The 71,607-nt window shown below is 44.2% G+C and overlaps 3 long non-coding RNA genes across 5 annotated transcripts in view; all 3 read left to right on the forward strand.

Annotated features, from left to right (window-relative positions):
* The first annotated feature begins 7,501 nt into the window (after positions 1-7,501).
* Positions 7,502-51,365, forward strand: LOC311437903. The gene is made up of 4 exons (XR_014693798.1): positions 7,502-7,539; positions 15,159-15,237; positions 51,010-51,139; positions 51,334-51,365. It is a non-coding gene; the product is annotated as an uncharacterized lncRNA (long non-coding RNA).
* Positions 51,366-55,171: 3,806 nt separating this feature from the next.
* On the forward strand, positions 55,172-59,201 carry LOC311437902. 2 transcript variants are annotated; one of them, XR_014693796.1, is made up of 5 exons: positions 55,172-55,371; positions 55,802-55,947; positions 57,017-57,414; positions 58,205-58,303; positions 58,702-59,201. It is a non-coding gene; the product is annotated as an uncharacterized lncRNA (long non-coding RNA). The 2 variants fall into 2 exon arrangements; XR_014693797.1 differs by having other exon boundaries at positions 58,727-59,201.
* Positions 59,202-62,689: 3,488 nt separating this feature from the next.
* Positions 62,690-71,607, forward strand: part of LOC311437901 — a 14,423-nt gene continuing 5,505 nt past the window's right edge. Inside the window, exons 1-10 of one of the 2 annotated variants that reach the window (XR_014693795.1) lie at positions 63,608-64,274; positions 64,362-64,402; positions 64,673-64,726; positions 66,596-66,708; positions 66,830-66,879; positions 67,265-67,358; positions 67,468-67,603; positions 68,317-68,446; positions 68,641-68,723; positions 69,353-69,498. This is a non-coding gene — a long non-coding RNA (uncharacterized lncRNA). Of the gene's footprint in view, positions 62,751-63,607; positions 64,275-64,361; positions 64,403-64,672; positions 64,727-66,595; positions 66,709-66,829; positions 66,880-67,264; positions 67,359-67,467; positions 67,604-68,316; positions 68,447-68,640; positions 68,724-69,352; positions 69,499-71,607 lie in introns of those variants that run through there. The other variant, XR_014693794.1, reaches the window with a different exon arrangement.

Below are 71,607 nucleotides of genomic sequence, written 5' to 3' on the forward strand. Positions count from 1 at the left end.
CCTCTATTTAGCACTAATGGGGATTGCTTTAAACAGCCAGCTGGATAGTGTTGGCTACCAGGTGTGAGCACAGACAAGGTTACTATGTACAGGAGAGGAAGGGGCTCTGTGGGTGGCAGTGGCATGGACAGCCTTCCCCCCAGTGGGCTGGCCCAGCTCCACCAGCATGGCAGATAAGCAAGGGCTGTGCATGCACAGCTTCTCTGGACAGGATGGAGGGGATGCACACAGCACAGGCGTGCCCAGCCACAGGGCTCCCACAGAGAGACTTTGCAACAAAAAGCTCCTTAGGCATAGGTGTCTTACTGACTGAAGTATCTCTGAAGTATATGTTAGAAAATTATGTAATGAACATCACACATATTGTGCTCTCCAATTTTCAAATACTATATTTGTTTAACATGAAAATAATCATTTTAGATACATCTGATAGCAGAACTACAAAAGCCTCTGTCTTCATAGAATCACAGAATCATAGAATGGTTTGGGTTGGAAGGGAACTTTAAAAGTCATCTAGTCCAGCCCCCCTGCCATGGACAGGAACACCTCCCACTAGATCAGGTTGCCTAAAGCCCCATCCAAACTGTCCTTGAACACTTCCAACGATAGGGGATCCACAACTTCTCTGTGCAACCTGTTCCAGTGACTTACCATCCTCATCATGAAGAATTTCTTCCTTATATCTAATCTAAATCTACCCAGCTCTATGCTGGTCGTTTTTGTTCAGAAGGATACTATGGAAATCGGCATCAAAAACTTTGATGAAATCCAGGAATATTACACCAACTGGTCAACTGGTTACCCTTGGTCAACTAGCTGGGCAATCTTGTCACAAAAGGAAATTTAGTTCGTAACAGGACTTTCCCTTCATGAACCTGTGTCAACTGTGACTAATGACTGTGTTGTCTTTCATGTGTTTTTCAACAACTCCAAGAACAAACTACTCCATAATTTTACCAGGCTCTGAAGCGAGACCAACAGGCCTGTAATTAAAAGGGTCTTTTTTCTTACTCTTCTTGAAAATTGGGACATTTGCCAGCTTCCAGACAGCTCCAGATTCTCAAGACCACTGAAAAATAATTGAGAGATCTCACAATGACATCAGCCAGCTCTTTCAGTACCTGTTTTAAAATACTTGTAGAATTATTTGTGCCTCCAACATTAAAAGGAATCCCATAATTGTACACTAACCCAGCATAATTAGCATGCAATTGCCATGATAAAACAGCATAACTATGTTTGTCAGGAGAAAAGGGACTGCCACAGTATGACTGAGAGGCCTCACAGCAGCAGAGGTGGGAACCAGCACGGTTCCTGCTTGAGCTGCCCAATATCATATCTGCAGAAGTGTACTTTTCAGTGACTCCAGAGTTTACAAGTATGAAGTCTTTGGGGCAAAATGCCACAGCATTAGGCATCCTAGATGTGATTCAGTGAGCTGGCACAGACCAGTCAGCCTCCCCGTAGTTGTGTTCTGGGGCTGTCAGCAACACTGTTGTTCCTTCCCTAGGGGCTTAGGTGCCAAGGAATGTCCTTGGCTGATCTTTGCTGAAGGAAGCTATGTTTAAGTCCCACTTCAGACATCTCTGTCACCTTTCTGCATCAAATCCTTAGCCCTTGCTGTGCTGAGCAGGGCTACAGCAAGAGCCTCTTCAATACATCCTGAAGCACAGCTCTGGAGTGGCTACCACTCCTCATAGCTGAGACACCCACTGGATCTGCTGGCATGGGACACTATTGGCCAAGAGCCATATGATATGTAAGACATGATGGAACTTCTTGATGCTCAGAACATCAGGAGCAGAAGATGAAAGTGTATCTGGTGCTGGCTCCTGTTACAAGGAGCAGAGCAAGTCCCAAATCAAATAGGAAGAAGCACACTCTCTGCACCAATGGCTTTCAAATACTTCCATACAGTTGTGCCTTCTCCCATTGAGTTTCACAGTGGAAGGAGAGCTGTACATCTGCTGTCTCTGGTACTCTCATGGGATAGATAGACAGAGCCTGATCCAGCTGGCTGTTACCAAAGGAAAAGCATGCCTGTCTGCTGATTACTTCAGCTGGAAGAGTTCTGCTTATAAATGAGATTTAGGAGCAAAAGCAAAATGAAAAGTTGCAGAAATAAATGAATAAGCAAACAAGCAAACAACAACCCACAAAGTAGCAATGAATATTTGTAAAGCTAGGTAGCTCTGTTCATGATATGCAGTCCATTCTTCTGCTGGTGACAATTAAATAATACTGGCATATCAAAGGTGCTTAAGAAATACTCTATGTAAAGGGCATTACTACCAAAAAGAAAAAAAAAAAAGGAAACTGCAAACTCAATTAACTCCTATTACAAAAAATCTTGTAATAGAGGAATATATTTTTTTCCATGCCACTTTTGGTTGGAACATAACATTGCATAATTAAAGAATCCACACGTGACAGTAATTCAATGAGAAACAATTGGACAATATGGATGGTCACTGATAAATTATTACAGACCTTTTAATTTCTGTCATGTCAGTCAAAGAATCCATGTGCAACTACTCAACAGTAATAATTATTTTGTAATTATTGAAATTATTTGTAATTATTTTGTCCTTATTTACAAAAAATGAGAAGATAAGTATCACTGAATTTAGTGGAGACTGGAACAAGGACATCCACATTCAAAATATTTTCATCGGTACTCTCTTTAGCTATCACAGAGCTTCAGAGAAGCATTCTTTCCAGGCACTCATTCCTTCCTCACTTGCACTCACACTTGTTTCTTCCCCAATGGCTGGGGAATGCCTTTACATTTTGTCTAGTTACATTTTGGCATACCAAGTTTCTTTACACAGTATTCACTATTTTAGCCTATATCAAATGATAAATTTCCCAGCTTCAATAAGCTGCCTTTGGTTTGAGAATCCTGTTTCATTTGTTTAGATGCATTTATTTGGTGCTGCTATGAATTTCTATTCCCCAAAGTTACTGGATATTAAAATAAAAAAGTAGGTTTGTTCAGTGAAAGGAGATTGTATAGAGAAATATGGAAAGGCATTGAATCCAAATGACCTGGCCTATTTTTTTTTTTTTTTCTAAAATCTTTTTTGTAAAATATATGAATTTGATGAATTCACACATTCTCTTTTTCAATGAAAACCTGAGGTTTCACTGAACAATACAATTATTTCTGCAAACAATGGAAACCCTGAAGTCTTATAACCAAAACCACCAAAGCAATTATACAGCACATTTACTCTGGAGTAACAGCTCTCTGCTTGGCTGGTGCCTCCTGTAGCCAGGTGATGAGGACCTCTGGCAGGAAGGAAGTTATTCTGGGGGATATCTGTACTGGATGGGTGTCCCATAGCTGGGTGTCAGACACTTCATGCTCCTAGGGGCAACCACGGAGCAACAAATTCTGTTCCGCCTTCCCGTTCAGCCTGGCAAGTCAGGCTGCATAATCCAAGCACTGCCACCTGCTTTGAGACACAGAACAAGACAAACATTAAAAACAGAATCAAAACACAGAGAATGGCTGTAGATAGTTTAGACTGAACGTTTTGGGGTGTACCTTAAGTGTACACACTGTGTTTCATGCCCACTGCAAGTTCCAGCTTTGTACTCCAATAAATAGCTTCTTTATGCGGTTTGAGAGTTGAATTGCAAACTTTCTGGCACTTTAGTCAAGAGCATCAAGGTGAGAATGAACTCTTCTATAATCGACACTTAGTTTATTTACCTGTGTCTCCTATTTTTCCAAAAACTTATTTCACCAAGCTCTTAAGAGACTAACTAGAGTGTACTTGCACACAAACATCAGAGCTGTAGAGATTTTTCAGCCAGACAATTGTTTAAGGCTGTAACTTTATAAACTGTTCTTGGTAAAATAACTTGTTACTTAGATTCCTAAGATCTACCTCCAAGTAACTAAGTGTTCACTACAATGGCATTGTGTACACCCTGAAGGAACAGAAAAAAAGAATAAGGAACCCATAATGCTTGAATATATTCCTTTTGACTTACACCTAGTTTCATTGTCCTGTTTACGCTGTAAGAAGAAAATACGCAATACTTTCATCATAGATTACAATTTTCCTACTTAATAGAAGCAAAGAGCTGTTTTTAACAGACTTTCTCCTCTTATTTAACTCAAAAGATCATTTTAACTTATTCAAAAGTGAAAGTTTAAAATGTATAATGAGGCAGAAAACCAGTCTCAGTCAGGTATTGTTTGGAAATTTAGCAAGTACTGCTTTCCATATTTTTTTCTATATATTAAGGGCCAAAGAGAATAAAGTTAATTTGTTTGAGTAATTAGTCACTTGAGAAGCCATACTGATTCAGGATAATTTTCTTAGCTGACCTCACTGGGACTATTTGTCTGAACTGAGTCATAGGAGCTTCTTTTTATTCTGATGCTTACACTTTCATCTTTCTGATATTATTATTACTAATGCTATCATGGAATACTTTTTTTTTTTTTAATTATTTTTATTATTTGTAATATGGCCATGAATCAGAACTCTAAAGATCCACAGCTTAGATGTAAGGAAGGTTATATATAATGCTAGCTGAGAGATAGTATTTCTAAAATAGAGGATGAGATTGTGTTCTACCAACATCCTTCAAAGAATAATGTAATAGTACAGTCTTTGTTAAAGGTATCAGAGGACTGTGCCTTTAGAAGACTCAATGCCAGATTTTTGCTACTACTCACCAGCAATAGCTATGTAAACAGAGATAAGATGCTTCCTTATCAGACTGCCATTCTTGTGAGAATGAAAGATGATTTATTCAGTAGAGGACCTCTGGTTCAGTAAGACAAAAGTCACCTTTCTCTGGAACAAAGTGGAAGACTATGACATGCTGAAGTCTGACTGCATTCATAATTTTCCAGCCACTTGATAGTTTTTCAAAATAAATTCAGAATGATTCTTTTTATTAGGGGTAAAGTGTATTTGACGTCATTCTTCTTTCAACTCTCAAAAGAACAAATCACTGGGACAGAAAACAGATGAAGTTTCAGTAAGAACTGAAGTTTAGACCAGAACTGAAAATGCTTGTTCTCATTCATTAAGAACACCCCTGGTGTATTTGCTGAAGTAAAAGAATTCTTCAGGATGAAGCTTATGCAACAGACAGGATTCAAGTCATATCACAGAAACAGAGTATCATAGCATCATAGAACAGTTTGGCTTGGAAAGGAGCTTAAGGATCATCTAATTTCAACACACACACACACACCCTGCCATAGGTAGTAACACCTCCCACTAGACCACGTTGCCCAAAGCCCCATCCAACTTGGCCTTGAACACTTTCAGGGCTGGGGTAGCCACAATTTCTCCAGGCAACCTGTGCTAGTGTCTCACCACCCTCAGAGTGAAGCATTTCTTCTTTGTATCTAATTTAAATCTACCCTAACTCAGTTTAAAACCATTACCCCTTGTCCTGTCACTGCAATCCCTGAATGAGTCCCTCCGCATCTGTCCTGTAGGTCCCCTTTAAGTACTGGAAGTTCACTATAAGGTCTCCCGAGAGTCTTCTCTTCTCTAGGCTAAGCAACTCAAATTTTCTCAACCTTTCTTCATAGGAGAAGTGCTCCAGCCCTTTGATCATCTTTGTGGCCCTACTCTGAACGCACTCTAACTGGTGCCTTTCTTATGCTGCATTCCCCAAAGCTGAACACAAGGCTCCCGGCAGGGTCTCACAAGAGTAGAGAGGAGGGGGACAATCACCTCCCTCAGCATGCTGTCCACACTGAGCTTTTCATGCACCCGTACCCCCAAGTCCTTCCCTGCGGAGCTGCTCTCTATTCACTTATTGTCCAGCCTCTATTCATGTTTGGGATTGCCCTGACCCAGAAGCAGGACCTTATACTTGGCCTTGTTGAACTGTGTTGTTCACGCAGGCCCATCTCTCAAACCTGTCAAGGTGCCTCTGGATGCCATCCCTTTCCATCAGCCTGTCAACTGTGCCACTCAGCTTGGCCTCATCTGCAAACTCGCTGAGCATGCACTCAATCCCACTGTCTATGTCACTGACAAAGATGTTAAATAGTACTGGTCCCACTACCGACCCCTGAGGGACACTATCATTGATTTGCACTTGGACATCAAGACATTGACTGCAACTCTTTGACCACAACCATCCAGCCAATTCCTTATCCACTGAGTTGTCCATCTATCAAACCTAAGACGTTCCAGTTTGGAGACCAGGATGTTATGTGGGACAGGGTCAAACGTTTTGCACAATTCCAGACAGATGACATTAGTTGCTTTTCCCTTATCCATGAATGCTGTAACCTCCTTGTAGAAGGCCAACAAATTTTTCAAGCACATTTGTCCTTAGTGAAGCCATGTTGGTTGGTTGTCACCAGTCACCTCTCTGTTCTCTGTGTATCTTAGCATAGCCATGATCCAGAATATATTCAACATAAACTCTGTTTTGTGTTTTCTTTTTATTTTTTTGCCTGTTTGTTTCCTTTTGAAAATTGTTTTAGTGTTATTGTTAGGAAATCCTTATCCCCTTTCAAATTCTGAGTCTTTCCAGTTTCCTCTGCGTTAAATTTGCCAGAGAGGTTGTGGATGCCCCATCCCTGGAGGTGTTCAGGAACAGGTTAGATGAGGCCCTGGGCAAGCTGATCTAGTGGGTGGCATCCCTGTCTATGCAGCGGAGATGGAAACTAGGTATCTTTAGGGTCCCTTCCAATCCAAGCCATTCTATGATTCTGTTAAATTTGCTAGAGTGGAACTGCAGACTCCCCTAAACTCAAGCGTGCTCAAGAAATTGGTTCATTTTATGTCTCTCACTAGAAGGAGTCCTTTAATTCAGCACTTGGTTGCTGCTGTTTCTGGTCTATTAAATTTCCTGCCACTAAACTTTCTGAATTTTCATTGTGTCTGCAGGCACTGCAGGATTTAGCAGAGCTTTTGTATGTGGCACTCAGGAAGGCTTTTGCCATTTAGGCGGCCCTATGTCTTGCACTTGGGTTTTGCCCATGAGCAGCAGTAGTATCGGTCCATTGAGCCGGTGTATTTGTAGAACTATAAATCTGTCACTGCTCTGTTTTCAAGTCTTGTTTAAGGCTACACTTTATTTCCACGCAAAAAGCCAGCAGTTACGGTAACAGTGTACGCAATAAATAAACACACAATCTAGAAATCTGATTGTGACACAAGCACAGATAAAAAGCTGCAAGCATCCCTTTATCTGAGAGCCTGAAACATCGTGCTACAGAAATATGCAGACAAGCAACAGGATTCTGAAGTTCCAAGTGAGCTCCACGGGACGTGAGCAGCTACATTTTCTTTTCCCAGCATGGACCGCAGAAAAAGCGTGTCTCCAAGAGAGCCGGCCGCCGCACGCCCGTCTGTCGGGCACAGGGCGGGGGCAGCTGCCCACCCAGCGGCGGGCGCCCGCGAGGGGCGCGGCCCGAGCCCCGCCGCCGAGCAGCATGGGGCTGCGAGCTCCGCGCCGCGGCGCCCCCCGAGCCGCCGTGCCCGCTGGCCGGCCTGGCGCTGCCGCGGGGCGCGAGCAGCACGCTGCGGAGGCGGAAGTGAGGTAAGTGCGGCCACGAGCCGTGCGTGCGCAGTGGCCAGAGTGCAGGAATTAGCAGGCGCGGGTGGTTCCTCGCGTGGCGGAGGGACTGGTTTAGGGGCTCTGAACTTAAAGCCTAAGCTGTGGCAGCTTATCGCCTTGAACTAGGGCAGGATGTGTATTTATGGTCTGAGATATTGCATAAAAAAGCAACATGCTTAACGAGTACCTTCTGTAAGTGGTTTTCTATCAGACGCAGGCGTAGTGCAGCAAATGCAGTTACTGACTGTGCCCTGTCACACAAGCATAGGTCAGATTTTTCATCCTTGCTAAGCAAGTTCTCTTGGTTTGTTTCTTTGTTGAGCTAGGGAGAAAAACCTAAGCTTTCTATGGGCTATTCTTTAATTGTTTATTATCTAAATTAGATAATATTTTTTATTATTTTTTATCACAAATTAGGGACTGACTGAATCCCTAATTCCCCAGTTCCAGTGTGCCACTTGGGGGGAGGAGGTGAAAGAGCATGGATGGAGGGTGGAGAGGTTTTTAGTTTGCTTTTAGTTCTCACTGCTCTAATCTGTTAGTAATAGGCAATAAATTACATTAATCTCCCTTATGCTGGGTCTGTTATGCCCATGACAGTAACTGGTGAGAGTTTTGCACTTATCTCAACCCATGAGCCCTCAACCCATGAGCTTTGTTTCATCATTTTTTCCCCCTGTCCTTAGGAGGAGGACAAAAGAGTGCCCTTGTGGAGCTTAGCTGCCCATGGGTGTTAAGCCACAACAAAATATAATAAAGGAGATGGACAGATATCCCTGAATGCTTGGCCAAATTCTAGGGAGTGAGATGATTAACTGATTTCAGAATCCAAGCTGTGGTCTGAGCATATAAGACAAATCTTGATCATTTCTTCTCTGGTGAGAACTACTGTGACTTCATCATTAGTGTGACCTCTGCAATGGAGACTATGATCCAAGAGGGAACAAAGAGGTACCAGAGGCAAAAAAAACACACTATAAAATAAGGGCTGCTGTGCTGGTGCTGTGGCCAATGACAACAAACAGACCTACATAGAACTGAAGACAGGCAAAGAGATGGCTTTAGAGAATTTAGCAGGTTTTGTCAGGAAATTTTCCCTTTTTTGTTTTGGCTTTTTTTTTTTTTGGGGGAGGGAGAGGGGGTGTGGAAGGGGGATCATCCTGTTTCGCTGTCTCATTCATTGCTTCAAAGTTATTTTTTTCTCCTAAAATCTCTGACCTTCTGAAATACATTTTTTAATGCAGTTTCAGTTTCTGTGTAGACTGTAGTTAAATTAGTTAAATAGAACCATCAGTTTTTATACAGTACAAATAAAATTCCAAGTGAGGCTAGTAAGGCTAGACCTTCGGGGGAAAATATTTGTCCAGTCACTGATTTTTTGTGGTCCAATTTAAACACATAAACAAGATAACAGTTTATTACCTAGCACTTAATGTGCCATGGAGGGACTTCATTGTGAACAGAATTAAAAAATACCTAATCTGACACCCTCCAAAATATAGTTTGTTCATTCAAGTTCATTCAAGATTGCTTCAGATGTCAAGGCCTTGTGGCAGACATTTGCAAGGCTCTGCACAGCAGCAGTGTGAGGAGCAGTGAAGGGTAGAGTATGGAGTAAGGAAATTGCTTTCAGCAGTGCTGGTGACTGTGAATCTATATTCCTTGCAATGATTTGGAGCCTGCAAGATGTATTTACTACCGAAATGTAGGCAGGGCAGCAGTATTTGTTTGGAGCTGCGCTGAAATGGCATGTGGCATCCTGGATATGGACTTTGTCACATACCTCTTGCTTTGAGCCGCCATGGGCTATCAGAGGATGTGCCTGCAACTGCCAAGCTGTGCCTGCAGCACAGCGCTGCATATATACACTGGGACAGTGCATACAATGTATGCTCATTGTATGACTGCTAAAGCAAGGGTCAAAACTGGAAGGCAACATCAGCAATTCATTCTTCAGCCCTGCTGTGCAATTATCCAGGGGATAGTGGAGGCACCTGCAGACTTAACTTGGGCTGCCAAGCCAGCCCAGAGCACTTTGCTGGGTTTCCCCGTGGGCACAGAGCATCCCATCAGTTGGCCCCAAGAGCTGCCATGCTTCCAGGATAGCAGGTGGCTGCCTTTGCTCTTCTTTCTCAGACAGCCACAGGCAGAGCAAGGCTCCTGCAGGCTTTTGCTCTCAGGCATGGAACTTACTCTGCACTTGGGCATCCCCCTCTGAAGAAACTGTCCTTCAGAATATAAAGCTGACATGGGCCTGTCCCACAGCACAACTTTACATCTCAGCCCCTCAAGCTTCATTTAGTTCTGTACACATTCACTAGCTGAGGGTAAATACCATCACAGAGACAGAGCAAATTTGGTGTCTTTTTTTCCAAGCACAACAATACAGATTTTGTGTAAGGTATTTCTAAGTATAGTAATATTACATCTGAGTAAAGACGGGCATCTGTGAGCACTTCCCCACAAAATGCACATGCAAAAATCTTACTTGTTTTAAAATATTGCTTCAGTACAGTTATGGCACACAATGGGGATATAAAAAAGAGATAAAAAAGACTGTCTGGAAAATGTGGAGGAACGTTGTAAGTGTTTCTCCTAAAACACAATACTGATTATCATGATCTTCCACCTGGCAATAAAAGATGTGCAAGTAAATAAAAGGCAGCAAAAGTCTTCTCTTGCATAAAACAGTCATTTGCCTTTATAGAGAGATTTTTGTTGTTGTTGTTAAGATTTTTAATCACTGTTTGCAAATGTTGAACCATTCAAGTAACATCAGGTCAGAATCTATCTTGTATATTATTACTCATCTCAGGAGCTGCAGTTTCTTGTGCCTTGCAGTGCCCTGCCACTTGTGTTTGCCTTTACACTGCTGAGCACATTACATTACAGATAGGTGGCAAATGTTCCGAGTTCCTCCCAGGTCCATCTTAGCTGAACATTTCTCACCCTTTCTACTTTAGGTAGTACCTTTAAGGATATTAAAAAAGTATTCAAATATTCAAGGCTCTGTATATTGTGTTATCCTGTGTACATAGCTTAGTGACTATTCATTGCAGGCTTCATGTTACACAGTTGGGCTGTCACTTGAGAAGTGCGTTCATCCCTTAATGAGGTTCAGACTCAATTATCTGATGAAAATATAAAGGAGCAGAAACAGCAAGGGCATTTTCATTCACTTAACGATGATAGTGCTAATGAAGCTTTAAAATCAATGACAAGATTAATTCCCTAAACTTTTTAAGTCAGCACAGAGGAAAATGCAGTAGTCAGAAAACAGAGAGAAAGTATTTTTTCCAGGAAAATAAATAAATAAATAAATAAATGAACAGCAACAACAACAAAACCAGGAAAAGTGCCTTTCTCCCCCTGAATACAGCAATACTGTCAAAACTGTATGTCAGAATGTGTCCCATTTCAAATTCTAAGCAAAGTTCATGAGGGAACTTCATGAGGGCTTTAAAATGCTTTTAATTGTCCTCTCCTGTTACTGCTATGATGGAATTATTCTATGGGACTCCAGTCATTTTTTTCCCTCCTTTCAAAACAAGAAGACATCTTCATGATAATCCACAAAAATCTTCTTCTTGGGGCAGTGTTTCCATATTTAATGTTTCAGAACACATTTAAACTCTGATACCTTAATATATATATATATATATAAATGAAGGATCACAGAAAAATGAAGTAAAAATACATGATATACAAACAGCAAAGTGTTGTGTATTTCAGATCCTGTGATCCTGCTGTTCTCTCAGGTTCTTTTACATAGCTCAGAAATAACTGGTACTGGAAATAACTGGTACTGGAGATCACTCTGAAGAATTGTCTATCAGATATTTTGTCACTGTAAATAGGCTGTGATGTGCTTGACCCACCAAACAGAATCACAGAATCATCTAGGTTGGAAGAGACCTCCAAGATCATCTAGTCCAACCTCTGACCTAACACTAACAAGTCCTGCACTAAACCGTATCACTAAGCTCTACATCTAAATGTCTTTTAAAGACCTCCAGGGATGGTGACTGCCCAGCCACTTCCCTGGGCAGCCTATTCCAATGCCTAACAATGCTTTCAGTAAAGAAGTTCTGCTTGGGGTTGTTGCACCCCAGGTGTAGGACCCGGCACTTGGCCTTGTGGAACCTCATACAGTTGGCCTCAGTCCATCGGTCTGGCCTATCCAGATCCTCCTGCAGAGCCTTCCTACCCTCGAGCAGATGGACACATGCACATAACTTGGTGTCGTCTGCAAATATACTGAGGGTGCACTCGATCCCCTCATCCAGATCATCGATAAAGATATTAAAGAGAACTGGCCCCAGTACCAAGCCCTGGGGGACGCCACTAGTGTCCGGCCTCCAGCTGGATTTGACTCCATTCACCACAACTCTTTGGGCCCGGCTACCCAGCCAGTTTCTAACCCAATGAAGTGTACACCAGTTCAAGCCAAGAGCAGACAGTTTCTTGAGGAGAATGGTGTGGGAAACAGTGTCAAAAGCCTTCCTGAAGTCAAGGTAGACCGCATCCACAGCCTTTCCCTTGTCCACCAAGCATGTTGCTTTGTCATAGAAGGAGATCAGGTTCATCAAGCAGGACCTGCCTTTCATAAACCCATGCTGACTGGGCCTGATCGCCTGGTTGCCATGTAAGTGCCATGTGATGACACTCAAGATAATCTGCTCCATGAGCTTCTCTGGCACTGAGGTCAAACTAACAGGCCTATAGTTTCCCAGGTCGACCTTCTGGCCCTTCTTGTAGATGGGCATCACATTTACTAGCTGACAATCTACTGGGACCTCCCCTGATAGCCAGGACTGCTGATAAATGATGGAAAGCCAGTTCTTCTGCCAGTTCTCTCAGCACCTTTGGGTGGATCCCATCCGGCCCCATCAACTTGCGTACATCTAAGTGCTGTAGCAGGTTGCCAGCCATTTCCTCATGGATTGTGAGGGCCACATCCTGCTCCCCATCCCCTTCCACCAGCTCAGGGTACTGGCTATCTAGAGAGCAACTGCTTTTGCCACTAAAGACTGAGGCAAAGAAGGCATTAAGCACCTCAGCCTTTTCCTCATCTCTCGTTACTAAGTTTCCCCCCACATCCAGTAAAGGGTGGAGATTCTCCTTAGTTCTCCTTTTAGTGTTAATGTATTTATAAAAACATTTTCTGTTGTCTTTAACAGCAGTAGCCAAATTGAGCTCCAGTTGAACTTTGGCCTTTCTAATTTTGTCACTATACATCCTTACAACATCCTTATAATCCTTCTGAGTGGCCTGCCCTCTTTTCCAAAGATCATAAACCCTCTTTTTTTTTCCTAAGCTCTAGCCACAACTCTCTGTTCAGCCAGGTTGGTCTTCTTCCATGCCGGCTCATCTTTGGGCACGTGGGGACAGACCACTCCAGAGCCATTAAGATTTCCTTCTTGAGGAGTGCCTAGGCTTCCTGGACTCCTCTGCCCTTCAGAACTGCCTCCCAAGGGACTCTGCCACCTAATGCCCTGAGCAGCTCAAAGTCTGCCCTCCAGAAGTCAAAGACAGCAGTTTTACTGGTCCCTCTCCTGACTTCACCAAGAATAGAGAACTCTACCATTTCGTGGTCACTTCTGTCCAAGACAGCTCTCGACCACTACGTCTCCCACCAGTCCTTCTCTGTTTGTGAACAGAAGGTCCAGTGGGGCACCTCCCCTGGAAGGCTCACTAACCAGCTGCATTAGGAAACTATCTTTCACATTCTCCAGAAACCTCCTAGACTGCTTCCTCTGAGCTGTATTGCATTTCCAGGATATGTCTGGGAAGTCCCCCACAAGGACAAGAGCTGACGATTTTGCAACTTTTGCCAACTGCCTGTAGAGCTCCTCATCTGTCTCCTCATCCTGATTCGGCAGTCTGTAACAGACCCCCACCATGATGCTTGCCTTGTTGGCCTTCCCACCAATCCTAACCCATAGGGACTCAACCTTATCATTCCATCAGTACAGGCTGGGGGATGACCTGCTGGACAAGAGCCCTGAGGAGAAGGACCTGGGGGTCCTGGTGGGTAACAGGTTGATCATGAGCCAGCAGTGTGCCCTCGTGGCCAAGAGGGCCAATGGGATCCTGGCGTGCATGAAAAGGAGTGTGGCCAGCAGGTCAAGGGAGGTGATCCTCCCCTTCTACTCTGCCCTGGTCAGGCCTCACCTGGAGTACTGTGTCCAGTTCTGGGCTCCCAGAAGCATTCAGATGCTCCTTCCCACAGAGTAATTTCAGCATCTCCTTTCTCAGAAAGAATTGTACATTGCAAAACATCCTTTCCTCTTTTTTTTTTTTTTTCAATAGTTCACATTAAATGTTACAAAGCGTATGAATTATATAATAGTTCTGATGCTGCAGATACAGGTTTGCCCAGAGAAGCTCTGGATGCCCCATCCCTGGAAGTGTTCAAGGCCAGGCTGGATGGGGCTTTGAGCAACCTGGTCTAGTGAGAGGTGTCCCTACTAATGGCAGGGGGGTTAGGACTAGATAGTCTAAGGTTCCTTCCAACCCAAGCTATATGATGATTATATCATGGCAAGACAGGCATTTTTCATCTATCAGAATTCCAGTGGAAAGTGCCCATTTTGTCAAAACAAAGTGTTTTTTTTGTTGTTGTTGGTTTTTCCCCATTAAAAAAAAAAAAAGTAGTTTTATTTAAAATAGCTCTTTTTGCTTTTATCCTCTAAAAACATGAAGGTCACAAAGACTGCACCAATATGTATCAATATCCAGGCTTCATCTCCTGGTGGATTTTGGTGACATTACAGATAAACAGCATTTCTGTGAGGACTGAAATGCTGGAAAAGGTATCCCACAAAATTAATAAATAAATAAACTCACATCATTGTGAGTTCATCAGTCAGGGTCATAGTTTATATTAAGTGCTCATATCTCAGTTTTGTTGGCTATGGATCACTATGCAGCCCTGCAACTGCTTACTGCCCGTATCACAAAAACGAGCTCCTTTCAGCAGGAGAAACATTCTTCTACTTGCATAGAAGCCATTTTTATACTTGTGTATTTTTTCTACTGAGGATTTAACTGCATACGGTGTCCACCTTCCCTCCTCACAGCAGTTCATTACAACATGTTTGCAATTAAGAAAAACAGAGAGCTAGCTCATCCACTGGGTTTGACAGAGTGCATTTGTGCAGCACTGTCTTGCCATGATCTATCTCACTTTACTAACCTAGTCTGTTCCTCCAAGGTATATTTCTGGCTCATCAAAGCTCATCCTGAAAATTTCAGCTCACTAGTTAAATGTAAACACATGGCAAAATAACAGCACTGGTCAAAGGCATTTTAATATACTAGAAAATTTCAAAGATAATTTATGTGTAATTTAAAATAAAATAAAATAAAATAAAATAAAATAAAATAAAATAAAATAAAATAAATAAAAAGGAGCCTTAATATAATGCTAATTGAACTTTAAACTCCAGATATAGGTTACATATATATTTATATTCATCTGCAGATTATGGCTTATATGAGGCAATGTACAAATTTATAGAAAGTATAAAGAATCTAGAAATGGTGAGTATGATGGGTATGAATTACAAGGTTTGAGAATTAAACTGTTCCTTCCACAGAGTCTTCACCTGTCCATCTGTTGTTCTAAAGTTCCCCGGCATTTTGTGCAACTTGCAACACAGAGAAGAAGCTCAGAAGGTAAGTCCACTGACTGAGAACTGCAGCATTTAAGACCATAACCTGACTGTTACCTGCCCTTGTCCACAGTTGTCCCCCACCTCTTGTACCTGTGTTTGCCCTCTACAGTGCTATACTGACCCTTCAAATTTGGCAAAGTTCACATATAAAAAAAAGTTAACTATTGAAATGCCATTTGCTATTGCTCCCATCTCCTGTAGAGTTCATTCAATTACTGATTGCCTTAGGCTGTTCTAATGGATTTTCTGTCTGTTAGAAATACATATATATCCCTGAGAAATGCAGTAACATTTTTCATGTTTTATAACTTCCCAAATTCCTAACAGATTGTTTAAATTTTATTTTGAATGTGGTAATATGTAAGTCAATGTAGTCTCTGTTAATTCTTCTTTGGAAATTAATACTTTTGTCAGTGCAGTAGTTTTGTTACAGTATATACCTGTGCATCAGCATTTAGCTGCTCAAAGTTTAGTTTGTTTAGATTATTTTACCCTAAGGAGGCCGAGAGAGTTTGGGGTTTATTTAGCATTTCACTAAATCTCTGATACCTGGAGAGTATGGAGTTACTTTCAGAAAGTTAATTCAAATGCAGGTGGATTAACTTTGTAAGGGTACGCTACTGGGAATTCAATATTTTTTAAGATACAATTTTCAATCAAAGATTGTTCTACAAGGAAGAGCTTAATTGCTTATATTAATTAAGAAAATAATTATTATTTGCCTTTACTTAGAGTCAAAACTTAGGTTCTCTTTGCAATTATGCTAGCAATAGGTCTGCTGCTGACAGTACTGCTCTGTCTCATTAATACTATCTAGTTTAGTTTATTACACATTTTTTCAGTGTTTACTTTGCTACAACAACAATGCAATTGACCACTATTTCAGTCCTAACAAAAATGTGTACTTTTCTTTGTTCATTTTTTTTTCCCCAAGCTATTCATAAATGTCACCTTCCAAGGAGAAACCTCTTAATTTCTTGGTCTTTGCTATGCTAGTGTAAAGAAAAAATATCACTACAGCTAGTAGCTATGGAACAGTACAAGATGACAAGTTTACTATTTGATGGATTTTTGTCTTCCCAAAATTACCTGTGGTCTTTAAATATTTTGAAGAATCATGGGTCATCCATTCTTCAGTGTAAAATCATAGAATCATAGAATCATAGAATATCCTGAGTTGGAAGGGACCCCTAAGGATCATCAAGTCCAACTCTTGACACCGCACAGGTCTACCCAAAAGTTCAGACCATGTGACTAAGTGCACAGTCCAATCTCTTCTTAAATTCAGACAGGCTCGGTGCAGTGACCACTTCCCTGGGGAGCCTGTTCCAGTGTGCAACCACCCTCTCTGTGAAGAACCCCCTCCTGTTGTCAAGCCTAAATTTCCCCTGCCTCAGCTTAACCCCGTTCCCGCGGGTCCTGTCACTGGTGTTAATGGAGAAAAGGTCTCCTGCCTCTCGACTCCCCCTTACGAGGAAGTTGTAGACTGTGATGAGGTCTCCCCTCAGCCTCCTCTTCTCCAGGCTGAACAGGCCCAGTGACCTCAGCCGTTCTTCGTACGTCTTCCCCTCCAGGCCTTTCACCATCTTCGTAGCCCTCCTCTGGACACTTTCCAACAGTTTCATGTCCTTTTTATACTGTGGTGCCCAGAACTGCACACAGTACTCGAGGTGAGGCCGCACCAGCGCAGAGTAGAGCGGGACAATCACCTCCCTTGACCTACTAGCGATGCCGTGCTTGATGAATAAAAACATAGATAAAAATAATGCGCATTCAACTATACCTCTATGACACTTGTTCAAAAAGAACTTCCAGTTTTGCTTTTGCCTTTGTGTAGGTCAACCCTTCAGCAGTTATCTTACAGTTGCTCCAAAATTGGTTTTCTGCAATGCTTACAGAGAACAAGACAAAGTTTGTTCAACTGTTCTGCTGAAACAGCTGTCTATCCTGCCAGTTGGTTGCCTTGCTGGTTCCTTGTTCTCTTCTACTGATTTCTGTGTTTCTATCACTTGTTTTATACCAGAGAATGTACCCCACAAACCTAAAAATGCCTTATGTTGTTTTATTTTAGTTCATTTAGTTTTACTTTTGTCAAAGAAAATATAAAAATGAGTTAATTGTGCCTTTGTTGTTGTTGTTGTTTTAGCATGCATTTTCTCTATATTTTTAAAGTAAGTTTTTCCTGGAATTTAGTAGATACTTTAGGATCTGAGGCTAGAGACAAGAAAGGTATCTGCTCCATGTGTTTTCAAAGTTTGGTTACAACAACCTGGTTTCTACAGCATGCCCAGAAATGTATTGCAGAATGAGCCACTCTTGGAGAATATTCAGGAAAAGAATCTGGACTTTGCAATGAGTGGCTGTAGGGGAACAGGTTTCTTCCTTGTGCTTGTATTAATTATTAATAACTGCTGACAAATGCAAAACCAAGAAAGACAATACATATATATATATATATATATATTTTCTTCCAAAGGCACAAAAACATTTTAAGCATTTTCTAAAATAAACAAACAAATCAGTCTTCTCAGATGCAGCATCTGAAAGGAGCTCTCTGCCCACACATAATTTTAGACATCCTTCAGATAACTTGTAGGTCTAAATGTAAGATTCAATACCTAGGGACACAATAATACTTGTGATGCCCTGAGGGATTCTGCTCATGTACTGATACAAGCTGCAAGGAAAACAAATGCTTTTAAAAACAGCTTCAGTAAGCACAAAGTTATTCCTATTGCAGTAAACACATATTCTTGTTTAAAGTATATGTTAAAAGGTTGTCTTACCATTAAGTAGCAATATATTGTTTTTGAAAGTTGCTTCCTAAGCTAGAGGCAACACCAATGGGACAACTAACTTTTTGGAATGGAAATTCCCAGGGTGGTGTTTTCCAGAGTCAATGAAATCTGCTCTTGGAAGAAAAAACATTTTACAGTGGAAAAAAAAAAGCTATAGAGCAGTTCTTGAATTTCCTGTGGTCGAATGGCTTTTCACTGTATTAGGTACTGTCCAAAAAGGATAAGGCATTTTTAGGTTTGTGGGGTACATTCCCTGGTATAAAACAAGTGATAGAAACACAGAAATCAGTAGAAGAGAACAAGGAACCAGCAAGGCAACCAACTGGCAGGATAGACAGCTGTTTCAGCAGAACAGTTGAACAAACTTTGTCTTGTTCTCTGCTCAAAGCCCTGGTCTAACCCAACTTTGAACACTTCCAGTGATCAGGCATCCACAACTTACCTGGGCAACAAGTTCTAATGTCACACCACCCTCATGAAAAATCATCACAGAATCACACAGAATCACAGAATTGTAGGGGTTGGAAGGGACCTCAAGAGATCATTGGGTCCAACCCCCCTGCCAAAGCAGGTTCCCTAGAGCATCTTGCCCAGGTAGGTGTCCAGGCAGGCCTTGAATATCTCCAGAGAAGGAAACTCCACAACCTCCCTGGGCAGCCTGTCCCAGTGCTCCGTCACCCTCACCATGAAGAAGTTCTTTCGCATGTTGGTGTGGAACTTCCTGTGCTCCATTTTTTGGCCATTGCCCCTTGTCCTGTCCCCACAAATCACTGCAAAGAGGTATTTGTAAACATTGATAAGATTCCCTCTCAGTCTCCTTTTATGAAGGCTGAACAGACCCAGGTCTCTCAGTCTTTCTTCATAGGGAAGGTGCTCCAGGTCCCGTATCATCTTTGTGGTCCTCCGTAGGACTCTTTCCAGGAGATCCCTGTCTGTTTTGTACTGGGAAATAACAAGTTTGTAAAATTTATAACATATATTTATACAATATAAAACAACACTTCAGAAATAAATTGCAATACACCTTATTTTTGATATTTTCTATATTTTTGATATAACTGTGATAATGAGAAGGTTCTCATAATGTTCTACTTTTGGTGGCTAGGATGCAGAGGTGCTTCAGAAGAAGTTAAATTTTCAGTCCCATTTTTCTAAAGCCGATAGTGTTAGACCTTGCATCTCACTAGTGGCGATCCCCAGGGCTCAGTGCTGGGGCCGGTCCTCTTTAATATCTTCATCGATGATCTGGACGAGAGCATTGAGTGCACCCTCAGTAAGTTTGCAGATGACACCAAGCTATGCGCATGTGTCGATCTGCTTGAGGGTAGGAAGGCTCTGCAGGAGGATCTGGATAGGCTGCACTGATGGGCTGAGGTCAACTGCATGAAGTTCAACAAGGCCAAGTGCCGGGTCCTGCACCTGGGGTGCAATAACCCCAAGCAGAGCTACAGGATGGGAGATGAGTGGTTGGAGAGCTGCCAGGCAGAGAAGGAACTAGGAGTGATGGTTGATAGTCGGCTGAATATGAGCCAGCAGTGTGCTCAGGTGGCCAAGAAGGCCAACAGCATCCTGGCTTGCATAAGAAACAGTGTGGCCAGCAGGGCTAGGGAGGTGATCGTCCCCCTGTACTCGGCTCTGGTGAGGCCGCACCTCGAGTACTGTGTTCAGTTTTGGGCCCCTTGCTACAAGAAGGACATCAAGGTGCTTGAGCGGGTCCAGAGAAGGGGGACGAAGCTGGTGAGGGGCCTGGAGAACAAGTCCTACGAGGAGCAGCTGAGGGAGCTGGGCTTGTTCAGCCTGGAGAAAAGGAGGCTCAGGGGCAACCTTATCACTCTCTACAGATACCTTAAAGGAGGCTGTAGTGAGGTGGGGGTTGGTCTGTTCTCCCATGTGCCTGGTGACAGGATGAGGGGGAATGGGCTTAAGTTGCGCCAGGGGAGTTTTAGGTTGGATCTTAGGAAGAACTTCTTTACCGAAAGGGTTGTTAAGACATTGGAACAGGCTGCCCAGGGAAGTGGTGGAGTCACCATCCCCCGAAGTCTTTAAAAGACGTTTAGACGTAGAGCTTAGGGATATGGTTTAGTGGGGACTGTTAGTGTTAGGTCAGAGGTTGGACTCGATGATCTTGAGGTCTCTTCCAACCTAGAAATTCTGATTCTGATTCTGATTCTGATTAATTTCTTGGTTAGCATGTCAGATGTGTCCAAAAACATCTCATAGGTTGATCCCTTTGAGAAAAGAAAACAATGTCTCATTAAAGCACCAAGGTGTTTTTCAATCTTGCTCATTGCATCTTAATCTCCAAAACGAGAATGTGATTCCTTAATAGTGTACATAGGTGCCCTAAGGATGCAGAAAGCTTGTGGTCAGCTGTAACTGACACATATGTCGTGGTTCCGCTCGAGTGGGCAGCCGAGCTCCACCACAGCCGCTCTCTCACTCCCCCTCCTCAAAGAGGAATGGGGAGAAAATATGTGAAAAGGGCTCAAGGGTTGAGATAAGGACAAGAAAATCACGCAATAATTATTGTAACGGGCAAAACAGACTCAGCATAAGAAGATAGTAAGATTTATTGCTCATTACTAACAAGCTAGAGAAGTGAGAAACAAAGGAAAGAAACCAAAAGCACCTTCCCCCCCATCCACCCTCTTCCACCTCCTCCCCCCGAGCGGCGCAGGGGAACGGGGGAATTGGGGTTATGGTCAGCCTACAGCGCTTCTTCTCTGCCGCTCCTTCTCGGTCACTCTCGTCCCCTGTGCTGTGGGGTCCCACCCACGGGATGCAGTCCTTGATGAACTGATCCGGCGTGGGTTTCCCACAGGCAGCAGCTCTTCCAGAACTGCTCCAGATATGGGTCCATACCACGGGGTCCATCCCTCAGGAGAAAACTGCTCCAACCTGGCTCCCCTACGGGCAGCAGCTCCTGCCGGGTCACCTGCTCCTGCGTGGGCTCCTCTCCACAGGCTACAGGTCCGGCCCGGAATCTGCTCCAGCAGGGGTCTTCCACAGGCGGCAGCCTCCGTCGGTGCAGGGCCACCTGCTCCACCGTGGTCTCCTCCACGGGCTGCAGCGTGGAACCCTGCTCCACCGTGGTACTCCATGGGCTGCAGGGGGACAGCCTGCTTCACCATGGGCCTCACCACAGGCCGCAGGGGACTTCTGCTCCGGCGCCTGGAGCACCTCTCCCCCTCCTTCTTCACTGACCTTGGCACCTGCAAGGCCGTTCCTCACTGCTCTCACTCTCCCAGCTGCTGTGTGGCGCAGTGTTTTTTTCCCAGTCTTAAATATGCTCTCACAGAGGCGCAAAACAACATCGCTTATTGGCTTGGCTCAGGTCAGCAGTGGGGCCCTTCCCAAACATGGGGCAGCTTCTAGATCCTTCTCACAGAAACCACCCCCATGGCCCCCTGCTACCAAAACCTTGCCACGTTAACCCACTACAACATAGCAAATAATTTAACTAGTAACCAGATTAAGTCTCTCTTTCTAGGAAAAGATATAGGCTCTGTAAATAAGCCTAAACATTTTTTAAATATATATTTTTTAATTGTTAAATACGTTTTTATGGTAGGAACTGTAGGTAGGCATATCTCATTCTTCTGCCACACTTAGTTTCCAGGTTTGTGTTGTCCTTGACAAGGAAGTATTATATTATCCTGAATTATCTTTAAAGCTGTTTTGTTAATTCCTACCAATTGTAAAGTCCTGTTTGCAGTACATTTTAAGTACAGTTGCTTGCTAGTTTTCTCTTGTTTCTCCAATTAGCAGACTATGGAAATGAGAGCTTCCAGATGTTATTAAAAGCTTTCATTTCAGGTACAGTCGAGAAGTTTACTGTGAACAGCTCATCATTCTTACTGTGGCTACAAGAATTTAGACAGAGACAACCCATTTGCTACCTTGTGCAGTTCCTTTTGTCTCATTCAACAGCAGAGTTTTTTTAAATCATGTAACTTGTTTTCCTTATAGGCCAGCCTTTCTACGGTTTCTCTGGAGAACTGAGTGCAACCTCTCTCCTACACTATAGAAAGGAGTCATGGTATTTATGTAATATTTCAATTCAAAAGGTTCATAAGAAATTTCTGCCTAATATAGGGCTTGTAAAATCATTAGTAAAAATATTTTCTTTTTAAACACAAAATCAATGCAATTTTGACATTTACACCGGGCCTGAACTTGATTCTCAAAGTTTACAAAACATTACAACATATAACCCTAAAATGTTTTCACTTGTAAAAATCCCCATTTGTTAGTAATCTTGAAAATTCTTGAAAATAATATTGAAAATCTGTGGTATTTTGAAATAAATTCATCTCAGAATTAAATCAGCTCTGAATAATTTAAACACATTTTGGCCAATGAAATCTATTGGCAGAATAGAGCAGGAGCCCAGGTCCATTACATGGGAAAACCTAATCTAGATTCTATTTAACCAATTAGAAAAGGTATATTTACCATACGCAGTATATTAGTATTACCATCTTAGTTGTAGCTTTTGGTGTTTAGTGCATATAGATTTGACATGTGTCAATGCACATAATATACAGTCTGAAACTCCCATTAACTTGCCAGTAGTGTTTTGTTAGAATTGTCGTGGTTTAACCCGGCTGGCAGCTAAATACCACGCAGCCGTTCGCTCACCCTCCCCCCTCCCTCTCTGGGACGGGGGAGAGAAATGGAAAGTGAAGCCCGTGAGTTGAGATAAAGACAGTTTAATAAGACAGGAAAATAATAATAACAATAATAACAATAATGTTACAATGGTGATAATAGGAAAGTAATAATAATATGTACAAACAAGTGATGCACAATGCAATTGCTCACCACCCGCTGACCGATGCCCAGCCTAACCCCGAGCAGTCCAGCCCCCTCCCCCGGCTAGCCACCCCTATATATTGTTTAGCATGACGTCAGATGGGATGGAATACCCCTTTGGCTAGTTTGGGTCACCTGTCCTGGGTCTGTCCCCTCCCAGCTCTTACTGCACCCCCAGCCTGCCTGTTGGCAGGACAGAGCAAAAGGCTGAGATGTCCTTGGCTTGGTATAAGCACTGCTCTGCAACAATTAAAGCATCGGGGTGTTATCAGCACTCTTCTCATCCTAAGCCAAAACACAGCATTCCACCAGCTACTAGGAAGAAAATTAATTCTGTTCTAACTGAAACCAGGACAGAATGATTGTTGTGGAAATATGAAATACCTTCCTGAGGTCATCTTTGTTTTGAATTACTTAATTTTACACACATCAAGCATTTCTGCTCTCAATTCTGTTTAAAGATCTGATTAGTGTCTTCTGTTTCATATGTTTTGCCTTAAGAGAATCAAAATAAAAGTCTCAAAGATGATTTTTAATGAAGTGACATGAATTGACACAAAATTAAAGGTTAGTCAGAAGAACCTTTTTATTTTTAGGATCACCACAATTCTTACTAGACAGTTGCCCTAGAAAATATTCCCAGATATTTTCCCTTCCCATCCAGCAGGGAATGTTTGTAAGACTCATACTCTTGTACAGGGAGGAGAACAATTCTTGTTGTCGTATAGTATCAGGAGTTTATTAACTGAAAGGATTGTAAAAGAAAAAGAAGAAAAAAAATTTCTGGATGAGAGATGATGTTATGAAAGACTGTGATGACCTCCACTCAAAAGTTCTAATTGTTACCTTTCATAAAAATCAATTCTCTGCATATGTTACCAATCATCAAACTTACAGAATGTGCCAGTGAGCAGTTTACAAGTTATTTGGAGACTTCTTGACTTTCCTTTAGTGAAGATAAGAGACGACAAAGAATCATACAACACAAATAACTCTTGTTCTCTATCTTGAGAACTCTAGTACATGACTCCCATTTCCAAGGCAGTTTCCAGGCCCTATACTAAAACATAAACAGTATGACTAAGTCATCCACTCTGAATTTTGGGTTTCGGTATCTTTAATAAAGTGCCTAAAAAGTATACTCCTGCAAATAACTTTTCTTAATGATCTGCCTTTGCAGCAAAAATCTCTTGATCTTAGCCATATACTTGACACCACACCTGCATTAAACTCATTCCCTTTAATTGGGCAGTTTTGTCAGGTAGCATATCATTGATGTATTGCAGGACAAAGTATAACCCATGCTGGAATCTCAGATTTACTTATAAATGGAATCCAATGTTATTAACTCCAGTTTCTTTGTATTCACCACAAGCTCCTCTAGAGAATACAAAGTGTTTGCTAACTGTCCACTGGGTGTGTACATATTTGAAGCATATGGCAATTGTGATTGCACTTTTGGCATGTGCATCTTTTTAGAGTGACTGCCTGCTAAACCACCTTTTGTGTGTGACATATCTATGTGAAAGCACACCTTAGGTTAAGGGAGTTAAAGGCCACCTTCTGTTTGCTTGTCAACCTCAGTAGTACCTCATACTCTCAGTATTGCTTATCCCAACTGGTTGTCATGGGGAGAGGGGGAGGCAATTTCCTTGCTACTGGTCATGCACAGCTTTTTGTGGAATTTCAGGCCTACATTCCTAGGATTCCGTTTATATGTGTTGATATCTATGTATGTTGTGAATGCCCTTCAGATTCAGACAAGGCATAAAAACAACTGCATATTCCTGACAGCACTGCTCTAACAGCATAAATTCTGAAGTTTGAGTACCTCCAATAAGTTGTTCACAAGGAAGCAAAAGTACTGAAGATACACAGAAATAACAAAGAATTATTATACTGGCTAAGTTTACATTGCCTGACAACAGTTTCATCATAAGAAAAAGAATGAAAAATCTATGGTGAATAAATGATTAATTAGAGCACTATAGAGTATCATGCAAACTCCTTTTTTTTTTTTTTCTTTACATTCCCACAGGCCATAAATGAAGGACTATCCTTGAGACTAGAGTGTAACTAATCAGTAAAATCCTTTGTTAAATATTCATATTCAAAGTGTAGAAATCAAAATCTCTCACTATGAGCTATTAACACATTTACACGTGGCTGACATGGAAATCTACACTTGTTACTGTCATAGTCCAAACTCTGTAAGTATAGCCTAGCACAAAATCACATTTATCTGAGGAAGTTTATCCACTTTCCTGCTTTTTCAGGCTAGCAGAATAGTCAACAAACACATTTTAAATTGTAATTGTATTTTTTCGCAAGTGTTGTTTTGGAAACATTTTGCATTGCCTAGAGTTAGCATGTGCCAGCTCATGAAATATTAAGATCATGTTTGATGGTTCTTTCTGAGACTTGGAATAAGATACTGGTGAGAAAAAGGGTCATATTTTTTTCTTTAATTAATCTGAAGGAAAGAAAATAACACATCCCTTCATTTTATTATATCATATTCTAACAGTATGCATGTATATTTGACAGTATCTGGAGTCAGGGCCCAAGCTATTTCATGGCTGCCTATTCTGTAGTACCTATATGTCAGAGAAAGACACAGAATCACAGAATGTCTGAGGTTGGAAGGGACCTCTGAAGATCACCTAGTACAAACCCCCTGCTGGGAATATCCCTTTGCCCAGTTTGTGTCACCTGTCCTGGCTGTGTCCCCTCCTGGCTTCTGGTGCATCCCCAGTCTCCTTGCTGGCAGGGCAGCATGAGAAGCTGAAAAGTCCTTGGCTTTGTGTGAGCACTGCTCTGCAGCAAATAAAAACATCAGTGTGTTATCACCACTATTTTCATCAAAAGTCCAAAACACAGCACTGTATGAACCTCTACAAAGAAAATTAGCTCTACTCCTGCCAAAACCATGACAGGTGAATATGAGAATTTGACAAATGGAATGTACAGAAAGATAGCAGAAAACAAGGAAACAGTGAGGCAAGGAAAGGGGAAGTTTACTTTTTATCTATATTGTGCTGACAGGCATCTGGATCATACAATCTTAATGGCCCTTGCAAGTATCTGAGGGCAACTATTAGGTTACCTAATAATATTCTCATCACCAAACTAGTCAAGCCCAGCTCCCTCTGCCTCTCTTACATCATATGCTCAAGCCCCTACCACCTTACAGCTCCTTTATTACACTCTTCCCAGTTTCTTAAAAGCTTTCTTATACTGTGGGCAACAGAACTGGAAACAACACACTAGATGTGTGCAGTACTGAGTAGAAAGGAGCAGTTACTGCCCTAGACCTGCTGTTTCTACTCTTGCTAAAGCAGTCCAGGAAGTGTTTGCTTTTCAACTTTCTGTACGCGAAGAGTCACAGATCTATGTAAAAATGTGGTGCCACATAAAGACTAAAAGCAGACCATAAACAGCCATCTCATCAATGCAGACATCACTGTCCCAGCTCCAAAAGGCCAGAGGCTGCTGCAGGCAGGTGCAGGCAGCACTGGTGTGATGAGCCACAGTGTGGGGGGCCTGGTGAGCTCAGCACAGGGCCCGTGGAGTGTGAGCAGCAGTGGCAGTGCTGCACAGTGACAGTGTGATAAGGAGACTGGTGTTGCAAAGGTGCCTTTTGTCCTTCCCATCTATCTCCACCATTCTCAGTCCAGTCCCTCTCCCCCACGGGGTATTTTTGAGGAGAATTTGATGGGAAAATATTTTGGCAAATATTATGGAGGGAAAGTTCTATCTATTTTTTGTAAAATTGATTTTTTTTTCTTTTTTTTTTTTTTCTTTTTTACTCTTTACTGCGTAGACCAAAGCGAAAGTGTGAGTGTAATACCCACAGGCAAAGCTTTTAGTCAGCAAGGGCTGAAATGTGACCTAGGCCACTGCAGCAGAGAATACTTCATGATCTACTCAACACACCTTTGAAACAAATGACCCTGCAGCATAGTAAATCTGTGCATTTGTTTTACAAAACTAAATAGAAGCTATGAATCTCCTTCTCTGGAGCATGTTTTAACGAATCCATAAAATTCTGGGACACAGTCTGCTTCACAGCAATATTAAGGTAAAAGCCAAGTATCCCCTGTACGATGAAGCCAGAGTTTTGAACACGACTCTGACAGGCAGTCACAGTGCAGGACTGCCATCTGCAGGGCAGCCTGGACCAGGTTCCCCTGGAGGCTGGCAGGCCCCAGGCCCCATGTATAAACTATGTTTGAGAATGACTACGCCGTCATTGCCAGGAGAGAGAGATGTTCTGAAAAATGCATGCATCCTAACTGCACCTGCAGTGTACAATGGCATGTAGCTCTACGTACTCACAGAACTTGCAGCCAGCTTGACATAGGAATTACTATTACCCATTTCCTAAATACAGTTCTTCCCCCTTCGGTACCTTGCACAGTTTATGCACGTTTCTGGACACACAGAAGGGAGATGAATCAGCCCTGGACATTATCAGCAGGACAGTTAAGCTCTCCTTTTAGTTTTAGGGTTAAACTCCCTCCCTCCCCCCCCCTCCCCACCCCCTCCCTCCTTGACAAGTTCTATGCTGAAGTCACTTCAGTAGTAGAAAGCACACAGTTCTTTTCTTTGCAGATAGGCCAAGTGGGGATATACCTGTGCATCAAACCATGCACTGGTAACAAATGTCTGCTGTAGTCCAGGCACAAAACAGTTAGAGATGGTCTGGTCTCTGGGCACTGGGCAGGGTTTCATCAGTCTTTTTCTGTCCCCTCCACAGTCCCAGTTTTACTTTGTGCAAGTAGCATTCCGTTCTCCATCTGCAACACCAGAACAACTGTCCTATTTCACCTTTGCTCTTGCCATGTGTGGGCATTTAGATACCTAAGTATTCCCAGTCTGTACAGTCATCTATACAGTCCCTGCATCTGTACAGTCCATGCTGAAATGCTTGCGGTGTCCAGCTGCTCTGGAGCTGAAGAGGAATATAGCAGTGGTATTTGTGGCTAAGTAGCTGTTATAAGTTGCCCCCTTAATTAATTTTCAGAGAGCATTGCATTAATAATAGAAAGGAATTTATTGAGTAAGCAACAGCAAGCAAAACAGCGCTGGGCGGCCGGGGAGTCTCGGCTCCACCAACGGCGCGCACCTCACCCCCGCCAGGGTCCCTTTTTATATCTTGGTAATTCTGGGATTACGCAGCACATCCTGGTATATTCTGCGACTGCGCGCACTGTTGCTAGGGGGTCGTCTCTGTCCCTCTGGTGGTCGTGAAGATGAAGGCCGTAGTCTTCCTCCGCGTTGTGGTTCAACTTCTTTTTTTTATTTGGTCATGTTGGCCCAGCGTGAGACAGGAATGCAGGATGTTGATACACTAGTTTAGCAACTTATCAGGAGATGGTTACATGAACTTTGCAGCAGTGTCTTTGAACAAAAGAGGCAACTGAGATGCAGAAGGAGAGAAGGGGAGGGGGTTCTCTTTTTTGTTACATTAAGCAAAAGAATTTTCATAGTGTCTAGCAAAGCATTATACAGCTCCTTACTTCAGCAGGGAGTTTTCACAACTCCCGTTCCTCAAACAGAACTCCTTGTTTTTATAATACAAAAGACAATGAACAAACATTTATTGTGTATTACAGTAGCTATGAGAAATATGTCCTGACTAATACGTTGAGATGAGAAGTGTATAACCTTTTTCACAACTTTGCCCTGGTTACATAGGCAGTATGTTCCGGAGTGCTTTTCGGTTAATATTACATAAACTAAGGAGTGTCTGATCATTTATACAGGGTCAGGATAGTGACACATGGCTGTTACACATGAAAGCAACTTCCCATTACCTTCAAGTAGGAAGCAAGTTGGGAGAGAGCCACAGCAGACTGCACAGAGCAGGAGGAGAGTGAAGCTGAGGTGTTTTTCTGTCTCCCCAGTGCACAGGACACAAGCTCTGAGTGGTCTGGGGTCTCCATGTGGTGCTGATCTTGTCACATGTTCTGGTGGTCAGCACAAATGACAGAGATGAAGCAGTGTTTCATAGAATCATTCAGGTTGGAAAAGACCTATAAGATTATCTAGTCCAACCTTCAACCTAGTACTAAGAAGTCCACCACTAAACCATGCAACTAAGTTCTACATCTTAGAAGATTCTTGAAGACCTCCAGGGATGGTAACTCAAGCACTTCTCTGGGCAGCCTATTCCAATGCCACACAACCCTTTCAGTAAATAAATTTCTCCTAATATCCAACCAAAACCTCCCCTGGTGCAAGTCAAGGCTATTTCCCCTTGTCTTATCACTTGGTGCTTGGGAGAAGAGCCTGATCCCCACCTCGCTAAAATCCTCCTTTAGGTAATTGTACAGTAAGGTCTGCCCTAAGCCTTCTTTCCTCCAAGCTACACAGTCCCACCTCCCTCACCTGCTCCTCATAAGATTTGTTTTCTAGACCCTTCAGCAGCTTTGTTGCTCTTCTTTGGACACACTCCAGCACCTCGATGTCCTTCTTGTAGTGAGGGGTCAAAACTGAACACAGGATTTGAGGTGTGGCCTCACCAGAGCCAAGTACAGAGGGATGAGCACTTCCCTTGCGCTCTGGCCACACTATTTCTGATACAAGACGGGATGCTGTTGGCCTTCTTGGCCACCTGAGCACACTGCTGCCTCATATTCAGCTGGCTGTTGATCCATACCCCCAGGTCCCTTTCCAATGGGTAGCTTTCCAGCCACTCTGCTCCCATCCTGTAGTATAGCATGGGGTTGTTGTGCCCCAAGTGCAGGACCCAGCCTTGCTGAACATCATACAGTTGGCCTTGGCCCATCAGTCCAGCCTATCCAGATCCCTCTGCAGAGCCTTCCTACCCTCAGGCAGATCAACACTCACATCTAACTTGTTGTCATCTTCAAATTTACTGAGGGTGCACTCAATCCCCTTGTCCAGTTCATTGATAAAGATATTGAAGAGAACTGGCCCCAGTACTGAACCCTGGGGAACACCACTAGGTCTCCTGCAAGTCAGGAGTAGCATTTCATAACAGCTTTGCTAGCTGGCCCTTGGCTGCCTAGTGGAAGATTGATGTTTTGTGTCTGGCTCAAATCATAGGTCACTCTGTGCTCCAGAGCTGGGTGGGCTGCCTATTGCCAACCACAGCCCTTCCCAAAGTAATACCAGTCTTCATGGCTGCTTTGGGACACCAATGCAATACTGCAATAAACACAAGGTCCCTGGTTTGGGATGCTCACTGACACACCACACTGCATTGGGGTGTTGCCTACCAACGCTCACCCACAAAACCTGGGGTCTCATCTAGCATTGAAGATTTAGCCTTCAAACCACCATGCTAAAAAATAATTTAAATACTGTTTTTTACATATGTTTACATATCATAGCTATTTTCCATTCTGTTAACTGTTTGACTAATTTTGCATTTCATTGTGGAAATTTAATGTGTTATTTTCACCAAAATGCATGAAATGGATTTGGTGCAGTGCTCCTTCCCCTAATGTTTCTATAAAATGATCATCCTTGTTTACTTAAATGACTAGTTCCACCTCGTTACGTGGCCCTAACCTTACAAACACAAATATTTCAATATCCAGCCAAGACCAACCTCAAATAACTTAATTGGAAAAGAGAACATATCATAAATTATTTATTATTATTGTTGTTGTGAAGGAAAATCCCCTTAAGTTTACCATCAGAATAACCCCAGTTGAGCTCAGTGACTGTACAATGGCTGAAGAGTTAATGCCTCACTACCCCGTGATAAGAAGATTACAGCCTTTTGCTGCTCTCAATCTACACAGCACTTTCTCACTGATATTTGCAATAACACGATGTGAAATAATCTCAGCTATCCTGAAGCTGTCAGTACATAAGAACTGTTATAGAAATGGTCAAGACCACTTGCAAACTCCTATGTGTGAAATGATACATAGTGCTGAGAAGCACATTATCACAAAATTCTTCTTCATCTAGTAGCATTGCACTTGTACCACACTGTAATGAAACATGACACACACCACCACTCCTTGCGTCACCAGAAGTGAACAAAGCCTTTTCCTCACAGTCTGCTCTTCACAGTGGGAAATGAACTATATACAGGAAGGTTGTTCAAGTGAGAGTTTGGCATCACATTAGCTATACTTGAGCTGTAATTCTGGCCCTTGATTTCCTAGAATTTTGGATCCTGAAGGTCTTCCTACATTTCTATAGTTCAGCTGCCAGTAAAGGGAGGAGCTATGTAGTTCTGTGTATTTTGCCATGAAACTTGCTATTAATACAGCATTGGCATGTCTTTGGTTGGGATGGAGTGTTTTTTGCTTTTTTTTTTTTTTGTCTTGTTTTGTTTCATAGATGTTCATACAGCGCTGTATTTTGGACTTTTGATGAAAATAGTAGTGATAGCACACTGATGTTTTTATTTGCTGCAGAGCAGTGCTCACACAAAGCCAAGGACTTTTCAGCTTCTCATGCTGCCCTGCCAGCAAGGAGACTAGGGATGCACCAGAAGCCAGGAGGGGACACAGCCAGGACAGGTGACACAAACTGGGCAAAGGGATATTCCATATATTTGATGTTCACAATCAGCAATAAAAGCTGAGGTAAAGAAGGAGGAAATGGGGCACATTCAGAGTGATGGCATTGGTCTTCCCAAGAAAATATTGCATGTGATGAGCTCTGCTTTCCTGGAAGTGGCTGACACCTGCCTGCTGATGGGAAGCATCATTCCTTGAATTCCAATGCATTCCTTGTTTTTCTTGGCTTGCATGCACAGCTTCTGCCGTACCTAGTAAACTGCCTTAATCTCGACCAATGAGTTCTCACACTTTAGCATTTCCATTTCCCTCCCCCATCCCACCTGGAGAGAACAAGCGAGTGTCTGCGTGGTACTAAGCTACCTGCCAGAGTTAAGCCACAACACCCTTAAAGTCAGTATATCCACACCACTATTGACAGCAGCATTTTCCTGCACAAAGTATTTCAAGGGTCATTTTATACTTCCAGGACTATCCGTCATAGTCAGCAGATAGGAGCTCTTAAAGGTAAAGAATCAGGTACAGCACAGCATGACATTGTATGCCTGTGCAGTACAGATTTGTACATGTTACAGGATTGTGTACAACACACAAGTATCCATAGTCAGCAACACCTACTGATCATTTGTGGGACTACTCAGGTACATTTTGGGCCATGTGTAGAAGCAGCCACAGAGCATGTAGCCTTAGATATACATGACATTATTAGCATTTCTAGCGCTTAAAATGGGATTTTAATTTTTAAGGCTTCCGTTACTATTACTTGAGTGCACAGACTTGTTTCAGCTGGAAATGCATCTAAACATGCAAAAAAAAAAAAAAAAAAAGCCCAGGAATGGATTATAAAATGTATTAGGATGCAGATAATGTAGATAAATCCCTAAAATCATAATTACCTGGGTTTTTCATTGTTGAAGATTGAAATAACCAGGAAGCAGCTTCAAAACATGCGAACAGATGCATATTTTCACAAAGATATTATTAAAATGTGAATTATGTTTCCAGAGGTGAGATAGAAGCCAGAAGTTAACATTTATTTAATATGAGTTAATATGAGATAGACACATAGAGAATAAGCCCCCAGGACTGTAAGTAGTGTTCCAGACATAATTTCTGGGAAAAAAAAAAAAAAAAAAGCTGTGAAATTTGTGAGACTGGGATTGCAGGCAGCAGAAAAATCTGTACGTCACTTTTATTTCTTGCCTCTGCATTCATCAGTGCCTGTTATTTATTCTTGGCTTGTGTAGTCCTGAACTTTTAGTGAGCAAAAGCCTTCTCCAGCCCAAGAGGGTAATTAAGGAGAAAAACACAGAGCCACAGAGCTGCAAATATGAAGTGATGAAGGGGACCATAGGTTTAAAAATAACTTCTATGGGTGAACAGCTAACACAGCACCAAGTAGCACATTTTTGCTGGAGGCTACTGGGAAATTGCTGCTTGCTTTCCAGAGGAGCTCTAGTCAGAGAGGACACAGAGTGGGAGACCACAAAGGTACCTTGTTATCTGTTTTTTCCGGGTGTTGAAAAAGGCCAACCTTGCTGGTGCATAGGGGAGGTAAGGGAAACCATGCTAGAACACAGATGGAGACCAGTGTTAAGTGGTGTCCCTCAGGGGTCAGTATTGGGACCAGTACCATTTAACATCTTTGTCAGCAACACAAACAATGGGATTGAGTACACCTTCAGCAAGTTTGCAGATGACACCTTAACAGGCTTGAGAGGTGGGCCCATGCAAACAAACTGTGGTTCAACAAGATCAAGTGCAAGGTGCACATGTGTTGGGGCAATCCCAAACATGAATATAGACTGGGCAATGAGTAGATAGAGAGCAACGCTACGGAGAAGGACTTGGGGTACAGGCAGATGAAAAGCTCGACATGAGCTGGCAATGTGTGCTTGCAGCCCAGAAAGCCAACCATATCCTGGGCTGCAGCAAAAGAAGTGCAGCTAGCAGGTCAAGGGAGCTGGGCTGCAGCAAGGAACAGGGACAACAGCATTAGTAGGAAGAATAGGAAAGCTTACCAATCTCACAGCAGCTTTGTTCTGTTCCTTATGTATCTTCCATGTGAAACTACAGTCTCTAGGTTATTCTCAGATGGAGGTTTTAGTGCCCAACAAGCAACAGGGATCATGATGTAAAAAAAGATCTGTCAAGCCACTTCAAAACAATGTGTCCAACTGCATAGTGTACCGGAAGACGTAAAGAAGATTATAGACAAAAGACGTATGTAAAACTCTTCCCTAGACACTGAAAGGCCTTTGCAGTGGAAGAAAGTGTGACATGCTGATAACTGCTTGAAAGACAAACAAAAAAATGTCAGTGACCCTACTTCATCAGAGAAGCTTTGTATTTTCCACACAGTCAAGTTCTGAGGGACAGTGACTGTTTCTAGTTTTTGTCTTATCCTGAATGCTTTGCATTTGTCCACTGGGCTTTAATGGTTGACACATCAAAGACTGAAGATGAATATTAGGGAAAATGTCTTTTCCCTCCTTAGAATTGAAAAGCTCTTTCATGAAACATAATTATAGTGGAAAAGAGGATGAGAAGGATGTTCAGTAAAGTTCTGAGAAATACATAAAATTCTAGATAATGTGATAGCTGAAGTCTTGTACCCTATCCCAATTAATCACTGATATTTGTACCAAAACAAAAAGATCCAAGAATCTTTGTTAAAATTTTCAAAAATCCAATCTAAAAAACACTGCAATAACAGTTTCACAGTGGCCAGAAAAAATCTTTGCTTGGCATTTTTGTTCAAGATCATAGTTTTTACTGGTGAAGAAAGTGAATGTCATTCAATAGTTGTTTGAGTTTACAAAAAACTAAGCAGCTTGCTCAGAAAATTGTAATGCAATTTCCAGAATCATATTTAGCAGGTATTGTGTAGTCTTTTCTTCTTTGCTATGACAGTTGGACTTAATGAGTGACGTTTCACAGAATCACAGAATCACAGAATTGTAAAGGTGGGAAGGAACCTCAAGAGATCATCAGGTCCAACCCCCCTGCCAAAGCAGGTTCCCTAGAGCATCTTGCCCAGGTAGGTGTCCAGACAGGCCTTGATTATCTCCAGAGGAGACTCCACAACCTCTATGGGCAGCCTGTCCCAGTGCTCCGTCACCCTCACCATGAAGAAATTCTTTCACATGTTGGTGTGGAACTTCTTATGGTCCACTTTTTTGGCCATTGCCCATTGTCCTATCCCCACAAACCACTGAAAAGAGGTTGGCCAAATCCCTCTGTCTCCCACAATTAAGATATTTGTAAACATTGATAAGATCCCCTCTCGGTCTTCTCTTCTCCAGGCTGAACAGAACCAGGTCTCTCAGTCTTTCCTCATAGGGAAGGTGCTCCAGGCCCTGTACCATCTTTGTTGCCCTCCACTGGACTCTTTTTGATGGGCTCGTTTTGATGCCTTGATGCTGTTGAGAAGCATTTTACTCCATGCTCACCTAGGGAAGATGCCATCTGTAGTGCATGATTGTCAGAGCTTACTCTTGCATGCTTCCCTTCATCCCAGTGCTCTGGGAGGAATAACCTTCACCCAACAGTTCATTAGAAATCTGGGCAAGGTTATTGGGAGCCCTGCCTTTGGTCCCTGACACAGCCTAAGCAGTTTTAAACTAGTTCAGCAGAGTGTTTACAAAGAGACCTGGATCTGTCCAGCCTGGAGAAGACTGAGACCTGATCTGATCAACATTTATAAATATGTAAAGTGTGTGAGGCAAATCAACAGGGCCAGGCTGTTTTCAGTGGTGTGCAGCAATAGGACGAAGGACAATGACTAAAAACTGGAACACAGGAAGTTCCACACAAACACATGTAAGAACTTTACAGTGAGGTTCACAGAGCACTGGAACAGGCTGCCCAGGGAGGTTGTGGAGTCTCCTTCTCTGGAGATATTAAAGGCCCACCTGGAAACTTTCCTGCTCAACCTTTCAAGTGAGGAAACTGCTTGTAGCAGGGGGGTTGGACTCGATCTCCAGAGATCCCTAACAACCTTTACAATTCTGTGAGTCTGTGATTCTGTGAAATAAGGCATTTTCAGCTTGGAAGTCCCATGTGAATTACCCTTTGATGCTATGATCTTTCCCAGTAGTGTAAGCACAGTGTTGGTGCATCTCCATCAGTGCAGGTCTCCTCAAAAACTCTTCCTCAACCAAAACAATTTCTTTCAAACTATGTGTGAACAGCCAGTATTCCACTTGCAGAGATTATGTCTGCTATTCCCAAGGTGCAAATATATGTTTGGGCTTTATACACTGAATATTGCCAAGAGACCAGCATGCTTCTTGGTATGCTGGAGGACAGTGTCTCCAGTAAGGCTGAGCTCCCAATGGGTGCCGCAGCCTCCCTCTCCGAATGAAGGTTTGCAGTGGAAGAGACATAAGCACCTTGCTGTCTGGCACTTTGCCCTCCTTGCACGATGCTGCTAGAGGAAGTCTGAGTAGCCTAACCTCAGCAATTCAGTGATTCTGTGATTTTTACTACTTGGGCCTTTTCATTAAAGGCACTTGCATTAGTAAGCACAACATCACAGGCCCACACTGGTGAGAAACTTGTTGCTAGGCAACACAAACCTTCACAGTGAAGTTCCAATTCCTCTCTAACTAAAATGGCAAGATAATGAATGTTACATCATTGGGTTTCTAAGTTTCTCTAATATTTTCTTTTAATCTGCAATGCGAAAAGATATGAGAGAAATGGGAACAGGAGGAATTTTGGAATGATGCAAAGAGAAGATGGAAGGTGGAAAACATTCCATGAAGAAATAAAGAGAAGAGTAAGAAGTGCTGGAATGAAGGACACGAATGAAACTATTTTGTTCCAAAAGTTGCACTATAGTCGTGACAGAAAATGAACACAGATATAGTGTGCTGTCTTTATACAGAAATTAGCATTCCACAAAAAGAAAAGTCAAACCAACACAAAAAATACAAACACAGAAATAACTATACTAAATTCAAGAACATATTACTTAGAGAAAACACAACCATTAAAAACTTGGAGGAACAAGGACTAGTAGTGATTTTACTTTGCACTGACCAGCACATGTATTTCTGTTTCAGTTACGTGAACATCCCCATTTTATTCTGGATTTGCTAATACTAAGGTGCTAGACATATGACTGATCTATACTGCTCATTAGTCAGTTACATGTAGAAAGCTCAGCTTTATACAGTACTATGATCAGAAGACACAATAGCTGTCCAGCATCCTGCCCATATCAGCCAGGGTGCTATTTTTTCCCATGATGGTGAAATCAGCACTCCCTCTACCTCCCACAGGGCCCCTACTTTCTTACTTCAGCCTCATCACTTTTTCACCACCTTTGTCTCCACATTTTTTCCATGTTAGATAGCCTTCTGTGAGCAGTCCATGTGGTGGAACCCTGCGTGAATACATGGACAGAGCTGGCAGGCTCAAGTCTGAAGATCTTGTGGAGCATAACAGTCAGGAACTGCCCACTGCTAGTGTGGGTGAGCAGCAGCCATTTGTCATGCTATTCATCTGCTGAATATCTAGGGAATCCCACAAAACAGGAGACATTCTTCAAAAGAGGCAACTGAAGTAGGCTAAGATACAAGACAGCTCAGCACAGTTCTTCAAGACAGTTATTAATCACTCCAAAGATAAAGCAAGTTGGACAGGCAGAGCGCCATAAACAGGAAAGCCCAAAGCAGTGTACTACAGTGAGGTGCCAGACCCATTCATTTTTTGTCAGATCATGTCAGAGCAAAGGCAAACTGCCCCAGACAGCTATGAAAATGTATTACTTGTTTGCCTGTGTTTTCTTTTTTTCTTTTTTTTTTTTTTTTTCCCACCTCTATTTTTTTGAAAGATCTGAGCATGAAATCTGTGCAGCCTAAGCCTGTTTAGCCTTGCAGCACACAGGCACAGCATCAGAGTGAGTTTGTGGCCAAACCTTGTTCAGACAACTTGCAAAGCACCTTTCTCATTTATGTGCTCAGTGCACACAAGCTCTTCATCAGAGCTCTCTTTACTAGTACAAAGGAAATTACTGCAATCTTTCAAAGAAAAGCAAAACAAAGCAAAACAAAACAAAACAAAACAAAACAAAACAAAACAAAAAAAAAAAAAGCGTCAAAGCATCAGCCTCAAATGCCTGGATTTTTCTTTGGCTGATCTCCCAAGCAATCCCATCTTTCGTAGTTAGCAGGCATTTACCCTTTCATGTTTATTTCCATATCATGGCTTCTTTTCACTTGGGTCCTTAAAATACTCTGCTAGGACCTCTGCTCCTCCTTCAGGTATAATAGCCCCTTCCATGAGCTCAAAGACAACAGAAGGAGCTTCTGAGCTCCAAAATTAGTGCTGCTTATAGCATGAGTTCTTTGCAAAGCAAACGCTTTAGCCAAAGGATAGAGTATAATTCTTGCAGTTCAATGCTTAGAGACTTCAGGATAACTCCTTAGTAAAGGACACCTTTTCCTGATGAAAAATGAAGAGTTTCCTGAGGGGTCCTGACAACACCTTCCTCCCAATTCCCTTTCAAACATTTTACTTTGATAAGCAGGAAAGACTGGTGTAAGCTCAGCCCTATCCGTAACAGATACAACCCAGCCAGGCCACTAGGAATGTTAAAGGGCTGGAGAACTTCTCTTGTAAAGACAGGGTGAGGGAGTTGGGGTTATTTATCCTGGAGAAGAGAAGGCTTTGAAGCCTTCCAGTGTTTAAAACGGATCTAGTGGAAAGAGGGGAGGGTGGGGAAGTGGGATTCTTTATTAGAGAATGTAGTGGTAGGACAAGGGGTAATGATTTTAAGCCAAAAGAAGATAGGTTTAGATTAGATATTAGGAAGAAGACTGACTGCCTGTGTAGTCACTGCCAACCTGCATATGAAAACTTCTGTGGAAGCAATCTGCATTCGTGGTTGAGCAGCCTGGTTCCTCCATCTCTTTACATGTTACCTGAGTACTAAGTAGCATCCAGTGAGTAAAACAGCACTTCACATCACAACCTCTTCTTCAGCACATGCTGTCGCCACAACCCATCCTCCTCCTGTTTGCTGTAGGCCTCCTCCTTCAGTATTTCTTCTGTGCATATGTTAAGTTTAAGTGGATTTGCAATTATTACAGTGGGGCTATTCACTGCATGTGAGACACAATGGGAAACCTGACCCGTCTATCTGCAGCTGACAGTAAGAGTTCTTGTTTCTGAGCTGCTGTGACAGGGTCAGGACATCTGTAAGGCTGGGTTTCTGTTGAACTGTTTCAGCTCTTTTATTTATTTAATGTTAGAGATGATGATATAGTGCAGAATAATGCATGTCAGTCCATGAACGTTAATGACAGAGTTTAATTCTTAAATTCTAAGGTCTTTATAACTGTGATATTAGTCTTGAAATTTCATATTGACAGTGCTTAATCTGACAATGCAGGTATTTATTTATATAGTGCAGTATTCATTAGGAAGTGGGACCTCCCAGTGATTTTTATTGTCATTCACGAAAGCAGGGCTTAAAATACAGATATAATTAATTATATTTTGAGTACTTAAATATCTAAATTATGAAAAAAATATATATATAAAATAAAGTTATTGCAACTGTAATTTACATATTGTGCATTTGTTTGAAATTCTATCCACTCTACGTAAATTTAATGTGTTGTTTGTTTGTTTTTATTTTCCCCTCATACTTGTATTATGAGAGCTAATGAACTATTAACTCTGTCCATTTTTTACTCTTTGCAATGAGACACACCTCCTGTCTTTATCATATGACCACTCAGGACTGCCCAGGCTGTGTCTCCACGGGTAGAGCAGGAATAGTTGTACAGGTGGCGACAATGACCAGCAAATCAAACCGTTCGTGTAATTAACAGGGAGAAGCCTGTTCTGGCGGCTGCATGTTGCCACTCCAGATCTCCTCTGTCTGTGCATGTGGCAATGCACTGGTTTCATATGAAGACATTTGTGGCAGTGACCTGGGTTCATCCAAAGTCCCAGTCAGGACAGCACATGTGGCAAGGGAAGGATAGCACACTAATATATGATGAATGATACCTTTTCTAGACAGTTTGTATGAATTATGTTCAGCTGCAAGGACAGGTGTTTCTGGCCAGTCTAGGGCACACTGCTGTGTTCCTCCTTCCTCTGGCCTGACAGGAGAACATGAGCTCTGTTCTGAACTTCAGCTTCTGTCATCCCTAACTGTATATCTGGGAGCATCTCCTTTTTACATATGGGCAGAAAGAATGTTACGTCGTTTTGTCTTGTTTTGTATTGGTGACTTTTAGGCTAGAAGTGTACTGAACAGGTTAATGTCATAAACTATCTAATGGTTATTTGCACAGTTTCTTTTGACATTTCCTGCCTCTTCAGAGACATATGTAGTAAACAGAAGCTTAGGTAGTTAAGCTTTTTATTCCTAGCCAAATAACACTTGAAGGTGAATTTTTAATTAATCTCTTAAAATATTTAGCTTTTTGATTGTACGCACAGCTATACCAACCTGTGCTAACACAAGGTGCAGTGGAACAGAGCTTTAATGAATTTTCACACTTTGGATGCATGCCCTTTGTTTTTCTTATAGAAACAAAAACAAACTCTAGATTCTTTACTTTGGACAGTAGTAACTAGCATCCAGAAGCTGCAGTCCTACAAAATATGTATCAGTGTCCTGGTTTCAGCCGGCATGGAGTTAATTTTCTTCCAAGTAGCTGGTATGGTGCTGTGTTTCTGATTTAGGATGAGAATAATACTGATAACAAACTGACTGTTTAGTTGTTGCAGAGCTGTACTTGCACTAAGTCAAGGATTTTGCAGCTTCTTATACTGTCTCGCCAGCAAGGAGGCTGGGAGTGCACAAGAAATTGGGAGGGGACACAGCCAGGACAGGTGACCCAAACTGGCCAGAGGGATATTCCTCACCATGTGGTGTCATGCTGAGCAATAAGAATGAGGGATTTGGCTGAAGCAGGACTGCCATTGCTCAGGGTCTCGCTGGATGGTGTCAGCAGATGGTGAGAAAATGCATTGTACATTGCTTGCTTTGTACACTCCTTTATAATAATAAAAATAATTGTTATTATTTTCCCTTTCTTTTCCATCCTATTAAACTGTCTTTATCTCAATCCATGAGTTTTAACTTTTTTTTTTTTTCCTGATTCTTTCCCCTATCCCACTGTGACAGGGGGAGTGAGCTGTGTGGTGCTTAGCTGCCTGCCAAGTAACACCAGAACCATCAGAAAAGAATTATTTTGGTTCACTCCCTACTTCATGACTGTTACTTTTTAACAAATGACTCAAAGCATAGGGATGTATAGCACAAGAATGGGGTCTTGCCTGCGCTGCAGCTAATCACTCAAATTCAGATAAATATAAATTCTGTTGTTTTAAAGTACAAAATGCTTGTTTTTTTTTTTTTTTTTTTTCAAAATTTGAGAATTAAAATATGAAAAAAAATATTTGCATTAGATGAAAAGTTACTTTTTGTAAGTTGTTCAAGTCTGTTTTGCTAGAAAAATGATGATGAACCTTCTGGAGACTTAAAGCTAAAAATGAACATAAAGAGTCTAAGGACCATGGCTTCTTGACATTGTGATTCTTTTCCATAATTGAGTATTTCATAACCCTTTCTACTGCTATTGCTGGTAGAAGGTAAACCATTAAAGACATCTAGCCTTTCTTGCACACTTAGCACCGACAAATGTGCTAATGAATGTATTTCTCCTATATGGTAATTTTGCTTTTGCTTCTTTAATGGATTGAATGAAGGGCTTCTATCCACTATCCAGAGAAAAGGAAACAGCAGTAATACCACTTCCTTCTAAGTAGAAGTTTTAGACAGTGTAACTTTTGGAACAGCTAGAATGTTCTTGAAGTTTGGCTTCTACTTTATGATAACCATATATAACAATCCAGATGAGTCATAGCAAATCTGCCCTTTGATTTTGTATATTTGAGTGAGATCAGGAAAAATGATTTTGTAAGAGAAGACTAAGACAAAGCAGAAATAAGTCAGGGCAGCAGACAGAAGTTAACAAATTTGTTGTTTCACACAAACAGTCCAAACCTGAAGTGCTCCTGCAGTTAGAATAAATAAATAAATAAATAAACGAGCAAACAAACAAATAACAAAGCAAACAACAAACTTTTGTCTTCCTAAAGTTCACTGAGTGAAAAACAAAGTTGACCAGTCAGGAGGAGGCTGCAAGCATTGTAGGGAGACCAAGATATGCCTCTGCCCTGCAGCCACAATAGCAATTAGTACACTTTTAATATTTCATTTGTTCTGTGAATCTTGTTTAAATTTCTGGTGCAAGGAAAGCAGGTGCTTTGTGATCAGATGCTACTGTTTGCCTCCTTTAAATTAAACAAACATACCCAGTTTAAATCACGTGTTTGTGGGACAGAGTGTAGACATGTTTTGGCACTGAAGGATGCTCAGACATAGAAATACATGAAATATTTCTATTTCATTTTGTAACAGCTTGAGCAACAGCATTTCCAAGTAAGACACTGTTTATGTCTTGAAAATGTTATAATACAAGTGACCACAAATAGGAAAAAATTATCTGGTTTTTGAATGAAAACAGCAGTACACTATGACAAAGAGAATTCTCAATTGTTGGAAGAAGAACCAGCTTTTCAAAATCATTATTCATCCCTTGGAGATGCTAGACAAACATTTCTCACAAAGCTAGGCAGTCACCTAGGAAGGTGATTCATAACACAAACGGAAAATTCACATGGAAGGTAGGTCACAAATTTCAAAAGTGATGTGGCAGGTTGGGCACTGCCTCTGTGTAAATCAGGAGTACACAGGAATGGGTAGAAGATTCTTTGGATGCTGCCGGTCATAATGAAATGTAAGTAATCATGAAATGCTGCCATCTTCTCCTGCAGCAGTGATTAACACACACACTAAGCTGACATCCTCACAAGCTCAGATCTGATATGCCTTCAATAATTATTTCTGTGAACAAGTACATGAAAAGAAGAAACTTTATTTTCTTATATTTTTACCAGTGTTCATTCTGTTATACAAAGCCCCGTGTATTCAGTGATTTTATGTGTGCTTTTTATTTAAGTGTAAAATATAAAAGCTCTTTATAAGACTTCCTATGAACACATAATACAATATCTTGTAATACATTATACAACTGAATACAAACAAGAAATTTTGCTATGCTTGAAGACATACTGAATGTCTCTTGTTCTTAATTAAGAGTCCACTGACCAGTGCACTGGGATTCAACTGAGCCATTATCTGTTTGCTTTCTAAACATAACATTACTAGCTGGTTGAGTGGTGCAAAAGAGACAAACACTGAGCTCCTGTGGCTTTCCTTCAATAGGATTTCCCTTTATATGACATGACAATTTACAGAATAGGAATGAATGCCTGTTCTTTAGTTATTTTTTCTCCACATGCATGGAAACAACTCATGGAAGGTTAGCAGAAATAAGAAACACCGTTATAATTTTCTACAGGCTTAGAAAATGAGAAGACTACCAATATCCAATTATAAAATGACTACTTGAGGTATGAAAAAAGAGAAAGATTGAGGGTTTTGAGACTTTTCTGATAAATTGCACACTCAAAATTCACTTGAACATATACTTGATTTTCTATTATATAGACTCACGTCTCAAACACTATTAAAATTCATTAAAACTTGGCATTGTTGGTCTTCTGAGCATTTCTAAAGATTCAAAAACAGTTAGAAAAAGAAGGAAAATAATGAAAGCACTGTAAAAGGACATACCTCCATTAGCTCCTGTCTCACATTTTCATCAGGGTGTAGCGTGCAGTCACCAGGAGTTCCCATCACAATCACCATGCTCAGAAATTAGGTAGATAAGCACAAAGTCGAAAAAGTTCCCATAACCTTTCAGATTGTTAAAACAGAATAAAGGATGATGAACAAGTGTATACAGAGGATGCAATTTAAATAGTCACATTCTATCTGTCAAGGACACTGAAAAATAATTGCATAGCTGTATAGTACAATTTAAATATGTATGGAAGCAAATCCAAGTAGTCAGGACTCAGCAAATTAAAGCAGATGTTTCTCTATCATACAGAATGAGAGCTGTGGTTTTGTTGTTGTTGTTTTTAAGAAAAGCCATTTGATTAAAAATAATAATAATAAAAATCTGCAACACAAGGAATGGGAAGATATGTATAAAGAAGGAAGCAGACAGTGATCTTTACACAGGAAAACCCCAGTGGGCATCAAAAATACTTCAAAGTCAAATCTGCAGAAGACTATCTCAAGTAAAACTGCAAACTCAGAGGGTCAGTATGGAGATAGAATGCCCTTTGGTCCAGTTATGTGCTGCTGCAGCTTAGATGGAGTTTCTTAAAGGATCTTGCAACTTGCAGAATGGCAGTGACAAAATATTACAGGTGCATGAAGCTGAGTTGTGTATGAATTACACAAGAAGCTAACTGCCAGCACATACTTTTCTCCCAGTGACTCCTGACCCAGGAAGCCAGAAGCTGAAGTAAGCACTCATGATGGGCAAGGCATCATGATCTTTGTCTGTACAGACATTTCCAGAGACAGGCACTTCGAGCCACCACAGGTACAGATCATCCATACTGCAGAAGCCCAGCAAAACTGGTCAGGTGTCTGTGAGGAACTGCAACATACAGTTTTCTCACCATAAAGGGAGAACGTACCTGATTTGCCCAGATTAAATGCCAGATTTCAGAATATCCTGGCATGCAGAACTGAACTGGGATAACTGGATGTTTTCTGCAACAATTTGTTCCAATGCACAGCTCCTACTAGCTTCACTTAATGTTCTTGCTTTTGTGTCAGAAAATGCTGCAAATACTTTATCCCTAACCAACCTCAAATCTAAGAATCTTACAAAAATAATGAGAATTAACACTTTTCTGATAGATTAACCTCTCCCTAGACATACCACAGATGTTCTGTGGTGGTTCAGCATTTGTATTAATTAGAGTATAATGAAAAAAAAAAAAAAAAATTGTAGCTTTTCCAGTGATTTTAAAAGTCATTTGATGAAATTTTCTGGAATGTCATTGAAATGATCAATCTGATATCTTCTAACATACAGGAGCAGCAGAACAGTCCTCAACAGCAGCTCAGTTTGTGTCACTTTGAAAACATATTTGCTGTGGCACAGCCACCACAGCTTCCCAATTTTCCTCTTTCCTTATTCACATTAGGAAAAAGATTAGACTTTAGCAAGAACATCAAACACGCAGTCTCCTGAAGATGAACTGACTCCAGATGAAATCACATCCTACCTCTCATTCATACCCTGACCATTGGAGCAAGCATTCGAAACCTTCTAAGGGTTTAGCTGGCTGGGTCCAAGTTTGGCTTGTTCAATGACAAGAGATGTAGTGCATGAAGCAAGAAATGAGAGCTGTCCTCATTTCCTTGGGAGCTGCTTCTAAGTAGAGGCTCTCCTGCTTGGAGAGCTCTGTTGTAAAACTATCCTGTGGGGAATAAGATCTCCATGTTTCCCATTCTCTCTGAAATCACTCCAGACCAAACAAACCTTACAATAGAAATATGAGAAGTTTATTCTATCAAAATTCCAAGCGTAACTGTACACTATTTGAAGACAAGTGCAGAGAAAAAAAATAAAATAATCATGTGTCTTTTATTTATATTTCACTTTTGGCTTCAAGACGATTTCTGCTGCTGCCAGATTCTCTAGCTCAAATAATTATCTATGTATCTCACACAGGAATCTGGGAGCTGGCACTCATGGTTTAGGCAAGCTGTATTTTTACACTCCACCTTCCTAACAATGGATATTGGCTTGAGGAGCAGGCTCCTCTTATTTTGCCTTATCTCAGCAAGATTTTTGTTCAATATAAATTTACCTTGTAACTTGTAGTACTCCCTATAAAGTTATTAACATTGTCTGACAGTTTCCCCCAGTGTTGTGAAAGGATGTTGTAGAACTGACACAGCAAGCTCAGGTAATCTTCAACTTTTTGACCAATATGAAGAAGTCTATTTATTCCAAGTATATGTACTTTTTTGACCACACAACCTTTGGCCCAAAGGTGCAGCAAGGCTGGTGTTCAAAAGAAAGGCTCCTCAGATGGAGGAGTACATCCCTTACAATCCTCTAGCCCCACATGCACTGCTGGAATCTTCAGAAATGTGATTGAGCAGCTCCGCACCCTACAGGCAAAGATGACAATTTTGGGATGCCTCTCCTAGATGTCGTGGTTTAACCCGACCGGCAGCTAAACACCACGCAGCCGTTCGCTCACCCTCCCCCCTCCCTCTCTGGGACGGGGGAGAGAAATGGAAAGTGAAGCCCGTGAGTTGAGATAAAGACAGTTTAATAAGACAGGAAAAAAAATAACAAAATAATAATAACAATAATAATAATGATGATACAATGGTGATAATACGAAAGTAATAATAGTATGTACAAACAAGTGATGCACAATGCAATTGCTCACCACCCGCTGACCGATGCCCAGCCTAACCCCGAGCAGTCCGGCCCCCTCCCCCCGGCTAGCCACCCCTATATATTGTTTAGCATGACGTCAGATGGTATGGAATACCCCTTTGGCTAGTTTGGGTCACCTGTCCTGGGTCTGTCCCCTCCCAGCTCTTACTGCACCCCCCAGCCTGCCCGTTGGCAGGACAGAGCAAAGGCTGAGATGTCCTTGGCTTAGTATAAGCACTGCTCTGCAACAATTAAAGCATCGGGGTGTTATCAGCACTCTTCTCATTCTAAGCCAAAACACAGCATTCCACCAGCTACTAGGAAGAAAATTAATTCTGTGCTAACTGAAACCAGGACATCTATCCACCCCTTATTCCATACCATTTATGTCATGCTCAGGTTACACTCTTTTCCATACATTCTAATTAGTCACCTATAGTAATCATGGTAGTGATAACATACAGTATAATATACTATTTAACATGGTGCAATTCAGTTCATGGGCTATTCTCACCCAGTATTAAATCTCCTTGAGGTACACACCGGACCTCTCCGTTCTTTTGCATCACCCACCAAGTATATCCAGGTCCCTGAGCGAAAACAATTCCACGAATAGGTTTGCCTTTTCCTGAGGCAGGAGTAGCCCAGACTGTTTTACCCAGCATATTTTTTACATGCACTACAGGAACTTTATCCCCATCTACAGTACGTAACAGGTTTGATTGGGCAGGTCCAGCTCGGTTGGTAGATCCCCTAGTATTGACTAACCAGGTGGCCTTTGCCAAATGCGTATCCCAGTTTTTGAACGTCCGGAAGAAAATTAATTCTGTGCTAACTGAAACCAGGACACTAGACAACAGGATGATGAGAGAGATCAGTGTACTGTTTCCCTGCTACAGAGCAGCTGTGCCTTCTCTCAGAGGGAAATCTTTCATTTCTAAAAAGAAACTTGGCTTCCCCTGTGCCTGACAGAATCACTATCCATTAGGGCAGCAAGCCCTGATTGTTCAAAATCTATGAACACTGCCAAGCATGGGCAAGTAGGCAAGGCTCTGACTCTGCAGTCCTCAGTGGCCCACCTTGGCTCCCCACTGGAAACCTCTGGCACAAGGGCATGCCATGCGACTTGACATTCATCCTGGCATGGGACAGGGTATAAGCATGGGATCCTAGCACCTTGGAGGCTGGGGTCAGTGGCATATGGATGCAACCTCTGATCGTGTATCTGCAGTTTTGTTCTCCTCATGAAAGGTAATTAGATTAATTGATTCAAGACAACATGACACCCGGGACAGCATTCTCCATCTACTTTTAGCCATATGAATTGTATGGACTGCCTCTGCTCACCGTCTACAGAGTACCTCTCATTGGGAACATCTGAGCTATTGAGCACATGCAACATTGAAAATAGTACAGGCAGGTAGGTGAGAGAAGGGATCACATAGGCAGAGGCACTGGTGCCAGCAGGGTTTTTAGGGTGATGCTGATATCTTTTTCTCTAACGCTGCTGTACAGGTATGGGGTGCTACCATATTCAGTGTGCACCCTCCCTGTGCAGCTGCAGTCCTGGGCTCAATGCCAGCACATCTGACACAACTCTGCTCAGTACAAAGGAAAAAACTCAGAAAGACTTTACAAAGGAAAGCTCAGGTGGGATAGGATCCTGCTGCCTCCCATCTAAGATCTGTCCCTGGGCAGAAGGGTTTCAAATATCTCTTCTTAAATGTCTTAAAGATATGAGTTAGACCTAAACAGGAAGGGTCCTTTTACCTTCTGAGAAAATCTGTGTCGTTTTTAAATTGTTTCATTGTGTTTTCTGTTTCTGGAAAGTTTTCTTCACTCACTTTGTAATGAAATTCAGCTATCACAATGATACTGAGGGGAAAATGAGTTTGAGTGAATTGAATCTTCATTTTAATTGTAATCTTCATTTCTTTGCAAGGTTATAAAAAGTGACAATGATACCTCTTCTTCTTCCAACTCTTCCCTTTGACAGTTTTAAACATTTTTTCTAAATACTTTAAAATTCCTCAGAAATATTTGGCAGAAAAATCATAAAGTCTGGTACTTTCCCTCAAGCCGCTTTTGTTTTCCGTGAGCAGATGCTTTTGCAAAAACTCAAACAGAAATCAAACAAAACAAAATAAACAAAGCAAACAAAAAAATGTAAATTGATAAGCTGTCACCACAGTATCGATGACAAAGACCTTAGTATATTTTAATCATGGAATCATAGAATGGTTTGGGTTGGAAGGGCCCTTAAAAATCATCTGGTTCCAACCCCCCTGCCAGGGACACTTCCCACTAGGCCAGGTTGCTTAAAGCCCCATCCAGCTTGGCCTTAAACACTTTGAAGGATGAGCCCATCCACAGCTTCTCTGGGCAGCCTGTGCCAGTGCTTCACCACCCACAGAGTAAAGAAATTCTTCTTCTCTATGATTCTGTGATTCTATGAACTTAAGTGCAAACCATTGAAAAAACTGAAGTTGTGTTTCCCTTCACTGGATGCTCTGTTATGTGCTATTGTCTGCAATATTAATTACCTGTAATTCATAAAACTCAGCCTAGTCACATTTAGAAAGAAGACAGGGGGTAAAACAAAACCAACAGCATCCTGCCTTGTATCAGGAATAGTGCAGCCAGCAGGAACAGGGAGGTGATTGTCCCTCTGTACTCTGCTCTGGTGAAGCCACACCTCGAGTGCTGGGTTCAGCTTTGGGCCCCTCAGTACCAGAAGGACATTGAGGCCCTAGAGCATGTCCAGAGCAGGGCTACGAAGCTGGTGAGGGGCCTGGGACACAAGTCTGTGAGGAGCGGCTGAGGGAGCTGGGGGGGTTTGGGCTGGAGAAGCGGAGGCTCAGAGGAGACCTCATTGCTCTCTACGACTACCTGAAAGGAAGGTGTGGGGAGCTGGGGGTCAGCCTCTTCTCACAGATAACTAGCAATACTACTAGGGGGCATGGGGATGTTTAGTTTGGAAATGAGGAGACATTTCTTCTCAGAAAGAGCAGTCAGGCATTGGAGCGGGTTGTCCAGGGAGTCCCCATCCTTGGGGTTGTTCAAGGAAAGGTTGGACATGGCGCTTAGGGACATGGTTTAGTGATGACATTGGTGGTAGGGGGATGGTTGGACCAGCTGATCTTGGAGGTCTTTTCCACCTTAATGATTCTATGAAAAGGAGCATGGCTATCTTTGCTTCAACCAGCTGAGGAGCAACCAGCTGAGGAGTAACAGGTGTTGATAAGTAACCAACAAAGAGTGAGGGAGAGCAGATGAGTGCAGCTGTTTTAAGAAGCAGTATCCCCAGTTCCTCCACTGTTCTGCTGCAGTATATTGTGTAGGCTTCACTGGAGTCTGTTCTTTGGACCAGTATAATGAATATACTAGCTCTTTCAGAAATTTCTGGGCTTTTAGTAAAGCCGACTGTGGTCCTGAATTAAAGACAGCAGGGGCAGATGGAGAAAGAGCAGCGTTCTTTCAAAAGAATATTTTTAAGGGGGGGGGAGGGAAAAAGAGCTACAAACAATAATTCTGAAATTATATGACAAGGAAAATTTCCGTTTCTCCTGGGGCATTGCTGAACCCAATCAAACCAGTTTAAACCTTATTAGAAATACCAGTGAAAAAGGCAATATTATCCTACTGGTGTAGGCTTTGGAAATACAAAAACCATCAGAGTTGGCCATCTCCAAATGAAGTGGGTTACAAAATAGCAGATCTTGTAGACTTTGGTGTGTAACCTACCACTTTGAATTCTCCTAGTACCAAAAGACAGCAAGGTTTCAGCTATTTTGACATGTTTAAAAAAATGTTGGGATAGTGTACTGGGTCTGCCTGGGATGGAGTTAACTTTCCCTGCAGCAGCCCATACAGTGCTCTGCCCTGCACTTGGTAGCTAAAACAACATTGGTACCATACCAGTGTTTTGTACCAATCATTACCAAGATATGTCTGACTAGAGTCACCCAAGCTCCACCTAAAAGGGTCAGAAAGTAATCACAGAACCATAGAATATCCCAAGTTGGAAGGGACCCACAAACAAGGGTCTGCTGGGGGCTCAGGGCCATCTGGGGTGGCTACCCCACAACTATCTGATAAGCACCCATACTTTCTGTTACTTCTTAATTTTGAAAATGTTTTAATGAAACCATGCATAGGACTACGCTTTAAAGTCGTGGAGGTGTTTGTGTTTTGAGGAAAAAGACACGCCAAGGTATTAAACGCCTTCAGAAAGAACAGTGACTTTCCTACAGTCGGCTTGTGTGGCAGTCACCAGCAAAACTGGCTGTTTTTTTTTTTGTTGTTTGTTTGCTTGTTTCTTTGTTTAGCTCGCATATCAGCGCTGCTCCGGGAAGCTGGGCCTGTCACTCTACTTCCGCGCATGCTTCCGGGAGACCATGTTGGGTGCCCAGTGCATGCCGGGAGAAGTAGTTCTGGGACTCTGGACGTCCGGGAGGCCATGTTGGGTGCCCGGAGCATGCCGGGAAATGAAGTTCTGGGACTCCAGACTTCCGGGAGGCCATGTTGAGTGCCCAGAGCATGCCGGGAAATGAAGTTCTCGGGAACCAGGGTTGGGCTTAGGGACTAGGGCTGGGGCTAGGGTTAGAGTTTAGGGTGAGGGTTGGGGTTAGGGTTAGGGCTAGTGAATGCTGGTTCTCTGTGTTTGCAGATGACGGTGAGCGTGTTTAAACTAATTCCAGTTGAAGAAGTTTCAGTTACTTGCTTGGTGCCGTTATCAGTTCAACATTAAAAGCTGCAGCAAAAGCAAAAGGGGATTTTTGCTTCTAGAAACACCACAGGTCTCTTGTCTGCTCTCTACATGCTTTTGAGCTAAAGCAGATTTAAAGAAAGAGAGAGAGAGAGAGAAAGAAAGAAAGAAAATATCGCAGCTGCTGCTGCTCCTGCTCTGTTCCTAGTTCCTTGTTCTTTGCCCCTCCCCTTTCCCAGGTGATTGGGTTTGGGTGCTGGGTGGGACCAAAAGGTATATGAGCCCCAAGTATGCCGTCAGAGAGCTCCTTCTGCCTGGGCTGCTCTTTGGGGGTAAGTGCTTTGTTTTTCCTTCAGTCAGTTGCCGGGTTCTCTAGGCAGGCTGGAGTCTATGGATTTCTGGAATTCTAAGGGCTTGGAATTCACTTCATAGAGGGATATGTAGCAGAGGTTGCTGGCTCACTTTTTTTTTGGGATGGTGGGATACGCTCCTGTGTTTGATCTGTATTTTAATCTCTAGATGAATCAACCCACTTGTGTAACTCTCCAGAGGACTAAAACCAGCTTGATGACATGCTACAAGAGGCTTGACCGTGTTGGTGCAGTATTACCAAGAGACTGAGCAGGGTCACCTTTTTCATCTGCAAAGGGTATGTCTGCCATTACCCCTGCCGGGGCTGCTATGCATTCATGGCCTTGTGGCATTTGTGGACTTCAGTTTGTTTGTTTGTTTGTTTGTTTGTTTTATTTGTCTGGCTCTGGTCTCTGTGTTTGAGTCCTCTGCATGTGCCGCACTGTTTGCGTATCCATTGTGGATGTGACCTTCTCTCTTTGTTTCTTGTAGCTCAGGGCGTAGGCACGGAAGCTTGAACGAAGCATGAGGGTGAGTGGACAGCAGTGGGGGCCCCGAGTTGCTCGGTGGACTGTGTGAGTCTGCTTCAGCTGTCGGGCCGGCTTTGCAAGTGCCTTGCGACAGCAGAGTACGTCTCCTGCCACGTTTCTGACACGTGCCAGACGTCAGCGGTTCCAGGGTTCCAGTTCCTGAAATGCTGGAGATGCTCGGAGCACGAGAGGAGCTGGGGCGGCTTCGGGGGGCTGGGGGAGAGGGGACAGGGGAGAGGGGGGCGGCTGCGGCGGCGGGGGGGGGCAGAGAGGGCAGCAGGAGGAGGTGCCGTTGCGTGCGCGTGGCCGACGCCCCTCTGGATTGGCTGGAGTGCTCCGTCCCGAGGCATGCTGGGAGCTGTAGTTCTGCGCTGCCGGGCGGCCACGTGGGCTCCGGGCTGCGCGGCCGGGCCGGGGCCGGGCCGGGGCCGGGCCGTGCGCGCCGGGAGGCGCAGGTTGCCGCTGGCGGCGAGCGCGGTTGCCGGCGGTGAGGCGAGCGAGAGCCTCCGGGGGTGCCTCCTCGGAGCGTCGGGCCGGGAGGGGCGGGGGGTGTTGAGGCCGGGCGCGGGTCCTCGCTGCGCTTGATCGTTGGGCTGCGCCGCGCCGCGCCCCGGAGGCTTTCCTCTCCCTGCGTCCTGACAGCCGGCTCTCTCCTTGTGCTGCGGTTCACCGGGGCAGAAGCAGCTCCCCGCCGCTAGGACCCCTGCGGGGTTTGTTGCCGAGCGAAGGTGGCGCACCGGGTAAAGCGAGGAAAGCCGCAGCTGGCGTGCTGCGGTCGCAGGGTTCTCAGGAGAGAGAGCAGCCCGTCCGTCCCGACTGCCCAGGTAAGTCGCAGCGACCTCGGGGTGGAATCAAGGCGTGCTCGTAAGCTTCCTGCAGCCCCGGCTCCAAGGCTTCGTTGAATTTGCGGAAGCGCGAGCTGCTCGGCGCTGGGAAGCGCAAAGGGAAGGAAGGCACGTAGTGCCTGCCGAGTCGTAGTAGCCTCTTAGACCTAGAATGAACTGGCCTGTCAGGCTCTGTCTGTTGCTCAGTCTTTGGTACGAGAGGCTAAACTTTGTCCCGCCTCAGCTTTCGGAGTTGTCCTAGGAATAGACCGGTGCTTGCGGGGCTTTCCAGGACGCTGGTTGCGGTCAGTGAGGACAGACGTGAGAGGCAATTTCTGTCTGTCTGTCTGTCTGTCTCTTGGTTATGTCCCAAGAGTTTTGCTTGAACTGTGTGCAATAAAGGAGGCCTTGGGCCTGTACTGAGCAGCGAGAGAGAGCAAAACTCTGCGTAAGCACTGGCCGTGGCAACGTTGCTTGGGAGTTGAGCGGCTGGGGGTCTTTCCAGAGGTGGGGGGTCTTCCCAGCGGAACTCGGTACGCAGGCAGAAACGTGACCTTCGAGGTCTTTGTTTGTCTTGCGCTGCAGCTGTGGTATTTGCCCCATAACTGTATGGAGTTGCTGAATTCTAGAGGGGATGATGATAGAGACGTCCCTGGTTCAGCCTTTTTTTGCCGCAGTCCTTGCAGAAGTTGTGGAAAAATGAGTAGTATCCTTCTCTTTAAGTTCACCTTTTAAAGAGTTCGTCCTGCAGACTCCTGTCTCCGTGGTTTAGGTACGTGATTTGTGTGAAACAGAGCCAGGCTTTCCTGTTAACGAGTGCCCTGATTGAAATTCCCTGTTGTTGGAGAACAAGAACCATCAGTGGTGCTTGGCAGTTTAAAACCTCTTGGCTTACGCAAAGGCTAACTTGCCAAAGCGAATGGGAAGTAGCCTAAAGTTCAGTAAATGCGCTGAATAGAAAAGGCCGTCTTCTTGACGGGAAAAGAGCTTTGCAGAACGTGAGCTTTGTTTCCCGTAGGGCTCCCTGCTTGCCCACCTGTTCAGCGATTACTGCAGGCTTTGACTGGTCCCCTCAGGCCCAATATCGCACACGTGCTGTGCTGCAGACGGTGCCTTAGCTTCCTTGCCGTCTCGTGCTGCGTTACTTGTACCTGCGGAAAACTTACTTCAGTGTCACAGAAACCCCGTGGGAAGCGTTCCCGACTCACGCCGGTAGGACCATCCCGTCGCGGCTGGTAAAATCCAGGAGCAGGACGATGCTTGGAAGAACGTCACCTATGGAGGAGAAGACAACAGTCTCCTTCCTGTTAGGCAACAGGTTTCCAAGACTGGTTTCCCCACCCCCCTGTGCGTTTTGAAGGAGGCAGTCCCTAAGCTGATGCAATCCAACTATCCAACTGCATCTAAGATGCTGGTTGTTACTTCCATAAGCTATAAAGGAACTTAATGTGTTCTGTGTTTTTAGGTCGAGGCTCGTGTGCGTGAGTTTGGCTTGTCGCGATGGCCGGTGTAGATGATCGCTCACGTGCCCCAAAGCTCCTTGTGCTGATGCTGGATCTGCCCCACGGTAAAGGACCGCATGCTGTGTGTTCAGCTTTTCTTCCTTACCGTGTCGTCCGTATGTACGTATGTATTTACTTCTCTGAAGGAAAGGGTGGATTTTTCGTGGGTCCCTCTGTGCGCGTCTCGAACCAGGCTGCAGTAAATACGCGTAAGCGAGTAGGCTGCTGCAGCGCGTCCTGGACAGTATCAGGGTGCTACTCTGCTAGCAGTGGAGAGCTGGGTGAAGGTGCCCAGGGTAAGGGCTTGTTCTGCCTCAAGTTGAACAGAAAGTTTCAGGAGTTGAGCATCCCAGGGGATGTTTGTAGGACTGCTGTTAGACGATAAAGGTTCGGATGGCTGTCGACGAAGGGGATTTTGTTGGTTCTTTTTCGATAGCTGTTCCTGCCAAAGATCGCGTCGGTCACAAAAGGTAGTAGTAACCTTGCGGTTTCTATGTTCTGTAGCGTTTGTACTAAAATACACTGGCAGATGAATAAATGAGCAGGTACAAATACACGTGACTCTGTAGCTGAGACTAAATAACGTGCAGTTTCTTCTGTGTTTTATCTTTCAAAGCACGTTGTTGCTGAGCGCCTGAGCTTTTTGCTCGCATTACCGAGGAAAGGAATGGCAGTGCTTCTTCCCCCCTCATCTCTCTTTTTTTTTTTTTTTTTTTTTTTTTTTCCCCCCTCTCCTCTTCTTCCTCGATGACAGGGTACTCAATGTTTTCCTCGGATGTCCACGTGAAAAACGAAATAAATAAATAAATGCTGATGGTGAAGACACTGACAGAATTGGGTGACATTTTCAAGGTAGAGGAGGGGCGAAGAATGTGGAAATTCCTGGTACATTAGTGGTGCTCTGTTAACAAAACTGACGTATATGCCACTTGCTGTTCCTAGTTTTTTGGTTTGGTTTTCCTTTCAGTAGTCTCCCCGAAGGCTTTTGCGGACACACGGTGTATCTTTTCTGTTCTTTTCAGTATTCTGAAAAGTATTCAGTATTTCTTTTTCAGTATTCGTTTGTCAGGAAAGACGACCGTGCAATCCGAGGGCTGTGGACAACCATCTACCAGGTGGTTGTTGCAGCCTCCATCGGTCATGTTATTTGTGCTTTTAGCTCGCCCTCTCCTATATCTTGAGTTGAATTTCTTTTTTTTTTTTTTTTTGGCAACGCTATGTTTGCAGTGATAGCATTGCTGCCGAGGTATTTTTGACTAAAAATGATCTTAACTGTAGTAGTGAATTCACAGAGTGTGGCTTTGTGTAACGACTCCCGCGATCACAACTTTTTTTTTTTTCCTTTGTCACAGATAGGAGGAAAGCTCTTTCCGGAGAGATGGAAAGAAAGTTGTTTCAGAATACGTTCAGAATGTCTGAAGTTGTTTTGGAATTTTTTTTGTTTTGTTTTGTTTTTTAGTAGTTAACGGTAGTACAGCCCACAGAGCAATTTCTTTGTGCGTGAGAACTCGCGGGTTAACTGAAAGTTACTTGTTTTATTATAAAACTAGGATTTGAAGCCACGGGCATTCAGAAATGCATATGATATGTCTTGTCACAGTCTTCTAGATCAGCTAACCGGAATGAGAACCAATCTTCTGAAAACACACAGGGATATCGTGGGGCAGGATGAAGGTAAATGGACACAATTATTTATTAATATTCTGGTACAGCTATTTAATTCACCTAAGTAGTGTTTCTGTCCTCGGTGTGGGAGAGGAAGTAGACTTTGCATCGTTTCTTGGGTCAGTCGTTCTTCCCTAGATTCCGAAGGAGAAGAATGAAATTTCTGCCTTCTGTCACAAAACATGTTGTGCGTGTTTGGAATTTGAAAATTCAGTTTCATGGGTGAGCTTTCCTGTGCAACAGGATGCAGTAGATGTTCTTATAGTGATGGTGAAAGGAAAGAGGGGCTTTATTTGCCTTTTGCTTTTCCTTTGTTTTGTAGAGGGAGGAAATAGTGATTTCTAGATCTTAAATGCTAACGCTGGAAATGGAAGCATGCGAGGCTTGTATTTCCTTAGTCTTAAGGTAGACTAAATTTAGATACCTTGTTCTGCTGCAGACTGCCTTCACGGCGTTCCTGTTGCTCAAAGGGGAAATCATCAGGAGTAGTTGAAAATGATGCCTTCACCCCTTCGGGAGATTGATCCAGATCAACCAAAAAGGCTTCTTCATACACTTGGCAGTCTGTTCAAACAGGATGAGAAGGTAGGAGAAGTCTTGCTATCTGCTGTATCATTATTTGAAAAGTAACTGAATTGTAACACGGAGGCAAATACTCTGGTAGTGAATTGACGAAGCAATTGTTTTTTACTTATATTAAAAAAAAAAAAAAAAAAGTCTTTTCAGGGTACGATGATAGATGAAGCAGATAAATTTGTTGCTGGGCCTCAGAATAAGATCAAGCGTCCTGGAGAGCCCAATACTCCAGCATCACTAAAGAGAGAAGGCGTAGCACGTCGCCGCTATTGCGACGGCCACAGTCACTGTTGTGACAAACCATGTTGGTGGGAAAGGGCCACCCTGTGCTGCTGGATCTCCGTCACCATATCTGAACCTCAAAGGCATGCCAACAAATAAAGGTGTGTTGGAGTTGTTGTAGTACAGGAACTTGTGTGGTCATAAATGGACATAGTGTGCAGGGAAAAAAAAAAAAAGGTCTCCGTGCTTTCTGTGTTAATTCAAAAGGACACGTAAGTTTTAGAGTTAATTGGGACTGAATTTCTTTGGTCGGCTTAGACAAACAGGCTGTTGCTATAGGTAACGAAGTCCTGAATGAGCAATAATTTGGAACTGTTTCTAAAAAGTGCTGAAACCTTTCACCACGATGGTTTGGCGGTAGCAAGGATTTCATTTCAGCTTTTAATTCTCATTTGTGTATTCTATAGTGGGGAAGGGAGAAGTGGGGAAGGAAAGTGTGTAAAAAAAAAAAAATAAATTTAAATTTCTCACAAATAGTAATTTACCCACCTGTTGCAGCAGAGTCGAAAGAAAAATTTGCTGGAACTGGGGGAAGGAGGGGAAACTTTAGTTTGCTTTAGTCACTGAAACGGGAATACAGCAAATAACTTCACGACAGTCGTATGAGACGGTTGCAGCCCAAAAGGAGGTATTCCTGTGGTTGCGTCAAAGGGTGAATAAAACTACTGAAGTGATCTGACAGTGCTGAGTAACTCTCTCCACAGTACTTTCAACAAGAAGGGATGCAGAATAATGTCCTTCTGTGTTTTTTGATCCTGCAGTTATATGCACTACTAAGCTCCTTCTTAATTTTCAGACACTGGTATCAGTACTGTCCAAGATGGTAATGGAGAGAAGAAAGCAGAAAACTGTCAGTTGCTGGAAGAGCAAATTGATGGCTTGTCTGTGCAAATGGCTTCTTCGGTTCCAGCTGTTAAGGGAGAGGATGAAATGTCACCTGGTGACTTAGACTCTCTACATGATGAGTTCAATTGCTTAAATGATGCAAAGATGGCTTGGATCGTAAACCTGGTACCAATGCACTTGTTCGAGGGCCTCTAAATTACAGCGTGGCTGGAGATGACCAAAAACGAGTGATGGAGTCTACTTCTGAATCTGTGCCAAATTGATTTAAAATAACACCTACAATGTTGGAGGGAAGCGATGCTGGTATTAAAATCAGAGTGGTGAAAGAGGTTTGCAAACGTGGAAGAAGTAAGTTCTTTATTAGTGTATTAAAAATAGGCTAGGGGTACAGAAGACTTTTTCTTGAAATGAGGATCTATTTTGAAAATAAACCCTCAGATTTGGAATGATTTTTGATTACTCGTGTACAAGTAGTGGAAGAACAAGAAAGTAAGTACATGTATTCACAGTCCAACTTTATATCCTCACCGTCCTTACTGCAGCACTCTTAAGCAGGCTTAGTCACAGCACCATTCGTGTTTTCATAGTTGGTTCAGAGAAGAAAGCACAGAAACCAATGAAAAAATACTGTTGTTTCACATCTAAGGTGTCCGGTTCATTCTTTTGCGCTACTTTTTTTTTGTTGTTGTTAAACTTTATACGAGACAATCGTGCTCATGCTCCACATAGATCGGTCATCTTGTAAAGAGTAGTTATCTTAAACCTCTGCTTTCAAAAATGACAGCTCTAGGTTGAAACATGGCTCGGTATCCCTTTGTTTCTATTAACTGCTGATCATGGCAGCGTGTTCGTGGAGATGCAAGGCTTCTCTGCTGATGAAACCTAGTCTGCATTTTCCAAGGGCAGGTGTTTCTAGATACTGCTCTTTTAAGAGAACAAAATTCAGCGTTACATTTGAATATCAGCTAATCGATATCACTTCAAATTATTGGTATGCTGGCTTTTTTTTCTTATGTGCATTACTGTATGCAGAAATGGGAAACTCTAGGCTTTGTTGTTTTTCCTTTGGCTGTTGAGATTTACTGAAAATGCATTTACAAGATCTGTTTCTAATATCTGTTTGGATCTCTTCTTTAAGATCGTGAAAAAAATCTTCTCTCTTCTTGAGGAGGTACGTACAAGGACCGATGGAAACTCAGAAGTATTTCATTGAATTTGCTATAAGGGAAGGAGCAAGGTTTGTATAGATACGAATGATTCGGAGTTAAACGCTAACGTTGTTCATGATAGCAAATCTCAGTCTTTTCCAAAACAAGTGTTTTGTTTTGACATACTTAAATTATTACAGTTTCAGCGGTCAAACTGCCGTTGTATTTTCTGAAGTAAATGGTCGTTACCTAGAGCTGAAGTGTGAAATAGAAAGATACGGGTGGTTATGGAAGAAAGACCCAGAATTTGCGTGGGTTGGGGAAAGATGGCTGTATCAAATTAAATTTGCCATTCTGATGTCAGAAATGAGGGAAGCTCTTCCATGCTGGAAACAGAGAGCCTCCGCTAATACTGTTTGTCGTGGCCAAATAATACTGAGTTATTTAACTGCTGTTTTTGGAAGAAGAAATGAAATTACTTCCCTAGGTTTAAAAATCGTGTCTTAATACAGCACTTAGAGAGAACGCTAGAGGAGCTAGAGTTCAACAGCCTACCCAACAGAGTTAATCAGGTGAACGGTAGATAATAGTGTACCAGCCAGAGGAATACGGACCGGGAATGAGTTTGCTGTGCCGCAGAAGAGTGGAAGAGGACGTAGCTGTTGCCCTCGCCATCCTGGCGGTCAAGTGATCTTACTGTCAGAGTCCGAGAAGAAGCAGCAGAGCTTTAACTTTACGAACCTCTATCGGCAGAAGCTGGGCTGTAGCCTTAAGGACGTGCTATGAAAGGTGTGGCTTTTTTCCTGTGGAGGGTGCTCTTTGCTCAACAGGCTGAAAAAAATAACCATTGCTGCCCCTCCTGCAGGTGGTGAGAATTTACTCACTTGAATACTGTCATTAGCCGTTTTACGTGCAATAGGCAGTGGATCGCACTAAAATGGGGCACTGTCAAATGCACACAGTGTCTGCATTGTGGAGAGATCCCATCTGTTGTGTGTCCCTGTGTCCCCGTCGTGTCCCCCCCCCCCCCCCCCCCAATAAAACAAACAAACAAATAAACCTCCCAGAAACACCTGCACTGGTAATATTGCATGTTGCCAGCACAGAGACGAGAGCCTTGTTCCCGAGAACTGCTAGCCATGCCTTTAAACTTGAGATTCAGCGTAGATCGAGAGTAAAGAAACTGCTGTTGTGTTAATGAAAGCTAAAGACAGCCCTGTGACTGTTAGCACTTGGTGGTTACTAAACAATCTACCTCAGACTCTCTTCTGTTTTTATCTGCAGACATTATGAAAGCGCACCTGAGGCTTCCCAGGTCCCTGACTTCAGTTCTCTTTCATCCCGTGAGGAGGACGGAGATTCTTCAGGTGGCCTTGCCTTGGCACACGCTGTGCTTTGGAAGCACTAAAAAGAAATGCTTTTAAAAGTGTGCATTTATTTTAATGTTCATACAAAAGAGATTGGTTTTGAACAGTGTTGTTACCGGATCACTAATTTGATATTTTAACTGTATGCATTTTTTTGAACATAGGTGTGTGTGTGTGTGTATATATACATATATATATGTATATATAAAAAAAAATAAACCGTTTTATTAATTCTCGTTAAGTGCTGATCTGAGGAGTCTGTAATGGGCAGCGCTGAATTCCTCGAATTGTCTGTCACCAACAGACCGCTAACATTTTTTGTGAAACCAGTCTGCATATCCTGAAACCCCACTTCTGGTAATAGCTGCGGAATGTGTTTGTTACTTACCTCCCGGTAGCACGTACCCTGGAGCACCTGCCTCATCAGTCAGCTCAGCCTGTACAGGGTGTACATTTTTGCTCCAAGGCTAAAGTGTTAAAGACACCAAGTTCCAGCTTACCAAATCCTTGGTTACCCGAGTTAATATCCTCCCTTCCGTTCCTCTTACTCTTTTGTTCAAAGGTAATGTTGTGAATCACAGAAAATGCAACGAAGACTGGAGCACCTGCACGTAATTAATATTTTCCTTTTAAACGGTAATATGCCAGTAGTAAGTGGCTCTTCAGATAATTTTATTTTCGGTTGTTCTCATTTAAAAACAGTCTCCTGCTCCTTTAACAGCTTTCTTTTAAAAGACAGGTTGAAGTTGTGCTGGCGTTAAGAAGCTCTTCACAAGGTACTGGGGCTGTCCTGAGGATTCCACTTGACCAGCCAGCAGAAGAGGCAGGGAAACATACTTACATTGATGGCCTGAACTTCTCTTCCTATTACTCTTTTTAGTACTAGCCAGCGTGTGTGAGACATCTTTTCCTTCTCCTGTGAAGCAGTGGGCTGGTCTTTCTGGAAGAGGTTGTTTGACCATTGGAATTACACCAGTGAGATTCAAGAAGGAAATAAAATCCAAAAGCAGCAGCGTATCTTTATTACTACGTTAAGTGAGAAAGTGACACTTGGAACGAACTCGTTATAAACAATTCTGAACTCTTTTCTTAGCGGGAACGTACTTATCTGTACCGTTGAACGTACTTGAAAAAAAAAACAAACGAACCACAGGAGTACCTTGGAATACATAGGGCGATTCATCCCTTCAGGATCATTACACGGCAGCTGTATGTCACCACAATACACCTCTTTTGCTTAATGGTGGACTTCTCAGAGGGAATTTACTTGGGTCAGGTATACTGTGTGTATGTGGTTTTATGCACGTAGAACTGCCTGTACTACACTATCTTTTAAATAGGTGGTGGTAAGAGGAGACAGCTTTCTTCTAGTAGATTCTTCCTTAAGTTTCTTTAGTGATTCCGGGGGCGCTCACTTGACCGTGATGTGCCTGACCTGGTTAGCATCTAAACCTCCTCCTCTGATGTGGTACAGCTGTCTGCTAAATTAGTTACAGAAAGATGGTGACTTTAACTCAGACAGTTCTCTCTTACCTCGCTATTGTTTTATCTGGATAATTTGAATTTGGATTAGAGCAGCGGAGGGAAAAGATGCCTTACACTGAAACGGACGCGAGTCTGTGAGAAGTAAGCCAGGCGTCCTTGGAGACTGTGCCAATGAAAAGGGGAAGAAAAATGAGTGGAATAAATCTGAGTGCACATAGTCCTGCATCCCGAAGGGAGCACAGAAGGAAGGTTGCTTGCTTAGAAGAGCAGTGGATGCTTCGTGCCCGCCTTAAAGAGAATATTAACAGAGAGAATTCTTTGTAAGACAAGCTGCCCCGCGGGGTGTGGGTAGCAAATACGTTGGAAAAAATACAGCCACAAGCTCCGAATGGCACAGTAGGCGAGCTGTGATCCGCCCGACAGGGCCTCCCGCGGGCGCCCTCTGCCGCCACCTGCTGGTGGAAAACGAGTACTGCAGGCGGCCGAGGGGCGCGCATGCGCGGTGGCACCGGCGGGCGCCCTCTGCCGCCACCTGCTGCTGTTACTCGGGTACTGCAGGCGGCCGAGGGGCGCGCATAGCGCGGTGACTCCCGCGGGCGCCCTCTGCCGCCACCTGCTGGTGGAAAACGAGTACTGCAGGCAGCCGGGGGGCGCCCTCTGCCGCCACCTGCTGGTGGGAAGCGAGTACTGCAGGCGGCCGGGGGACGCGCATGCGTCGTGGGGTCCGGTGGCGCCCTCTGCCGCCACCTGCTGGTGCAAAACGAATACTGCAGGCGGCCGGGGGACGCGCATGCGCGTTGGCACCCGCGGGCGCCCTCTGCCGCCACCTGCTGGTTTTAATCGGGTATTGCAGGCGGCCGAGGGGCGCGCATGCGCGGTGACGCCCGCGGGCGCCCTCTGCCGCCACCTGCTGGTTTTAGTCGGGTACTGCAGGCGGCCGGGGGCCGCGCATGCGCGGTGAGGCCCGCGGGCGCCCTCTGCCGCCACCTGCTGGTGGGAATCGGGTATTGCAGGCGGCCGGGGGGCGCGCATGCGCGGTGACGCCCGCGGGCGCCCTCTGCCGCCACCTGCTGGTGGAGAACTAGTACTGCAGGCGGCCGAGGGGGGCGCATGCGCGGTGGGGCCCGGGGGCGCCCTCTGCCGCCTCCTGCTGGTGGAAAACGAGTACTGCAGGCGGCCGTGGGGCCGTGCATGCGCGTTGCTTATTACGTCGTTGTTTTTTTTGCTGTGTAATTTCCTACGCTCCTAGATTTTTCTTCATATGTAAATCACACAGAATCACAGATCTTCTAGGTTGGAAGAGACCTCAAGATCATTGAGTCCAACCTCTGACCTAACACTAACGTTTGAGCTAATTCCCGTGGAAAATATTTCATTTACTTTCTTGGTTGTATTGTCCTTTCTATGTTCAAAGCTGAGGCATAAATACGGTAAATTTTGCTTCTAGAAACACCCCAGTTCTTTTGTCTGCACTCTGCATGCTGTAAACTAGGGATAGGCACAAAAAAAACCAAATAAATAAATAAATAAAAGAACACAGCTGCTGCTGCTCCTGCTCTCTTTCTTGTGGTTTGCCCCCTCCTCTTTCCCAGGTGATTGGGTTTGGGTGCTGGGCGGGGCCAAATGGTATAGGAGCCCCAGGCACGGCATCAGAGAGCTCCTTCTGCCCGGGCTGCTCTTTGGGGTCAGTGCTTTGTTGATGCTTCTGTTAGTTACATGCAGGGTTCTTTTGGTGGGTCAGGGTCTGGTACGATCTTTTAGAGGAAACCGATCTAGTAGTATGTGCATTTATTGCTTGAAGCTCTTTGGAGGTGATTAATTGTTATAGCACATTTATGGATAGGATGTCAATGTTATTTTGTGCGTTTGCTTTGTTGTTCTAGGTCCCTCGTGATTTTTGCAGGGTTACAGGGCAGATGCCACCAGATCTACCCCTTTCGTTGTTTTTGTTTTGTTTGATTTTTTTTTTTTTCTTGATTTTTCTTTTTCTTTTTTGGAAGGGGGTTTGGGATTTGAGCATCTCAATTTTGCGGGTTTGGGATTTGAGCGTCTTAATTTATTGGGTTAGGGGTTTTAGGCATAGGACTTCAGGGGTTTAGTGTGGTAAATAGTTTGGGTTAGGTCCGTAGGGGTTTCGAGGATGTTTAGGGATAGGGCTTGAGGCTTTTTTGTGTAAGGGCGGGAAGGGCTAGGGTTACAGTGAGCGCTGTTAAATGTAGTTCTCGAAAACTCGGCCTCTGATTGGCCGTGCTGGCTGTCCAGGGAATTCTGGTAGGTGTAGTTTTCCGGCACCAGGCTTCCGGTAGGCCGTGTTGACTGCCCGGAGCATGCCGGGAGATGTAGTTCTGGGACTCCGAACTTCCGGGAGGCCATGTTGGGTGCCCGGAGCATGCCGGGCAATGTAGTTCTGGGCCTCCGGACCTCCGGGAGGCCATGTTGAGCGCCCAGAGCATGCCTGGAAATGAAGTTCTCGGGAACCAGGGTTGGGCTTAGGGACTAGGGCTGGGGCTAGGGTTAGAGTTTAGGGTGAGGGTTGGGGTTAGGGTTAGGGCTAGTGAATGCTGGTTCTCTGTGTTTGCAGATGACGGTGAGCGTGTTTAAACTAATTCCAGTTGAAGAAGTTTCAGTTACTTGCTTGGTGCCGTTATCAGTTCAACATTAAAAGCTGCAGCAAAAGCAAAAGGGGATTTTTGCTTCTAGAAACACCACAGGTCTCTTGTCTGCTCTCTGAATGTTTTTGAGATAAAACAGATTTTAAAAAACAAAGGAAAAAACAAAACAAAACAAAACACAGCTGCTCCTTTTGCTCTCTTCCTACTTTCATGTGCTTTGCCCCTCCCCTTTCCCAGGTGATTGGGTTTGGGTGCTGGGCGGGGCTAAATGCTATATGAGCCCCAGGCATGCCATCAGAGAGCTCCTTCTGCCTGGGCTGCTCTTTTGGGGACAGTGCTTTGTTTTTCCTTCTGTCCGTTGCAGGGTTGTTTAGGCAGGCTGGAGTCTATGGATTTCTGGATTTTAAGTGCTTGGAATTCACTTAGTAGAGGGATGTTTAGTAGGGGCTGCTGGCTCAGTTTGGGGCGCGGTTGTCACTGCAGTTATTTTCCTACAGCCAATAGAGTAAAATTCCAGTTTGCCTTTTAGAGGTGCTATAAGTGGGTAAAGAGAACAGATGGAAGCGTGTGCCACGTGGGGTAGGCAAGCGGCTGAGGTACAGGAGGGGATGAGAGCATGTGATTTTTTTTCTGGGGATGAAATGGACTCAATTTTGTTGGTGTATAATCTGTTCTGCTCCTAGATTTTTCTTTCAATGTGAAGAAAAGTTTGAGCTAATTCCAGGTAAGAAAGTTCCAGTTACTTGCTGGGTCGTATTGTCCTTTTAATATTCAAAGCTACAGCAAAAGCGTGGGGATTGTTGCTTCTAGAAACACCCCAGTTTTCTTGTCTGCACTCTGCATGCCGTTGAGCTAAAGCAGACTAAAAAATAAATAAATACAGGAAACACACACACAAAAAACAACAATAACAAAAACAACAACAACAAAAAAAACACACCATTGGGTGATGTGTTGTGAACGCAACGATCATTTAATCCCTTTGTTTTCCCAGGTGGTGTGGATGATACTGGTTGCACTGTTGGAGCTTGGATTTGGAGAGGAACAGGTGAGCATAGTTGTATGTTGCATCAGCAGTAGTCAGCGTTGTGGAGAAGGTGGGCATCATGACCGGCATGCTAGTGAATGCTGGTACTCTGTTTTTGCAGCTGATGATGAGCCTGGCAATTGACTAAGATGACGACCAGTGCCTGTGTATTTCTTGAGGCGGAGGGAATTTACCATGCAGCAACCTGAGAGCTAAGTTGGGGGGCACCTGGTATCTGCATATCTGGGGTGGCTAATGGGAGCTGGGAGCCAGAGCAGCGTGGAGCCAGCTGGCTGAAAATACTTGGTGCCGCTGCGAGGGTGGTTCAGGCTGGGTCACGTTCAGGCTGCTTGTGGCTGGGTCACCAGGCTAATAGAAGCAGCGGGATTATTTTGTAGCGTGAGTGCGTGCGCCAGGCAGGACAGTTTCCTTCTGTTCGTCTGTCCTGTAGTGTTGCTTCTGCAATGTCTGTTCTGTGCTTCTCGGGTCTTGATATCCTTCTAGCTTTTTACACTGGACAGACCAGACAGGCGACTTGGTAGCGGTGCTGAAGGGCCTCAGTGCTTGTTTTGTCATCGTGGCTCTGATCCGAGCACTTCTTGTCTTGCAGTCGCTGCTTGAAGTGCAGTTCTGTTTCAGGTCTCGTGCATCATATTCGGTTTGAGATCGCATCTGTTTCCATCCTCGCTCTTGTGGAAGTCATCTGGGCCGCATCAGGAGCTCTTGCTTGGGAATTGATTTCCTAAGCGTCGTCTTATGTGATTAAGGAGGTATTGGGGAGGCAAGGACAGTCCCCAGACAAGGACTGTATATCTCGAAACAAGACACCGGAACTCACGATAAGGAAGCGGCAGACGGACAGAGAAACAAATGTAAGGACTATAAATCTCAAAACTGGACGTTGGAATTCATTATAAAGACACAACAAAGGGAAGAATTAGCAACAGCCAGCTCTTGCGATTAAGAAACATGCCAACTCAGCGGATTCCTGACCAAAGGTGAAAAGTACAATGTGAGGAAGACTCGGGGTCTTCCTCCCAAAGACCCCTGCCCACGTCCCAAAGGCCCCTGCCCACAGTTCTTGGGAGGCTCTACTCAGGCGCAAGGTGCCAAAAGGCTAATTAGCATGAGAAGCGAGGGAAGGCGGGGGTAGGCAATGAATATGTATAGGCGCCGGTAGAATATTGATAGATTGATTGTATAAATTCAAGACTGCTTTCTGCTTTGGGTATGCACGATAGGTGGAGAGATCCCCCCGTGCATCCAGCGCTGCAATAAAGAATATACCGCTTAAAGGAATTTCGGCTTCGATCTTTGAATCATATGGGGTTTTCAGTCCCCATCCTTCTGGTCTCTTGTCTTGAAGGAAGGCTTTTTAGACCTCCATCACCCCAGTTCTGGCAGTGTCTTCCAGTCGCGTGTCGTGACATTTGAGTCTCTCCTTGGGTCTGGTGCAGAGCACCTGTTGTGACTTGCTGTTGCCATAGGGCTTCCCTCCGGGGGTCACTTGTTCTTGCGCCTTGTGTTGTGTGTTTTGTTTGTAGTGTTTGTGGCGTGGCTGTGTGTGTATGTGTTTGGTCTGGAGCTGTCCTGCCTGGCAGTTAGTGATGACAGCTAACGTGGCAGTGCATGGGTGTGCTAATACATTGTCCGGACTGTGTTGGCGAAGACATCTGGTCTGCCTCTGGGCACGTACTGAAGGGCAGCAGGCACAGTCATCTCTGTGGTGTTTGTCAGATGTGCGTGTGGGGGGGAAGAGTTGAGCTGCTTGTGAGCAGCTGCTCGCATAGTGCTTGAACGGTGTGCTTGAGGAGGAGGTCTGTGGAATCTTGAAAGCTTACAGATAAGGGGTTTTTGAAACTTTTATTTTTATTTCTCTCCTGTCCCCAGTAGAGCGTAAACCTTTGGAGGAACCTGTCACAGGAAAGAGCTCCTTCCGGAACTGTTCAGCGCTCCGTAGGCAGCTCGGTGACTGGCTTGGTCTACTTCTGAGGTGTGCTGAGGTATGGGGGCTGCTGTTTTGAAATGATAATATTGTAAACGGGGTCCCTTTGTGTTGTTGAGGGATGGGTGCTAATGCTGGCAGCTGAATGATTATCTTGTGACCGTTTTCATTTGTTAAAGCTGAAACACAGTGTACAACGCGGGACTTGACCGGAGCTGCTTTTGGCAAGGTGAGCGATGAACAGATGTAGCAGGTACTTTAGGGGTGCAGTTGTCACTGCAGTTACTTAACTGCACAAAGTACAGTAAAAATCCTGTTGATATTTCAGGGGTGTTGTAGCTGGCCTAAGAGAGCAGATGGAAGCATCTGCCTCGAGGGCAGGTGAGGGAGCAGAGGTTAGGGAGCAGATGAGAGTAACTGTCCCAGCTGTGCTGTGGCTTTGGATGCTGCTTCAGCCTATGCTTTTCTTTTTGTTTCACAGGTGTGTCGCACAGGCTCAGAGGGGCCAAGCTGCACTCTGAAGAGCAGCACGGGAAGGGCGGGCTGTTTGTGAGCTGGATTGGAGCAGAACTGCCAAGTAGCACGAGGTGACTGCGAAGGGTCTTGCTTTGCAGGTGCCATGGCAGGCTCTCCACAGAAGCGGTTGAGGATTTGAGAGGAGGTTGCAGATCATCGAGGAGCGACACGTGCAGGGACGGCTTGAAAACGGTATGGCTGCTTTCTCTTCTGTTTATCGGGTGTCCCAGGCGACGTGGGCTGTGATGTTAGCCTTTAGGATCGGAACAAAGCAGGTGCTGATGGCGGTCTTCTTCGGTAGGCAAAGAGGTGCCCGAAGCCCCCTCCTGTGCAGCCTGAGCACGCCTCGCTGAGGATGAAGCTTGCTTTCCAGCAGTTCTGGAAACTGTGTTGAGGCTGAAATGCTGCGTCTGTGTTCGGGTTGGGGTTGCACCTTGGTGAGTGTAGGGATGGGTTTTAAGTGGGTGCAGCGGAGGGCCCGGCCCCAGTGTCCTGTAGTGTGTTTTGACCCATCAGCATAGCCTTTTGGTTCTCAGATAGCCTGCTGAAGGAAGTGATTTTTGCTGCGAGTGGAACGGAATTGATTTTGTTGGCGTATAATCTGTTCTGCTCCTAGATTTTTCTTTCTGCGTAAATAAAAGTTTGAGCTAATTCGAGCTGAAAAAGCTTCAGTTACTTGCTTGGTTGTGTTGTCCTTTCAATATTCAAAGCTGCAGCGAAAGCATGGGGATTGTTGCTTCTAGAAACACCCCAGTTCTCCTGTCTGCCCTCTGCATGCTGTTGAGCTAAGCCTTATAAATAAGTAAATAAACCACAGCTGCTGCTCCTCCTCTTTCTACTTTCATGTGCTTTGCCCCTCCCCTTTCCCAGGTGATTGGGTTTGGGTGCTGGGTGGGACCAAAAGGTATATGAGCCCCAAGTATGCCGTCAGAGAGCTCCTTCTGCCTGGGCTGCTCTTTGGGGGTAAGTGCTTTGTTTTTCCTTCAGTCAGTTGCCGGGTTCTCTAGGCAGGCTGGAGTCTATGGATTTCTGGAATTCTAAGGGCTTGGAATTCACTTCATAGAGGGATATGTAGCAGAGGTTGCTGGCTCACTTTTTTTTTGGGATGGTGGGATACGCTCCTGTGTTTGATCTGTATTTTAATCTCTAGATGAATCAACCCACTTGTGTAACTCTCCAGAGGACTAAAACCAGCTTGATGACATGCTACAAGAGGCTTGACCGTGTTGGTGCAGTATTACCAAGAGACTGAGCAGGGTCACCTTTTTCATCTGCAAAGGGTATGTCTGCCATTACCCCTGCCGGGGCTGCTATGCATTCATGGCCTTGTGGCATTTGTGGACTTCAGTTTGTTTGTTTGTTTGTTTGTTTGTTTTATTTGTCTGGCTCTGGTCTCTGTGTTTGAGTCCTCTGCATGTGCCGCACTGTTTGCGTATCCATTGTGGATGTGACCTTCTCTCTTTGTTTCTTGTAGCTCAGGGCGTAGGCACGGAAGCTTGAACGAAGCATGAGGGTGAGTGGACAGCAGTGGGGGCCCCGAGTTGCTCGGTGGACTGTGTGAGTCTGCTTCAGCTGTCGGGCCGGCTTTGCAAGTGCCTTGCGACAGCAGAGTACGTCTCCTGCCACGTTTCTGACACGTGCCAGACGTCAGCGGTTCCAGGGTTCCAGTTCCTGAAATGCTGGAGATGCTCGGAGCACGAGAGGAGCTGGGGCGGCTTCGGGGGGCTGGGGGAGAGGGGACAGGGGAGAGGGGGGCGGCTGCGGCGGCGGGGGGGGGCAGAGAGGGCAGCAGGAGGAGGTGCCGTTGCGTGCGCGTGGCCGACGCCCCTCTGGATTGGCTGGAGTGCTCCGTCCCGAGGCATGCTGGGAGCTGTAGTTCTGCGCTGCCGGGCGGCCACGTGGGCTCCGGGCTGCGCGGCCGGGCCGGGGCCGGGCCGGGGCCGGGCCGTGCGCGCCGGGAGGCGCAGGTTGCCGCTGGCGGCGAGCGCGGTTGCCGGCGGTGAGGCGAGCGAGAGCCTCCGGGGGTGCCTCCTCGGAGCGTCGGGCCGGGAGGGCGGGTGTTGAGGCCGGGCGCGGGTCCTCGCTGCGCTTGATCGTTGGGCTGCGCCGCGCCGCGCCCCGGAGGCTTTCCTCTCCCTGCGTCCTGACAGCCGGCTCTCTCCTTGTGCTGCGGTTCACCGGGGCAGAAGCAGCTCCCCGCCGCTAGGACCCCTGCGGGGTTTGTTGCCGAGCGAAGGTGGCGCACCGGGTAAAGCGAGGAAAGCCGCAGCTGGCGTGCTGCGGTCGCAGGGTTCTCAGGAGAGAGAGCAGCCCGTCCGTCCCGACTGCCCAGGTAAGTCGCAGCGACCTCGGGGTGGAATCAAGGCGTGCTCGTAAGCTTCCTGCAGCCCCGGCTCCAAGGCTTCGTTGAATTTGCGGAAGCGCGAGCTGCTCGGCGCTGGGAAGCGCAAAGGGAAGGAAGGCACGTAGTGCCTGCCGAGTCGTAGTAGCCTCTTAGACCTAGAATGAACTGGCCTGTCAGGCTCTGTCTGTTGCTCAGTCTTTGGTACGAGAGGCTAAACTTTGTCCCGCCTCAGCTTTCGGAGTTGTCCTAGGAATAGACCGGTGCTTGCGGGGCTTTCCAGGACGCTGGTTGCGGTCAGTGAGGACAGACGTGAGAGGCAATTTCTGTCTGTCTGTCTGTCTGTCTCTTGGTTATGTCCCAAGAGTTTTGCTTGAACTGTGTGCAATAAAGGAGGCCTTGGGCCTGTACTGAGCAGCGAGAGAGAGCAAAACTCTGCGTAAGCACTGGCCGTGGCAACGTTGCTTGGGAGTTGAGCGGCTGGGGGTCTTTCCAGAGGTGGGGGGTCTTCCCAGCGGAACTCGGTACGCAGGCAGAAACGTGACCTTCGAGGTCTTTGTTTGTCTTGCGCTGCAGCTGTGGTATTTGCCCCATAACTGTATGGAGTTGCTGAATTCTAGAGGGGATGATGATAGAGACGTCCCTGGTTCAGCCTTTTTTTGCCGCAGTCCTTGCAGAAGTTGTGGAAAAATGAGTAGTATCCTTCTCTTTAAGTTCACCTTTTAAAGAGTTCGTCCTGCAGACTCCTGTCTCCGTGGTTTAGGTACGTGATTTGTGTGAAACAGAGCCAGGCTTTCCTGTTAACGAGTGCCCTGATTGAAATTCCCTGTTGTTGGAGAACAAGAACCATCAGTGGTGCTTGGCAGTTTAAAACCTCTTGGCTTACGCAAAGGCTAACTTGCCAAAGCGAATGGGAAGTAGCCTAAAGTTCAGTAAATGCGCTGAATAGAAAAGGCCGTCTTCTTGACGGGAAAAGAGCTTTGCAGAACGTGAGCTTTGTTTCCCGTAGGGCTCCCTGCTTGCCCACCTGTTCAGCGATTACTGCAGGCTTTGACTGGTCCCCTCAGGCCCAATATCGCACACGTGCTGTGCTGCAGACGGTGCCTTAGCTTCCTTGCCGTCTCGTGCTGCGTTACTTGTACCTGCGGAAAACTTACTTCAGTGTCACAGAAACCCCGTGGGAAGCGTTCCCGACTCACGCCGGTAGGACCATCCCGTCGCGGCTGGTAAAATCCAGGAGCAGGACGATGCTTGGAAGAACGTCACCTATGGAGGAGAAGACAACAGTCTCCTTCCTGTTAGGCAACAGGTTTCCAAGACTGGTTTCCCCACCCCCCTGTGCGTTTTGAAGGAGGCAGTCCCTAAGCTGATGCAATCCAACTATCCAACTGCATCTAAGATGCTGGTTGTTACTTCCATAAGCTATAAAGGAACTTAATGTGTTCTGTGTTTTTAGGTCGAGGCTCGTGTGCGTGAGTTTGGCTTGTCGCGATGGCCGGTGTAGATGATCGCTCACGTGCCCCAAAGCTCCTTGTGCTGATGCTGGATCTGCCCCACGGTAAAGGACCGCATGCTGTGTGTTCAGCTTTTCTTCCTTACCGTGTCGTCCGTATGTACGTATGTATTTACTTCTCTGAAGGAAAGGGTGGATTTTTCGTGGGTCCCTCTGTGCGCGTCTCGAACCAGGCTGCAGTAAATACGCGTAAGCGAGTAGGCTGCTGCAGCGCGTCCTGGACAGTATCAGGGTGCTACTCTGCTAGCAGTGGAGAGCTGGGTGAAGGTGCCCAGGGTAAGGGCTTGTTCTGCCTCAAGTTGAACAGAAAGTTTCAGGAGTTGAGCATCCCAGGGGATGTTTGTAGGACTGCTGTTAGACGATAAAGGTTCGGATGGCTGTCGACGAAGGGGATTTTGTTGGTTCTTTTTCGATAGCTGTTCCTGCCAAAGATCGCGTCGGTCACAAAAGGTAGTAGTAACCTTGCGGTTTCTATGTTCTGTAGCGTTTGTACTAAAATACACTGGCAGATGAATAAATGAGCAGGTACAAATACACGTGACTCTGTAGCTGAGACTAAATAACGTGCAGTTTCTTCTGTGTTTTAT

Source organism: Aythya ferina (genome assembly GCF_964211825.1).
Source record: "Aythya ferina genome assembly, chromosome: 5".
NCBI classification, from domain to species: Eukaryota; Metazoa; Chordata; class Aves; order Anseriformes; family Anatidae; genus Aythya; species Aythya ferina.